Here is a 50,997-nt window from a genome sequence, read left to right on the forward strand (position 1 = left end):
AACACCGATTTTTTATCCCAAGTCTTGCCCAAAGCAATGCAGTTCGAGTTAATTAAAGCAGAGTAGGAAACGTTCAGAAGCAGAAGGGTCCTCCCACATACAGAAATCGCTGTCCCATCTTACGTAACGAGAAACTTGTATTACATAAACGATAAGCGAGTAATTTGGGCGCCGACTCTGTTCCACGGAAGATGATATCCGTTCAGCGAAGTTGCATTTCGCAACTACGGTACCAGGAACTAGAAACATATAGCGTTCGAGCCACAAAGACAGTCAGTTGTTTCCTTCCTCATTCGACTTCCAGACTGGCGAAATTGGATCGGTAATAACGGTATCCACGAGGCAACGATAAATTCCCCATCCCTCGGTGTTGGACTTTTTCCTACCAACCGGTAGTTTCTCCAGGAGCTCTCGGACCGTTGACCCATCTAAACATGTAGCAATGTCGTTTCGAATCGTATCGTCCTGCGACGTAGTACTGTCCAACCGGGCAGTAAACAATCCCGGTACAAGCACAGGAGGATCCTTGACGGCTTGGCGGAGAGTCGGCGAGGTGTTGTAGTCGGTCGGTGCAGGAAAGCATGCAAAAGACGACACCGAAAAACTATGAGAGAAAGTACCTGTGTGTCTTCGAAGGCTGAAGGGGGACGACCTTCCCGCGGTTCTCTAGCATCGTGTCCAACTGCGTCTTTCTCTTTCCTCCTCCCCCTCCTTTCTAGCTTCACGATTCCTTCCTTTCTCTCCCTCCTTTCCTCCCTTTTTCATTGCTCTCCTCGCCTCTAACCGTTGCTCGGCCTAAGCAATCTTTGTATATGCCTAGCCGCGAACGTTCACATGTATAGAACTCAAACACAACAATCATGGAGGCAAAATCATGGCAAAAGATAACGAGCAGACTCGTTAACGACTTTGTGCAGATCGAGACGAGACGAGGCTATTCGTTTCAACTCGTATATCGGCTCTCCCACAGTGGCTATTCCATTTCCATCTTCCTTCCGTGGTGGATCAACGCGGAAAAGGGTGGTGGAGATCCAAGCGGAGGTACAAACCATAAACGACCCCGCGTGTGACCTCACGACTTGCCGTCGATTCTCTCTATATGGCGTTATAATCGTGACCGCGCTGCCGCCAGACCGGGAAGCTACCGTATTCGATAGAAAATCGTCGATACGTCCGACGTTAACCGCTCGTGAATGTCGATGAAGCCGCTCGAGATTGTGCATTGGGATGCGTTATGGGTTAAAAGCATGGGGTCGGTTGAACGCGATGTCGGCCAGCGGACCGCGCATAGTGCCAGTAATGAACAATCGATGTCGCGATTTCAATCGGATATTTGTCTTCGCGGATTGGCGAACCATAGCGTAGGCGGTTTGTTTTAAGGATGGTTTCTCTTTTCGGTTTCACCGAGCAGCGGATCGGCTTGAACGTAAATTTATCAGGAAGACGTGCACCATTAGAGGCATTCTTCGTGTTTAGAAATTCGCAATTGATTTAAACCATCATTAAGAATATCCTAGGAAAGTCTGATAACTATTAGTCAAAGATAATTGAAGCACGTTAATTTAATGCCTGTGTTAAAAAGTGGAAGCACTCGATTAATATCGACAAAATGAAATACAGATTTGCCTTGGTTTACAAGCAACAGAAGCTAGTTTCATTTTATAGGCTACTTTTTTGAGTTGCTTCAAATGTTAATGTAAACTTTGATCTGTAAGTAATACTTTAATCGACAGGTAGAAGTGTCCTTCATGTTTTCTAATTATATTGTCTATATTAAAAATATTTCATATTTCGAGTACCAATCAATTCGATACATGGTCTTTTTTATTTCACATTTAAAATATTTAGTTGGCAATTTTCCACCGAGTTCGAAACCGTAATAGTCGCTTTCAATCGGTTGGTCGAAGCTCATCCAAGGATGGTCTTGGTCTTCGACGCTCTCTCATTAGCATAGCAACGCGGAAACGCAACGTCACGCGGTGGATATACGCATGAAACTCAGGATCGCGCTCTTGTGACTCCTCCGACGATTCCGCGTGCATGTACGTCCTTTTGTCCGTGTGTTTGCAGCTTCGAATCGATCATCGGTGACAATACCGTAAGCAAATTGTAGAAACGTGCCGCAACAATGCGAATAACAGTTGTCTCCGCGCGTCTCGAAGATGTCAGGCGCATCTCAAATTCCCGCGAAGAAAGTACAGCCTTCCCTACAAGCCTAGACTTCTCTGGTATTCAAAATAGTGCTCTAGGAGGAAAATACCAATCAACCAAAGACAAACATCTTATTTTCCAGTTAACACCTCGGTATTCCAAGCTTTTAAGCTTATCGGTTTCTCTATAGGCAAGCACGAATACATCTAAATCGAGGTGTCCTAGATTTTTATATATTGTGGCTTATTCATTATTGATTATTCATCCTGTATGTCACAGAATTCATCCATCCTTCTTAAGAAATGTCTATTTTCAAGTATTAAACTTAGATTCGGGTTACATTAGTCCCATTTTTTGCTTTTCTTTCCACCGAGACATAAAGCAAATTATATGAAGCTTCATCGTGTGCGAAATGAATAGAACAGACTTTCGATATGCGATCGATGATATCTTTCTCCAATATAATTCGTGACCCACATCTTTGCCAATTTTTTGAAACGAGTAAAAAAAGGAAGGAGGAAGGGGCACCGTGGTTACTCGGCAATTAAATCATCCTCTAAAAAGTCATTTCAAGGCGGCAGTGTCGGGCACCTGGTAGAGGGTAATGGGAGAGGACAGAAAACTGTTGGTAGAAAAAAAGGAAGAGAGACACGAACAGATGGTCGCATAAAGAAGGAGAGAAAGGAGTGGGCGCAGAAGAGACGACGAATACATTACGTACGGAGGAGAGAGTCGTTTCGAATCGTGTGCCGGGTCGATCGTCCTCCTCCGTGAAGCCGACCGCTCGCTTTCCCTTTCACACGCGGCGCTAATCGCCCATCGTTCTCTGATCTATCGGGTGGGAGGAAAAGAAAGAGAGAAGAAAACTGCGAGAGAAAAGGAGGGGTAACAGAGAGGAAAAGAAACCCGAACTCTGAGAGCGAAAAAGAGATGAATAGACAGGAAGAGCAAGAGACATAGAGGAAGGGAAGAAAACAGGTAGACAGGAGAGGAGGAACGATCTCAGAAGCGCCCTGGTCCAGGGAGAAGCGACCGACTACTTTCAGGATGGAAAAGAATCGTCTATCGTGTATATTGGTCGGTGGATGCGTGCAACTTTCTTCGATCACGCTGCACTGTCCCATGAATTACATAGGCGATATACCAAGATATCATAATAAATATGATCGATAAGAGTTAACATAAAATTACACGGTCGACAGACGCACAAACTTTTAGCTTTTAGAGCGGTGACATCTTGACTGATATTTTAATTATCTCCTTACGAGATTCTCGTGTTTTATAATTAGTAGGATCATCTGGTACTATTTGAACTGAACTCGATATTTATTACGAGCCGTAATAAAAATTGTATCTATTTGTTTTACGTCGACATCCTTCAAAATTGAAAAGCGTAAAGAAAGATATCAGGACGTATATACACGCGTGTGATAATACGGACAGGAGTTTTAATCGATAAGATTAGCAGTGGATAGATAGGCGTAAAGAGTGACGTGTAAATTAATTGAAACTGTCAGTATGAATGAAGTAATCAAAGTGAATCAACGCGTCCTAATAGCAGATAACGTTCGATAATCCTGTCTCTACATCAGCCGGTGTTACGTCTAAAATTAGACGGAACCTTAGAATCAGTCGCATACATTGCAACAAGGGTACGTGCATCCACAGAAATTTTCTGGAAGTTTCAAAATACGTAATGCGTTTCGCGAATCGATTCGACTTGGTTATAGCTCCCGTTTCCATCTCGCCGTTTCCTTGACAGTTGGAGCGCGCGCTCGTTGCGTATATTATACAATGTTCCACGTGCGGTTCCGTTAAAGACTCGACGCCCACGCAGTGTGTGTCGCACAGGCTCGCAAACGACGACGCGGGGTGTATACCGGAGTTGCGGTGAAAATGAAAGTGCGCCGCACCGTTCTGCCGTTGAGGCATTATTGACCACCGATAGACTCGGTCGATGCGGTTGCTTTATTAGCATTTTCATTCATGGGCAAAGAAAGATAGAATTAACCGTGGATTTATGGGACAAGGAGGGTCGCATGTGGAAAAATTATAAGGAGAACAAGTACGTTTCGTGATTAACAGACGCGTGTATCAACGACTGCCGGTACTCGTTCGAAAAATGCTCACGTGTGGATCGAATCGTGTGCTGTACGATGTATAGGCTATGTATTCGCTCATGAACGGACGAAACGATTCAATGTTTCGCCATAAAACAGCCGGCGTACGCTCACAGGTTCATCGAGTATGCGATTAAAAGTGCTCTGCAATTAGCATTAGCCGCGCGGTACAATAACCTCAATCGATGTATTACCGCGATCGTAAACAAAATATTAGCATCCTAAATGGCAATTAGACCGATTGAGTTACGTAAACGGGTGGTAATTATATTTGCACACATGGGCACGTGTTATTATTAGCGTAATCAGAAGTAAGGATTTGACCTGTAACAATACTATATCTGTTTTATCAATGACTTATCATAGAGATCGTTTGAATTTTGATAGCTGGCGATTTCTAAGTGTTGCCCAAACGCTGCCTGTCACTTTTCGCGTTCTTTGCCATTTCCTCTGGGAAGATTTAATTATATCATTATATGTATAATTACCTTTGGCGTGATAGAAAAACAAACAACGTTGTAGCGTCACGAAACAACGTATATATATATATATATATATATATATTTATCGGCTTGAGAAACTATTTCTTCGCACTCGATGATCAGACACGTCGCATAAATAATAATTACATTGCGACGTGGAATCATGGCGTTGAAAAATGTCTCTTAGGAGCAGGACGAAACAACGATCTTTCTTCATTCCCGCTTGATCGATTCGTGAACATAAAAGGTGAACGTTCGGGTTCTATAAATAGTATTATAAATGTGCGTGAACTCTCATTGCACGAGTATCAGCGTGACACTCTCCTTTCGTCGTGTAACTCGACGTTACACGCGGGCGGTTGCGTAATATAGCCTGTAAACCTCTCACCCTCGCTGGTTCTTCCTGACTACGAGAGAACCCATAACGACAACCGGTTCCACCTTCTCCACCTTCTCCTCCTTCTCCTCCTCCTTTTTTGTCCTTTTCTGCATCTCCGTTAGCCGCATCCTTCTTTCCGCGATGGACCGAACAAGCTCTCGCGCGAAACGAGCTCTCGAATTCGGCTTTAAAACACCGGTTCACCTCGTTGCACGTTCCGCACGATCCCAGAAATGTTGACAGAGGAGGCGTTAATGACGAAATTTATCTCTCACCTGGTAATCCGGCAGGTTAAAGTGAGTCACGTTGTTCTCTTCCAGAACGTGCATGATTGATTGTAATAGGTGTCTTCCTGGAACACCGTGCAATTTATCTTAGCTTCGTTGTTGAGAGTTTGGGTGAAGTGCAGAAAAGTTCAGGGGTACGTCGGTATAGGGAAATCTATCGCGAGCCGCAGGGAATGTAAAGGAATAAAATATTGATATTCTTAGAGGATTTATACGTGTTGATACGAAACATCCTAGGCGAGATAGTGTCCTCGCCAAGATATATTCCATCTACTTTGTTAATTGAGGTCAAACCGTCTCTACCAGTTGCGTAACCACCGTTTCACCCCACCAGTCAAGGGTTAATACGTAATACCGAGGCGTCTTAATTCGCTGTAATGCGGTGCAATTACAGGAACCATCGCTCTTAAATCAGTGTCTTGTGCATTAAATTTGAAATTATAATCGCTGTGCTGTAGTGTAACGTAGGGGTGGCAACATTTATCACTGTCGGTGAATTGTAGAATCATATTCGAACGTTTGCTAAAACGTCCTTCTCTTAGTTTCTTCTTCAAACGTGGTTTATCATCTCCTCGAAGGAATTCGTCTGCCGATCGGCAAAAACAATAGTTGACGATGGGCATGCGTGGGCTTGCGTCGTTCTTTTTGAAAGGATCGCGTTAATCTGTCTCTTACATCGCTTTACGCAACTAGGACGCCACTCGAATCGAGGGGAAAAATGTTAATCGATCTGCGGTTGCTTAGGTCGCATCGTAACGGGAAGTCTACATTGAGAGTGAAAAGCGATATCAGGGAGGGACGAGACGAGAGAGAGGTTCACTGGCATCCGTGCTTCTCCACTGACAGCACATTACACGGGAGAAAGGTCATCTCAACCTAATAAAAAATTATGCGCCGTACACCTCTTGAGGAACGTTATACGGTACAATGATCTTCAGTAGCGGCACAAAGCGGTGGCAAGCTAATTAAAGAAAATGAGTAAATAATTTTGAGTTGACCGAGTGATCGTGAAAACAAGCTATCAGAAAAGAAATAATATTACTTTCCTGATTAAAAGAAAACAGGGATAGCAGGTCGAATTACTTTAAAGAATCCAAAGATATAATTTCTCTTCGTTGTAAATATGTCGCAACATTATTCGAAGCGAGCGTTCATAATGACACACGAGAGCTCTGCTACGATGCATATCTGCGAACTATCGAACAACGTAACTTCCATCGGATTTCGTCGAAGTTCCAAAAATTTTGAATCTATCATTCAGTTTAACACTGTGTCACTAGAGTGTGCCGAGGCAAACAACTTTTTTATACCTCTCTATCTTTTCTTTTTCATTTTTAGCACGACACCAAACTTGTCACTGTTCAACACACAGACTCGCGCGACCAATCGTCTTGATAGTCACGCTGGCCTTCGTCTGCGACATCTCACCGGAAGATTCCGGTTTGCGGATCGATCGAATGACCTTACTCTCTCTAGTCTATCCTAGATCAGTACTCGATTTACAAGTATCGAATAAAGAAACTTCAACTCTCACAAATGTCTTCATTTTCTAACGTACATACAGGCAGATATAAATGCCGTTATCTCGCAAATTAATCTCTGTGACGCAATTAAATGGTTGCATCAAAGCAATAGCCAGGTAGAATTTCGAAATATTGGGTGGCGACGATAAAATTTTAGCGAGGATATTATTCGCTTAACCCTGCTCAACGCACTGATCAATTAATATCCATCTTTCTCCACCATTCTATATATATACATATATATCTCCTTTTTAATTAATCCATCTAGTGGCAACTTTCTTACTTTTCTAACGGACGATATTCTCCGTGAATTAACACCCGTGTTGAATTCCTTGACTGTGCCTGCTCGGCTCATAGGGATCTCTCGTTGCGGCTGAATTCTCACCAAAGAGTCGGCCCGGCGAACCGATCGAACGACCTTATCCTTCTCTTTCGCCTCTTCCAGATCAGTGCTCGTTTCACAGGTGGCGGACACGATACTGCTGTTTCGTCACGTGTCGAAGAGAGCTCGTCTTACGGGTGATTAACTGGGGCGACGTCGGCTCGTGCTTACGCCTCCGCTTTGCCACGCGTGCACCAGTCACCAGGGCCGCTGCATGAGGGTAGGGGCTGTTGGTAGCACTGGGGGGAGTTGCGGGGTAGCTCGACTGATGCATGAATGAAGGTTGCAGAGGTGGTGGAGAGCCGAGAGCGGAAGAGAGTAGACCGACGTCGGCACTCCTCGATAACGGTGAATCCATGCTTTCGTCTCTATCTCTCCTGTATCGTCTCCACGTCCGTTCATCTCTGTTCATCCCCCATTTTGCTTGATATCCTCGTCCGACTTGCGGCTTTCTCACGCCGACGTCTTTGTCTATCGGTGACCCACGCGCACGTACACAGAAACGACAATTACGATGGTGCAGCCGATGTGCGAGGGTAAATTATGACGTAGTTTTGTCACCGATTCGAAAAGATGCAGTTAATTGCCTTTATTTCCGGCCGCGTGCTTGTCAAGCAGCTTGTGGATTTCTGTGTTCATTTAATCACGCTTCTGTGCGTCAATCCGGGGTTCAGTCCATTGATGGACGGATAAACAGCGCGTTAGATTGACGGCCGGAGGTGAATAATTGCAAATCGTATCGACGTAATTAGAGGTCGTTTACGCTTCGACTGATTTATAGTGTAGTTATCCACGGTGGATCCGAGAATGAAATTTAAACGAGGAAATCGATCGGGTTCCAAAGATACCTTTGAATGCAGAAGAGTCGGGTAAGAACAAAAGAATGGATTGAATGATAAAAGGGGATGGTTCTTCATGAAGATGCAGACAGTTTCCTTGGATGTAATCGTGCTATGAGAGTATTTGCGAAACGTGTGGTTTATGTGATTTTTATAGGAAATAAAGCGTCGTTCACGATAGTAGCATATACGCAGAGCGTCACGTCGGAACAACTTAAGCGGCTTCGTATCGATTTTCTTGTTTACTGGGAATTGCTTCATTCTGTAAAATGATAAATTTTGTAACGCATACGTTGCTCAGCCGAAGATGAGAGAAGGAAACATTGTACAAAATTCTGATTACGTCACGAGTAGGACAAACAACATCTATCCTCTATAGATTCCTTCATAAACAATTAAATTTTTACGAAATTCTAAATAACAAATTATAACTCCTCGATGCATATTTCACGATGCATTTTGCGTTCACGCACTTTGCGTTAGACATTGACTATCATTTTGCCCCACGACCACTCCGATAGTTCAGGAATCCGAATAAGGAAGGTTAACAAACGATATTGCACAAGTTCCATTTCCATCCATCAGTTTCCACGGTCTGTTTTAATTCCTCTCTCATCGATAATTCAAAAGCGATCGTTGGTGCCAAGACGCTCGTCGCACGACTACCAGGTGAACTCAGAATATGAACGGAAGCGGGCCAAGTGAACGCCAAACGCGGAAAATAGACGCTGACAGAAGATGGAAATAAACCGACGACCATGAAGGAGGTGTCGTAAGGAAATAAGCTATCGAGAGCGTAAAATACGTCGAAGAGAGAGAGTGTCCCTTTTACGAAAAAACGAATCAAGAGCAAGAAGTAGAGAAAAGAAGAAGAAGAAGAAGGCGGATACGAAGAAAAAGAAACAGAAGAAAGGATGATCCATGTACCGGTGTTAGGTCGGGTCGGGTTGGATTAGGTCGACTTGCGTGGGGTTGGATATCCGGGTGGAGGGAGATGGGTGATCGGTAGGTGGCGTGCTGACGTCACTATAGCGGCATCATCAGCCGCGTGGGCCAATAGGGACGCTCACTCGAGCCAGGTCCATCGATCCGCCGGCTGCTGTCGTGTGTGTTTATGACGTCCAAAGGTGACGTCATCGTTAGCGCCGTTCGCCGCCGCCGTCGCTACACACGCTACGGTTTTAATATAGCGGAGGAACGCGCGCGATCCGGACTCAGTTACGCGGCGGCCGGCCACCCGTGCGAGAGCGTATCGTTTTCTTGTAAAACTTGTCCGCGCTGTTTTTCACTCTCTGTCTTTCTCTTCTCTCTATTTATTCTCTACGGTTTCTCCTTCCTTTCTCTTTCAAATTTTCACGTATAACGCGAATCGTTGTCGATTCGCGGCCATCGATCTTGTCACGGCTTCTTTTGATCCGTTTTGTCAACGAATTGTGTATCAGTTTCGTGTGCTAAACGGATCGTGAATCGTGAGACAGAGCGTGTCAAGTGCGAGAAAACTGGGGATTACATACGCGAGCGAGGAAGAAAAGGTGGTGCAGCCAAGGACGTTTGTGTTTGAGTTTCGCGTGACCAACCAGAAAGAGGGAGGCTACTAGCGCGTTTCGAACGCGCGTGGTTCCGCGGGTACGGGACTACGGTGTGTCCTCGTGTAACGTTCTGACAGCTTCCACGTTGAGCTGTGCTCCTCGCGAAACGCGGCACAGAAAATCGTTCCGCCTGGATATTTTTTTTTTTTGGAGAACGAGAGCTTCGGAAGCTGCTATTCGCAGAAAACGGTGTACGACGAGCCGATGCGGAAAAGATTCGTCGATAACATCGATTCAAACAGTTCGACGATAATTTTGAAGAACGCCACGACTATAACAGTGAGAACCATGTCGCCCATGGGGTCGGAGGAACGATAAATTTCGAGCGAACGTGGGCAACATATAACAGAATTCTGCATGCGAGAAGTGTTCGAGCTCCTCGGTGGAGTGCTGACCTCCGAAGACGTTTTCCGGAAGGATTCGTCTAGCCTTTCGACAACGCAGACAGGTCGGTGATACACGTGTGTCATCCACTGTTTTTCATGTGTTATGGGTGAGTTGTGTGTGTGCGACTTTCGGCTGGATCACGTTATAAAGCACGTACCTGTTCTGTTTATTATCCCGTTTCTCGTTTTCACCTACGCCGATAATGATACAGTCGAGGAATTCCACGTTCCTGTGACTGATACAGCCGGTGTTTACGAGCCGTGAGAATTATCGACTGTGAGTTATCCCCTTTCACTCTCACCCGTCGCTCATCATCGTTTACTCGTTCACTTCACTAGTTTCTCGCGGATGCTTTTGCACGAACATCCTCAAACGACCTAAATCATCGAGAGATCAATCGTAATCATCACGAACTGACGATTAAAACGATTTGGAATATCGATGTGTTATTTGTGTCGTGTAATACCCAGACGATCCATCGATTTGAAACATCGGAAACTTGACGCGATTCTCGCGTTATCTCGTCGAGAGCCGGGAGAAGGCGCGAGATCAGCTGTTGTCATACCAAACCACGTGTAACTTTTCGAACTCGCTCTTCCATTTAGCGTTCTGATCGCGCACGTGCGCGCTTGCGCGGCCGCGCCGTGCACAGGAGCGAGAATCTGACCGACAAAGAAGAAAGCAAAGAGAAAGAAAAAAGAGTGAGAGATCGTTCGTCGTAGGATGGTCGCGGTCGTTGTGGCCGTCGATCGTCGTTCGCGCGCCGCCGTGGGCATTTGAAAAGAAAAAGAGAGAGAGTCACGGGATCGAGGCGGGATCCCCGGAGTATACGACTGGATTTGGTGAATGAAACGACTAAAAACGAAGCGCTATAGTGCTGATCGTACGTGCGATGCGTACCGTGGAGGATACAGCCACGGAAGCAGCCGCAGTTAGTGCTGCGACCACCCATCAGCGTGCTACCACTGGCAGGCATCTAGTCGTCGATCACAATCACGATCGCGATCACGATCAACCAGATCGATCGACGACGATCCATCTACCGACTACACCGTACCACCCGGTCACCATTGCGGCGGATACTAACAACAATCATGACCATCATCGGAACTACGAGCATCATGCGGCTCAACGCCACGATCACTGGAATAAGTGTAAGTCATCTAGTACAAAAAAGACCAAACAGAAAAAGAAAAAAAAATGGGAGAAAACGAAACAAAGACCTTGGGACCGTCCTATTATAGTTGGTAAATTCATCGTTTACGAAGAAATTGTACAATGCTCGCTGATGGCTGGTTGGTTGTGGTTAAAAGGTGGTGGTGGTGGTGATGGTGGTGGTGACGGTGGGATTAATGACGATTATCGATGAAGAAGATGGATCGACGTGTTGTATTCTATTTTAGGGCGATTAATGTTCACGTACTATTTTAAATTGCTTGTCGATACGTAATCGGATTCGATTTATTTGTCCTTCGCCGACGAAGGATAGTTTGGATGATAGAGCTTTAGACTGTGGTCGATCGAATCGACCAAAGATCTAAAGACAATGGTGTGCGCAATAAATTCGCGTGTACGCTCTTAGGAAAATGAAGAAGGTTATTGGGTATGGCATTAAAGAGGAAAGAGCGAGCGAAATGGAGATGAGGTGCGAACGATAGAGCGAAGGGACAAATTGCCCCCTCTAGTCGTTTCTTCTTAGCCAATCGATTCGAGCTGTGAAAAGGATCTAGAGGCTGTAACTCGCCGATTGGCCGCTAACGTTCCTCCAAGGGAACGGATCAATTCTTTTCCAAAAGAAAAGCTTAGCTCTCAACTTTCATTCGTGGACATTTTATTCATTATGTTTCTACCCTATATTAGTTTTATTTTAAAATCACCACCATCATCGTCGTCATCTCCCTGCTCGAAATAATTTTCAATTTCTCGCAATTCTTTAAATCTTTACGAATGAACGTAGATCAGTTTTGTGAAACCATCTGAGCACCTATAAATTATTCATTCGCCCTTCTTTCTTCAGACCTAGCGACAGATTCCATATTCAAGAGCGGTATAAACGTTCGATTCGATATAGCTTGTATGTTCGATAGGACACTTTACAGGTGTAATCAGTACGTTAAGGTAAATATAGTCTGGCAGTTGGCCGAGTGCATGGCAGGCGTTTCTTTTCCGCGTACATACTTGGCCCGCACGAGACCTGTCCGCGCAGGAAAGAAGAGAGTACGCGAACGAACAAATATAACCAGCGTGTAGCGAGCGAGTGCAGGTGCGGTCGCTGGTTCGGCTGCATTGTGCCGAGTGTTGCCCTGTGGCTGCGTAGTCGAATTGCGAAAACCGATTGTCGGGTTCGCCTGAGAGTAACGACCGTGACAATGGTAAATCAACGATTATGACTTCCGCGCGTTAAATGCCTGCTTGTGTCGCGGCACCGTTAAAAGTCGCCATCGCGCTATCGATAGCCGATCGGCTGTCAGTCTGACCGTTACGTGGGCATGTAATTGCGATATACGCAGGCTTCGTGGGGGCAGAAAGAGAAAAAAAAAATGAACACGCTGGTCAACCCAGGGGAGCAAGAGTTGATAAACATATCGAGATCGAGAAATCTAATCAGTCGAGGTGACAGTCTCTCTCGTTTTCCCTTCTCTTGGCCATAAAGAAACTCTCGGCTCGAGAATGGTTTGTCCGTGGAAAATCATTGGTTTACGGGTAACCAAGTGACACGTGTCGTGAGAGTGTATTACGTTAATAGTAATAGGCTTTCGGAATAACGCACTGGTTGCCGTTTCACAGCGCAAGTAGTTAGGTGCAATCAGACTCAGACATTAGCGAGACGTGCATCGCCAGCCGTCTGAGCTGGCACGTCTGTAACTACTTAATTCTTTTTAAAAGCCTGGTGAACGCGCAGCGTCGCCGTCAGTCCTCCTCTCTATAATGATATTGCCCGTAATCGACGATAAAATCCTCTCTCGGTTATAACCCGTAAAGGCGAGAGGTAATTTATTTTATTATGAATAATTATTATATTGGCAATTTATAATAGGGGTGCGCATGGCGTACACTTAGATCGCTAAGTAAAGGATAATATCCTATTATGATAGGTAATACTACGCTATCGTAGAAAACCATTAACAAACATCTACGTATAGAATTGAACGTAAACGCGGATTAACGAAAATATCCTGGATTCGACATAGGTTTCTTGAAAATTCGCGATTTCTTTGCGTTTGATCGACGTAAAAAGCTCGCGTAACGGTTTAACGGTGAGGTCAGGTATACGAAAGTGCAATCGAACGATTCAACCGATCAGCCGAAATCGTTAAGCGACAAAGTGAAAATAATCGGCATCGTTCGTAGAATCGTAAAATTGGATAGTATTTTGACGGCAAGTGCCCGTGGTACGGACAGCGCTTCCTAGAGGCCAATTGCATTGTTTTACTGGGCAAACTAAATATACGTGCGAGGCAAGCGATCCGCGGGTGCTTGGCTGGGACACAAAGGCGACCAAAGAAACGACGAAGACGCCGTGCATCACGTGCCGTTACACTTTTCACGTTTTCGGCGTGCTAGAACGATGAACGACCGACGAGTCACCCGCGTGCACGACGCTACGTCTAACTCGACGTCCACGTTCCCGGAATGTAGATTGAAAAACAGAGAGCGTCTTGTTTCGATACCACCTTTGGCATCGTGAATCATCCTGTCGATTAAAATGTATAAGGCGTTCGCGACGATCTGGTACTACGATGTGTAGTACCACAGGATAATCTATGTGAATCAGTTGATTCGTTCCATTTAGAATATCTTTCTTTAATTTTGTTTTCCTTCCCGCTTTTCGAGGTACATAATAGCAATTAATCTCGTAGAAATATTATGGAAATACGCTGTCGGGGTATCGACATTGAGGCGTCGAATGAACGGGCCCGATGTCATCAGGCGATGACAGGTTCTTGCTGGAAACTAAGCTCGATTGCGGCGTTGCGTTTTTCATGAGGCTGCGGTTATGCGTGGGAGGAAATAGGCTGTTATTTCCGGCGCGAGACATGCGATCAGGAAGCGACCTCAGGAGCTCGCGGGCCGAAGGAACGAGGGTGAAAAGACGCTGCTTAGGTGGGCGGTACTGAACGATTCATATTGCATAAATGCTACGCCGCTTCTTCAATTATGTAACGGTTCCTCACTCGATGTGACTTGTGCCGTGAAAAACTTTCATCGAGCGTGTAACGAACACGTTTCGAAGCGGGTTTCACGGGAAAGAAAAGAGCTGTACGGTATTGGCCGATAATTATAATTAATGGAAACCAATACTCGTCGATAAACAACCAGCTCGTAGTAATTTAACGTTGCGTAACGTCCAATTGCATGATCATCGCGAACGTACGATGGAAGTATGAGACAGAAAACATACGAACGAGTACAATCTCCAAGGGAAAAGCGTTTAAAATGAACGAAGTCTGGAAAACATCCGTGTGCGTAGACGGGTCTGTTTTGCATACGCGTTTCTCCGTGTCGCGGGACCAGCAGAACCTGATCGCCCGCCGGATACAGAACGCATTCGCTATGAGAAAGAGAGATTACTCGAGTCGAGCGTAATGAGATTGTGACTCGCATAATGACTCTAGGATCGATAAGTGACGTTGATGCATATGAACGCGCGTGCCAGCAGTGAAAGGGTCAGTAGTCAGACAGTGGCGCTATAAATACCGGGAGGACTTGATTCGTTGTGTTTTAGCACGGTTGATTAACGACGGATCGATAGCGATCGCGCATTGCATCGATTCGAGGAAGGGGCAAAGAAAGAAACACGACGTCCTGGAAGAAAGGCAACAAAATGTATAATTGAAGCGTCGTATGCAACGTATGTAACGTCGCTTTGACGAGACTGGGCCGCATGCTCGACAGGTTTATGGTAATTCGGGCGAACCGAGTAAAAATGTGTAACGCGACTGGCTGACGCGCGACCTTGTTTCACCTGAAATAGATTTCACCGCGCGGAAACGTATTCCGCGCGAGTTTTGACGCCGTTCGAGCGGCAAGCTATAATTTCTCTCCGTTACGCGCCGTCCATCCGAGGATCGATCGTTAACACTGAAAGAATTCCTGTTTTCGTGAAAATTCTCCCGACTTGACGCATAGTATTTCTAATTATTCGTGGAATATAATTACCATATCGCCATATTCGTCGGATTTAAACCACTTTCGTTATTTACGATGCTACAGCACGCGTTTTCGCGCTACGGAATCTCGGCTAAAGCCTTCGATTGATGGATGTTTCCGGTCGGTAAGGACGATATGTATACTCTGCACAATGTAATAATATATTTCCACCGGTCTCCTGCGTTTCTCGGTAAAGAACACGCGTCAGACGTCGCGTGCAGCGTTTTCGCGTCTACGTAAAACGCGTCCCGAAATTCCACCTACGGTAAACTTGCTTGCGCATTGATTACGTTACACGGACGCAATCAGTCCGCCGGGATTTACATAGTCGAGTGTCTTTTTAATCGATCACAGCCTCGAGAAACCAGCCAGTCGTCCCTCCTGTGAAAGAATACATAACGAGGTGGATAGGTGAGCGAGTATTCCCTCGCGGTGGCTAGTTTCATTCAAACTTGACGCACGACGCCGCTTTCGCGCGCAAACTCCGTGGCGTCGCGACGCTGCCAGTCTCTCTCTGGCATTAACTCTGACGTCACTACGCCGCCCCCGTCCGTCATCGACCGACCGACAGCACAACGACGTCACACGCACCGCCAAGGACGACGCTATTTCGGGCGTTATGCATTGCCGTCCTCGTCGCCGTCTTCGCCACCACCTTCGACGCTGTCGTCGTCGTTGGCGACCGGTGGGGCCGTCAATATCGCCGCGTTTTCGCCTCCAGTCACGAGATTCTCTTGAGTTTTCCGCGTCATCACGCTCCACGGAACCACCACGCGGCTCGTTTCGTCGCGGATCGCGGAATCACGTCGCTGCCTCTCGATATTATTTGGCCGACGATGACACAGTGAATACAACCGTCGACTCTCTACCGAGTTTCGAGTGTTTACCAAAAAATTTCAAACGTGCTTGTGCTTGTCATGAAGACGCTAGAGTTTTTATGCGTGCCACGGAACCAACGACGCGTCAATCCGTTGCTGATCACTTTCCCATCAGAGCGGTGTCCCGCTTGTTGGAAATGAGGTAACTCTTAACCGATCCGTGAGTCTATTTCGAATAGTTTTTTTTATTATCTATTTGTAAGAGACTTTCTATGTGCGCCGAATGATATAACTATCGGAGACCTGTTTCAGAGTACAGGTTCTCCGATGATCGTTGATATCGTGATGATGAATGAGAGGTTCTCTGAGTAAGCGTCAGCTACTAGATGTTGACTTTTTACGTAACATGGTACCATAAATACCATGAATATCTCAATCAGACAGTGTAATAATACTTTAAAACTGGATCCCAAAGTGTTTCCCCCCTACTTATCCGTTAAACTTAAACCACCTACTTAAAACAAAGACAGATCTCTCGATAATTTCCTCTCGACAAATCTGTCGTTATAAAATTTTTTGATAAATATGTAAAAACCCTTTAAATTGCTCTCAGCGAGAGATCACTGACCATTCACGCGAAGCAGCGAGTTCAATCCGCGACCTTGGAACTCACGCGTCACGTGGAGTCCGTCATTTTTGCGGAGGTGTCAGGGTTGCATCGTCGCGCAATCGTTTCCGGGAAAAGTGGACGTGGACCGCGAAATAGAAGTGAAAATCGCGGAGAGGGGAGAAGGGCGGTCGTGGCGCGTGCGATAATCAGCAGGAAGGATTACCGTGGCCGTTTGCTCGCGTAATAGGCGGCGTGGCAGTGGCTAAATTTAATACACGCGAACACAACGATGTTCAGGATTAGCGCGACTCGGCTGGGTTCCGCGTGACGTTGTACCACGGAAAAACGATGACGCGGGACGCGGTGGAGGCGAACGGTGGCAGCGGCTTGTGCCAAAACAGAGCCGTGACGACGCATCGCGAGCGTGCTTTGACGCGAGCTTTTTGTACCGACGCGTTAACGTAAATACCGATACGATGCCAGTCCTTGGTGAATGACCGACCGATGAAAAAAAGTTTCCATCGATTGTGCATAGAGAAAATGGGGCGGAGTGGGTGCGGCGTTGATTGCAAGACGCCTGAAATGTAGTTCAAGGTGATATTTCGGGGGTGTTGCTAAGTGGGTATTAAGTATGTGCCAAGTTGCTTGGGTGATTGGTATTGGAGGGCGATGGTAATTGAGAATTAGGAATGTTGATGAGGATCGATTGTTATCGAATATTTGGATGTATTAATAGACGTAGAAGCTTAGCTAATTGGTATTAAAATAGTTGGTTAAAATAGTCAGTGATAAGGTACAATAGTTGGGTGACTCTTTAAAAGTAGGAGTTAGAAGATTTGCAAGGAAGATTTCGATTGATCGGAGATGCGGTCACTATTTCCTTCACTTTCTCGTCGTAAATATAACGGCACTTTTATCCGCCTCGAAGTAAGTAACTATGTGATGTCATCAAGTAAATATGCAAGAGCTGTCAAGGGAAAAGGAGGATAGGTTGCTCAGAGAGCAACCGGTTGTCATGTGCTTCTCTACTAAAATTTTTCACGTAGTAACAGGATGATTCGTTGGAAATTCGTTTCTCTATTGGTGGACACAGCAATTCTCATCCTTCGTAATTGTCTTCCAGCTGACCTGAAAATAAGAGTATCGGAACGTGTGTTAGCTAGTTGGTGCCACTGACGAGGCGGTCTGTATTGATTCAACGCAGTAATCTGGTTGGCTTAACAAACGTGCAAATCAAACGTTTTCCATGAGTGAACCGAGGTTAACAGATTTTGGGCTGGCCGTTAAACTTTGACGTGTGAATAGTCAATGAAGTATATGTATACTTGATTCGATAAGTCCAGGAATATTTCCCTTGACGACGCTGGCAATTTTTAATCTTTAATCTCTCGATTACTTGATCGACAACATGACCTATATGTTTGCCCGGCTTCATATATATATATATATATATATATATTCCGTATATATTCGAAGGTATTTTTTATAAGTATGTAAATTTATCCACTTTCTGCGTTACATAGACGACGTATCGTTTAATTTTTACATAAGAAAGCTATCGCACTCTTGCCGTGACCTCGCCGTGGAATGCTCTGGACAGTTATATGAAGCGTTGTCGATTAGCTATCGTCAATACCACTAATAAATTCTTACGCTTTTCTATTCTATCTCTCGTCACTGATTTATAATTCTCCTTTAGATGTTGCAGTATAGAACAGTATTGCGTCGCTAGTGCCTCGAAAGTTGAGTCATTACCATTACTAGTGACGCATTATGTTCGTCTTTCGAGCTTTATTCAAGCAGGTGAGGAATACCGGCCATCGAAACGTACAGTCTCGAGAAGTCGACCGGGCGGTGCGTGAATTCCGCGGAAGAAGTCAAGGCCAGTGTGGAGGTAGCATTGTAGCCGCACCGATCTTAGGCAAGTTCCGTTAAAACAGTTTCTGGCTCTCGAGTAACTGCAAGGAAATTCTTCATCGGGATAATCGCTAGAACGACTCTCGATTTCCTAATTGCGATATTTCAAACAATTTCAATCCGATTCGAGGAAATCCAAGTTATCTATTTCCACACAGGATCACGATATTCGTTATCGAAAATTAACTGTGACTGAAATAACCTCCGATTGTGTTGAGGGATCGTACAAAGGCTAATCAAATCATGTCAGATGCGGTATCGCGAAACCTACAGACCTCTTTGAAGTCGCGAAAAACAGTCGGTAAAGCGTAGCAATCGGGGCACCCCGTTTTCCACCCACGAACGAGACATGGGGAGGACGTCGATCGATGAACGGAACTGCGGTACAACAATGACGTCATCAACGACGTCGCAGTATGACGTCATTAGTTGAAAGGGAGGCAAGGGGTGGCGGTGTAGGCGATGGAAGAGGATGGGTCGAAAAAGGGTGGCAAGCAGCTGTGCAAGGGGGAGGACTCTGGCAGTGGGGGATGAAGTTTCTCGTATGACTGTGTGTTGACGATGCACACTGATATTGAATGCGTGGTAGTTCATGTACGTGCGCAGCTGAGTCCGTTTAACGGGGGCGAGCAAGGCCGCCGGTTAAAGAGGATAGACCACTGCGATATTGAGCGTCGAATTTTAACAGGTGGAAAAGGATGGGTTGGTTTAAATAACTCTCTTTGCTTTTCTGATAATTAAACTTAGAATCTTCATTAGGTTACGATCTTTTAATTGACATGGTAAAGATTGAAGAAGAACAACGAATTTCTGATTGCAAAAGCAGAGGGTTGCAAATCGAAGAACAGAAAAGTATTAAGAAGAGGAAAGCTATTGAATTTCTTTAAGGGAACGTTGAAACGCACGGAGCCGTGTAATTTCGGAGTATTTTAACGTGCCACGAGTAAAAAATTTTACCGCGATGTCGAAGTTCGATCGTAGAAAAGGCCTCGCGTTCGATTGTTTCGCAATGGATCGCGCGCGAACTCGGCCAGCCGGTGTTGATGCAGTTATCAGATGTATTGTCGTTCTGTTTTCCAGCTCGTGATCCAACGTCGAGCGTGTGTCTGCCCGCGCTTGATTTGCCCGAGCGACTTTGATCAGATAAAATTTCGTGGAATCGCGCTACGTGTCCCAATTTACGGGGCGCGCGCGTTTTCTGCTTTTCTCCACAGTTTCGCGTTCCGCGGACACACTGGGAAGCCTATCTTTCTCGTGAATCTGTGCTCCTCGGCTTTCCGTAAGCATAGCTTGTTTAACAACGATAAATTAGCGTGGACGAGAAAGAAGGGAAGAAACCCATTGAAAAAAGATAGGGCAATGAATTCAACCGGAGATTAATGGCGTGCTGTTATTTGCCAAGGTGATCGCAGCTACTTTTTTAAGTAGCCAGTAAATCACACGCTTATTACAATACGTATCTATAATTTCTCGAATAAAAGAGCGACAGCTTCGAATAGCTCCTTCCAACTTTCTACCAATCCATTTAGTATCAGAATCGATCTAAAAATTTTCGTAAATTCTGCTTACTTGATCGTCCAATGAAAATTTACAAAATTGCTAAGAGTCGAAGAGAACAGTATCGACGTTCACTCTCGTGCTGTAATTTTATCGGTGCCCAGACGTAACGCACAATTTGCAAACATTAACATTAACGAGACGAGTACTTCTGGAGGAACGTAAGTACAACTGGCTGGTAGCCATGAAGTGGCTGCAGCAGGTTGTGACTGATGCACGTCTTCGTCTGGCGCGATGAAAATCCGCTTGGTCGAACGAGGGAGAGGCACGAATTGGCTTTACGAGCTCGCCGGCCTTGAGGCCTCGAGGCCCAACGGGGTCTCGATCCGTCCTGAGTCGGTCACAGTCGTTCGGTATGCGGACCTCGATCTAAGCGACTAAATCACTCGTTTGCTTGTTGCACGCTACGCCACTCGTGTACGAACGATTCCTCTTACCGGTGTCTTCGTGGCATCCTCGCGGCATCTTCGCTGCGCGCTCGTTAACTTCAGGCTTCAGGATTCCTGAATCGTTCACGTATGATCCCTGTTAAGCTGCCGGCATCGCTTCTGCACGACGAAATGTAAATTGGCATACGGATGCTGGGTTGCATGTCGATATGCACAAGAGAATGAATTTCTGGAGAAAAGTAAGAAAATTGCTCGAATAAGTCACGTTCGATATGAGATGTACCAAGTAATTCGATATAAATTTACAATTATGGTTTATATAACAAGATTCGGAGAATAGTTTCCCTTGTATTAGGTCGATGACTCCAACATTAATTACGACGTGTCGACGAATTTTGTTATATTCGCTTCAATCAGGTACCTGTTACTAATGCCAATTAGTTAAATACACTTGCATGCGAATAAGTTTCAAGCGATTCTGTAATATAATCCGTCGACACGTACTCGCCAAGATGAATGAAGAGAAGCCGGGAATCGTGAAAGTGTCCAAGCTAACATTTGAATGAAAGCTAATTTCGATTTGACAATTGTTGACTCATTTATGAGCTGCAGAAATCGTGCAGTGTTCTATTTAAAAAAAAAGTGGCTGACCTTTGCCACATCTCCGCCTACAATCGAACTATTTCTATCTTAATATCTTCCTCGTCAAGATATATCTACACGAATCGTTCGGTCCAACAAACTTACCGATTTATTAAACTTATTACAATAAATTATCATCTATATCACATGCAGGATATCTGCAAGCATCGTAACTTTCACTATCATACAACCACTTGACGCAATTGATTTCTTTGAATTTATAACATGTTAGTAAAGCACAATCGTCTGCGAGGTACATCCACTTTATGCGCATCGGCAGACGGTCGATTTACGCGTGACGGGTGTTTGTATAGATCGTTCGGTATCGCGATTCTTCGCCAATAATGCACTGACACGACCAGGTTGCATCGCGCTGTCCAGCAGATTATCATGCCGCGTTTTCATCGATGATTTATGCACGGCGTTTCGATCGGATCGGACGTTCGTGTTTACATCCAATTATGTTCTAGAGGATGAACCCGCCTACAGCCAGGTATTATCGAGCATTGCGTAGCTATCGAAGTGAGGATAAAGTGATTAACACTTACGACGAACTTGAAAGCTGCAGTTTCGGTCATTAGCAGTTATCTAGATGTAATTAGATGCATACAGCGGTTGATGGTGCTGCTCGACTATTATATCACTCGCGCGCGGCTCTTTCAACTCAGCGCGTTCCTGATTATCACGACAAAAGACAGGTTTCGAGCATTGTACCACGTGGTGTGGGTGTCTTACAGTGTCAGCTTCTAAAATATACGCTTTCTAAACAGGAACTAATTAGTTTACACTCGTTTCGTTGCCTTATAAACGATCCCGTAATTACGCGGGACGTGTAAGCGTAATTAATTTACGTCGATAAGAAAAAATGCAGTAGGTATCGCGTCACTTCCTGCTACCAGTAGAATATCTTGCGTGATGCTAGACGCTAATTGAAAACCGTAGGTGGTAATCATTTGAAACGCCAATAAATAGATATATACCGTCGAATTCTTTTTACTGACAAAAATCCATACGCATTGACGCAATAACATTCCACCCACTCTGATATATCTTCACATTATTTATTGCGCATAACCATAGATTTCGCTCTAATTTCCATCTACTTAACTAGAAAGCTCGTACCTCCAACTTCTCCTCCTGTGTAAACTTTATTCGATTTCTCGTAAATCGACCCAATCGTCTCGTGGTATTGGACCGAGTCTGATCCGGACATCGTAATAAAGCGGTTAATATCCGTTAATTATGTTGGTCGTCTATCGCGCAATTAGATTCGCGTGCTATATAGCAAGACCGATCGAACAACGAGCTTTTCTCCCAGGCGGTGGCTATCAACGGGAGATCGTATCCCTGGTTTCGGGGTCACGGAACCTGCAGCTCGTTTCCGACCACGGTATGGGTGTCGCGTATTGCCTGCTCTGGCGCATACCAACCAGAGAGATCCTATCTAGCGCGTTGTCGCGCCGGCACGCACGCACACGTGCACGCTACCGCACGCCGCCACACGCTTCTGGCCTGTCTTGACTGCTGTTACTGCCGCTGTCTTTCCTTCTCCACTTCTTTCCCCCTTTTTTTTCTCCTTTCTCTTACCGCCACCGCGCGTTGCCATTCCGCCGATCGCTACCAGGGGATCACCGACAGTGGAGAAATTTCAAGGAGAAATCGAAATCGATAGGGGATCGACCCGGAAAGCTGCTCTACGATAACGCATTTTCTCGGTTGGATTAAAGTTACGCGAATGACAGAACGGGTTGCTTCGATTTTACGAGGGAAAGCGAAAAACCAACGATCTAGAGAAGTTTTTACACACCGCGGAGAAAGGACTGTAAGAAATACAGTTTTCCGTTTTCTTCCGTTGGTTTCTTTGAGAGTTTGAAAGACCGTAGGAGATTCTCAGATTAGTTTTTCTCGCGGTGTAAATTGGTGTTAAAATAGATAGTGCTTAGTAATTATTGACGGTGCAGTTGAGTTAATACGTGTTCCATGGTATTGATAATTATTATTCAAGTAGTTTCACTATCGCTTATGGATTTTCGCGCTTAATGTCTAACTCTGGATAGAGTAGGAGGCGGAAGACAGTACCACGCATTTTCTTCACGCTTAAGAGACTCCAATTTTATCTATACAGTTAGCCTTTGAAAATCAATCTAACGATTTAACAATTTTCCACGTGGATTAAAGAGATGGTGTAGAAAATAAACAGAAAATTGGATCGCTCGGTTAAACCTGAGGCGCGAGGAGAACTTGTTCAATGTCGAGGATGTTAAGGATGTACTCTGGAAAAAATATGTCTGAACGGTCCAATGAGTCGATTCAGTGGATATTAACACGTCGAAGGGACAGCAACAGGTTCCCGTAGTGGTTGGTTTTCTTCATTAACGTTAATGCCAGGTTGCAGCTGATTAATGAAACTAATAACTCGCGTCGGCTTACGTGAGTGGCGCATTATATTTCGCGAAATTGTTTGACAGGTGGCACGTTGCGTTTCTTAATTCACATTGATTCCTTTGATTAATGAGCGGTATAACTCACTTGAAGCGGAGGTTGGCGGCTGCCTGTACGCGATATATATTAAGAAATCGACTCTTCTTCAGCCTGTTCTGGATCTCGAAATAATCGAGCTAAATATTTGATCGTTGAATGAATCGTGACGGTCATTGATAGCAGGCTCGTTTCAATTCACAATTGATTGATTAACACATGATGCAGAAACGGAATCTGTTCTGGTTAGAACATTAACCTATTTAAACGAGCCATTTCGAGACGCCGCTTTACGGTTTGCATCGATCTCGCGTTTTTCTCCTCTCTCTTCTTACGAACGCGAATAGAGGATTTTTTCATAACTTCATTATCTTGTTTCATTGTAAGATGTACGCGTTCAAAAATATTTACGATAAAAGATAGGTTGTTTTCTCCGCGTTGTCTTACGAGTTGGGTAACTTGGTGATCGATTTTTCTTGACAACGCGCAAGGACGATCACTGAAGACGATTACCGAATAGTTGTATCACCCGGTTGCAGAGTTCGTCCTTCACCTTCAACCATTTCATTATGTTCGCGTATCTCGCCACGGCCCACCACCAGTTTCACCATCGATTTTCGTCGTCAGTTCTCGTACAACCTTCTCCAAGGGCATTCAAACCTCCAACATTTGCAATTTCTACACTTGCTTCTATTTTGTTCCGCGATCTCTTTTTATTGTTCAACGATTTTTTCGAAGCAACGAATTTATTTCTTCATTTTCCTTCTATTCGAGAAGTATCGCCTTTGTTCAAAATTAAAATCAGATTTATCATCTGGTAAATTATCGTAAAAGGATATTAAAACGTTATAGAATACCTACGCCACCTCCGCCTTGTTATACCGTTGAATCGAGCGTGTTTCCTCACAGCTGCGAGCGCTTTTAAAAGTGGACAGAGACCGGCGGAGTTGCTCGTTCGCTCCTCGCCTCGTCTAAATTTACCGTGGCAATTACACGGATTGTAACCGGTTCCGACTTTGCTCATTGCGCTCCATTGACTTCGTACGAAATCCCGTACCAACTTTTAGGCGTTCTTTTGCGATTTTCACCCGTATCAGTAGCGTGTTTTCCAAAGAAACGCGTGTCCGTCTATTGCGCACCCACTCTACTGTCTGATCTCTCCGTTTTCCAACGGCTTCAAAATCTTTGAATCAAAGAATATGTGTAATTTCGAATTTTATGCAAATTAATTCTTCACAAGGAGTTAATTTCTCTTTTCTTTTTCGAACCGCTTTCACTTTAATTTCTTACGTAATCATTTATTCGAACGATGATTTGAAAGACACGTTTCCCCGTGCAAAAACCAGCATTTTGTGATCAGCATTTACGAGAACAAGCCTAAACGTCGCTATAAAGCGTAAAGTAATAAGAAATATGAAAACTCCGGAACAAGACGATGATTATGATATTAAGCATACGATGTAAAACGGTATACGATAATAAGCAGCCACGTTGTCGGAGCTAAAAATGTACAAGAGAGCGCGTTGATGTATTAATTGACTGACAAGAAGAAAGTGATCACGCCCAATGGTGGTTACGCTTCGCGGTGAGTTATTCGAAAAATTCGATAATAAGAACTCTGTAGAAGGAAGAAAGGGAAAAAGTTGGCGGATGAAAAGTTCGAGACTCTCACGCTCTATCGGCGATGCTTGCCCACGTGTGTTGCTTAGATTTCGTAATGAAATTGCGGCCGCGACTATAATTTGCCCGGCGATGCACGAGCCTTTATCTGTTCGCATTCATCGCGTTACGATCGTGTCAGATGGGTTCAAACTACGGTCAGGCCGTCTACATTGTGCCGGTCGATGATTATCTTTCGAGTCAAGTCGTTCGAGTGCCAAAGGAATCGGTATGGAACGGTTAAGTACTTCATTGGACGCGTCAACCCGATGGGAATTGCCGTTCCATAGAATAAAAGGTCTTTCCGTCATCGATAAATTGGATTCTAAATTCAGAGCTTGTATCGATCAAAATCTGAATACCATGCTGGTATGTACTTCATGTTTGAGCGACGAGTATATTGAATCTTTCCAGCGAATAATAAAGATTACAAGCTTGCTACGGTAAACAGGAGGCGGTATTCACGAGTCCGCCAGTCACCCAAGGTGTTGCATTATTGAGACACGTGTATCGGATTTCCCAATAATTATAGATCACTCGTTCGTATCCCCTTGTGTTTATCGCGTTACACGGTGTCGGAAGAATTCACGGGCGTACCACCCTGTTTGCATTCTGACGAGCGATTGTCTTCCCCGAACGTGTTCAACACACAATATCGCTATTCCGGTTGCAAGAATAATACACATCGGTATCCAATGAAACATATCACGTATCAATACGTACGTGTTACTTACTTGTAGCCACTTACTTGGCACATACACGACCAACAGCCCTGCAATTACTCCCTCGTGGCGATTTAACGTATCATTAGTACGAGTTACATGAGCAAACACGTTCGAGAGGTTCGCAGCATTTACGTATTCCGTTACCTTGCTCCTGGCCGTATTTTACTGGGCGCGTGTGCGTATAGATATATTTTTGGTATCGGTAGAATAGACAACGAGATTGTCGAGCACCTTTCTGTGTTCATTTTTCACTTTATTCAAATTTTCCTCAAAGCATACACTTAAAATGCATTTAAACCATTTTTCATTAAATCACATTTCTATTGCTTGGTGGATATTCGGGTTATCGTACCTATGGATGATTAAAGTCGTAATGGGATGTCTTAGAAATTTTATTAGTAGACTCCGGATATTTATAGGAAATTTGAAACTAAACTGTACGTATGGAACACATGTAATACGTAAAAAATCAAAGTAATTGTCATAATATTTAGTGGGTAAATCAGATCTCTATACAGATTTCTTTAATTGTGTCTACGAAAACATTTGCAATCTATTGATAAGAAATAACGAACGACCTAGAAAGCTATAATCAGAAAGAGGGTACCCACGTGTCTCGTTGATCGAAGTCCGATCGCAACGATCGTTGAGAAAGTTGGAGAATTCAGTCAAGTCACCTTCTAACGCACTCACGCTTATTCTCTAAATCAGCGTCTGATTCGTTCGATACATCGAAAGACCGTCGATTTTGTCGCTTCCTCGAAGCAACGGATTTATTTATTCATTTCCATTCGAAGGGAGAGATTGGAAATTTCCTATCGCCAAATCGTCGACCGAGCCAAGAGAACAACGAGGAACGGGCAAGAAAGTGTGAAACGGTACTTTCGATTGACGCATCTCGATACGCTCGATTCGTGCAAAGTGACGACATACATCGGTCGTGAATTTGCATCCAAATGGTCGCGCACGAAAACCAAAAAGAGGGGATGTAGATGGGAGTAGGAACGAAGAAAGAATCGGCAAAGCATGAGAAACGTTCGGCCCTTGAAGCGTGTTTCGTCGTCGTGCGATTCGCTTGGCGTGGCGTAGAGCGAACGTGCGCGCGCGAACGAGTCCCCGCCGCGGGCGATGTAGAAAGCTGGATGGGATTAGGGTACCTATTACGAGATTCGTTGGATTATGTCTACCTGTTCGTTGATTTCCGTACTCGAATTTGCCCGAACCTGGCAGACGAACTGCGTTCGATTTTATGGTGGGGATGTTAAAAGACATTACGTGAAAGCTATTTCGCCTGCGGATATCGTGAAAAAGATCGTGGAATTGATTTCGAGAGTTTGCTATTCCTCGCTGGTTTTGATGCCGCATCGGTTATCGTATGGGAAAATCAGTAGATCGTTAAATGGATGCTAAACTGAAGGGTGAATAACGCGATTTCTGTAATCCTTTTGTTTCTGTAAATGATCTAACGAAAGGAATGATTAATGGGATACGGTAGATCGAACGTTCTTGAAACGAGAAATTAATTGTTCGTGACACAGCGACGATGTATTAGTGGAGGGAGGAGCTAGGAACGCGTGTCTGACTAGTAACCGCTCATTCTACTCCACGCTTGTCCGCTACAGTGTTCCAAACGAGGTAACAGCTGCGTCGTTGTTTCATGTTTACAACATGGTAAAAATTGATCGAGTCTTATTAGCCTGGGTCGATTCCACGTCTCTGGTCGCTTTCTAGCCGACGCATTATCATAGTTCGCCTTAAACCGACATGTAACCGGCGAACACGTTGATGTTACGCGTTCGCCGCGGTGGCAAAAAGGCGTCAGCTATTTCAATTACGGTATCGTACGGCTGTTTCGATTTTCTCGTCGAGTGAGAGGAGAGACTTTAGAAAACAGCGACGGAAAAACCTGCTCGCTTAATCGATCTTTGATCGCTTAATCGAGCCAGCCGATGCTACCGGCTTGCGACATCCGACAGGTAGAACCAGACGCACAACCGAAGGACCGAATCGAGAAAGGCCTCGAGCACGAGGTTTCTTCGCTCGATCTAGCTTTTTGCGATAGATCGTCGATCCATCTCATCCCATTCCGTAATACCATACGCGGCCTCGCCGTGTATTTTTCTTGGACAGCCACGAATGGCAAACGAGATTCTTCTTACGCGTCAACCATTAGCGACAACGAATTTTTAATCGACACACGTTTATACGGGTTCCGAGACACGAAGTCAGTACCTTCTGGCAAGTTTCGAACGTGGATTTACGGCGTAGGATCGGACGAAGATCGCTCGGACTGATACTTGCTACAGGTTTCCCACGAACGTTTCTTCAGCCTGAGATTGCTTGGTATATTGCAACCAATACTCGTGCCACGAAGAAACCTGTCCGGTAAAGTTTCTTTTTGATTGAACACATACGCTTTAGCCTAAGTGACCCTATTAGTCGGTGGTTATCTTCCTTGTGACGTGCCGCGTAGACGCGGTGACCCCGGTAAATCCTTTCTCTTCGACGTGTCGACCGGTTGCAGCCTCCTCGTGCATCTGACATTCGCGAGGTGGCAAGCACGTCTTCCACTTGGATCGCGTGTAATCGCGCGTGTCCCGTATTTACGCGTTTCGCTGGCAACGTCCGCCGTGTCTGATTTAACGCTCGAGACTCGAAGATCGGTGGCTCGCTCGGTCGTAGTACGAAGAAATAGAATCCTTTAGGGACAACGAGTGGAATTGCGCAAGCGAGGAATCGCATTAGGAGCTGGTAATAATTTCGTCGTGCTTGCTTCTTGAAGGGAGAACGTGTTTCTTATAATTGGTTCCTCGTTACCGTCGATCGTCGTGTCTACGATGAAAAGTGCGATACATCGGTCGATCGATGCAAAAAAGGAATTCCAGCGTTCCCGTTGATCGTTCAATTACACGATTTCGATGACTACACATCGAGAGAATATTGTCCTCGATCGAAGGAAGAACAAAAACCGTGAACCCCCCACGATCAGCAGGCGTGAGACGTGTCTTGATGAAGCGCGATTACAGCCTCGTACGGCGTTGATTGAACCGATAGGGATCTCGCCGATGCTTTTTCAAGCCGACCGTTCGAGCCTCAACTCCTGTGGATCCGTCTTGTCTCCCGGTGATGGTGTAGCGCTGTACGCTCGAGACAAGCTGTCGTCGAGAACAGTTTGCGCGACGCGAACCTACAGGAATCACGTAATTGATGGACCGTATGCGGTCTGGAACCTCTGGCGATCGTTATGCAGATAAACTCGCCAGCACGTGCCGCAACCGGTGCACAAATTAATTCTGTTTTCAAGTGACGCTTGTGCGTCGATTGCTTATACCATCGAAGTGAATCTTTAAGATTACATAATCGAGGCTAGTGCCTGTACACTTAAAAGTTTCCTGTCGACGATTAAATGGCATAGTCTTGTGGAGGACGGTTGGTCGCGTTGTTGATTCGTGACAAGGCTAATTTGATATTGAAGCCGTCAAATGTATTTTTAAAATATTTATAAACATAATACAAAATACGGAGTCAATCGTAGATCGCTCGATACTGGTCCTTGTAAGAATGTTCGATAAGAACGCTCGATACTAACTGATTCGTTAAAGACAGCGTACTGATCGCTGATAAAAATGCTCAAGACTGAGACTGAAAACTGGTCGTCTTAACGATCGCGTTCGTTTATTTATACTGGTCGAGGGAGTACGGGAAAGTTTAAATTCAACTTCGGTTGACGGTTGCATGTAGCGGCGACATTGTTTTAGCCGGAGTTTGTTTACTATTACATTTTGTATATCCTAACGGTGTTGATATTCCAAGGTAAAACAGCAACATGATTCGAATAGTCCTTTAGTTCATGTGCCGCTACGTTCTTCAAAACGATATCGAAATTGCAAGAAGAGAATCGAAGAATCGCAGCTTCGGCATTAGACTGACACATTGTAAGTCGACTTTTCCTAGAACTAAATATAAATAACCTAAGCATCTCGTTGAATCAATCGAGGAGATAATTCGCCGATCGAGCGGTAAACATTAATTAGAATGGCGGACTTCTCTCTACGTTCGTATACTTTCAACCACGACGATTAGAAACCCACGCTCTCGAGAGGTTCTGCGAGAAGTTCCTCGACTGGTTCTCTTTTTCTCTTTCTCCCTCTCGCCCTCTATCGATCGCACTCGATTGAAATTCGTTTCTGCATCGAATTCGATGAAAGTATGTCGTTCCTAGTCGCTCTTGTGCGTGCGTACATCATCGAGATCTGGACGACGAGAGTGAGAGGACGAGCAACCGGTATCGTACGGCGCGACGGGGAAAGGAAACGATCCGTTCGACACGAATATACGCACGTACAAGCAAGGGAGTTACAGGGAGATGTTCGAGAATGTAACGTCGCTCGCTTCAGCAGGCGAATTCGCGTGAGAATCACACGCACGTGGATGCCGCATTTTATCACCGAATAGCGACGAATCGTGGTCGTCCTTGAGCGCTGCGACGATAGTCTCGCCTCGAGGACGTCTCACTCCAGCCTTAGTCGCGATTTATTCCTATGTGTTTTATTTCTGGAAATCGATGAGATTATGCGTGATAATCGCAAATTACCAATCGCGGTCGAGCCGTGTCGAAGACGCTTCGTTTCGGACGAATCACCGCTGGAAGATTCGACTCGCTGTTCGACGAGTGAATGGACTGGAGTATTGAAACGGCCTGACAAATGTCAAGTACCGAAGAACAGAGCCTTGATTGTAATAAGGATTCGTGAATAGCGTAAAAGGAGGAATAAAAGAGGAAGGTAAAATGTGCAATAATTAGGATGCGATAACGAGGCTGCTATATATGTATGCGCTCAGCCTTGAGATGCTCGAAGCATGGCATAAATTCTTCGTATTTGCACCTGAATGTCTAATTTATGTAGCAGATAAGGCTTTTAGACTATGGAACAATTTATAGTGGAATATAAAGCCGCTCGAATGATCGACTGCGCCAATAAAATGGAATAAGTATCCAACGTAATCCTTTCACCGTGGAATTTCAACAGATTCACGAAACGCTAAACCGTCTAATTCCTTATTTAGCCTGCAACTCTCATAGAATCGGCGTACAATTATCATCTAATCCTAAAGAATTCTTAACTTCAAGTCTACCGACAAATATAAATTAATACGATGCTAAGGTAACAAAAATCTAAGGAAATTTTTCGTTTCTCTTATTCCAAAAAGTTGCCAAAAAGAAACAACTTTAGCATCTGTGCGTCGTCTCGTACCAAGGCCTCAGCTTCGAAGCGATCGAGCGAAAAAGACTCACGCCAAATCTGGAAGCAATTACGAGCTCTAGAACGTACGTTTCACGCGTCGCAACGCATGCATCTCGTTCACTTTTCGTCCAGTTTTATAGATCTACCACTTACGAACGCAAATGGATTAGTTTCATTAGTAGTCATCGAAAAATGGTGAACGTAGTATGACGCGCGTCCTACGAAACACGATAGCTGACACGTGCCGATAGAAAATCATTTATTAATATTCAAATAGTCGGTAATAAACGTTAGCTTCGTCTGGGGCCGTTTCCAGCCGAAACCTGACTAGTTTCGATCGGACGAAGTCGACTCGATCGCGATTAAGACCGGTTGAACCTGCCAAAGCGGACGCGCCAAACACGGCCCCTTGCATAACTGTCCACCACCGACCCTCGCGCCGAACACGTTGAATCATCTCGCAACACACGCGTCTCTCTCTTCCTTTTTTCCTTAACGTAACGCGAACGAAAAGTGATTAAACAACTTCGTCAATACTTTTTTTTCAGTTTTCCGTGCATTATCGGTCCTCCACTATCGCGTTTGTGTTTGCGGTAGAATCTCGATAATATTGTAATTACTAACTTCAAATCAAATCATCATAATTAACTAACTCAACCAATACGTTATTATCATTAATTATGATATTAATAACCCAGAAACATACGTATGTGAGCTGTTTATGCTAATTTTTTGTCATACGTTCATTCTTTTTCTCGTTGGTCTTTTTTTTATAGATCAATTTTCCGTAGATAAAACGGTCGAGTTCTTATCGCAACGATAATTGCAACAGACATGGTGATAGTTTCGATCACGTGGAGTTAACATCGTGAAAGATCATAGATGGTGCAAAGTACTTTCCGACAGCAAACAAATTGTACCGTGGGTTTCCGTGTCGTGAAATCGGGGAAGTCCCCGATCCTACTCCGGAGATCTCGACGCCTGTCGAGACACACGCTTCGCGATATTCTACCGCGTCGCCTCTTTTGTTTTCCTCTCCATTCTTCGACCGAAGAGGAATCAAAGGATCGATATATGAGAGCGTGGAACACGCATGCGAAGATCAGGATGTGGGTGGAGCCGCGTCGTGCAGCCATTTTGCTCCCTACGCCATTCGTTTCGATACGCGTGAATCCGTATGTTCCCGTATCGTCGTCGTGTATGAATTTTTTAAACGTATCCCTTCTCTTTGACTCGCTCTTCCTTCCTTTCCACCGAAGGATGACGAAATTATGTCGAATTTCACAACACGATGCGCCACTGGAAATATAATTGCAACGCTGGTAGCGAGCGGCACGGCTGGTTTTCTATTTGCTTATTCTTTCATCCGAAGTATGCAGGATGATTGCTTACGCGACGCCTAGAAAAAGTTGCCTACGTTCGGCCGCATCCACGTTCCTCTTCGTTCGAGTCTTCCTTTTTTTTTTCTTTTTTTTTTTCACGCCTGTCGTCATTTTCTCTTTCCCGTTGTCTTTACTTACGAATGGTTTCGTAGGAATCGATGCTCGATTAAGTTAATAGCGAATTACGCGACGAAGAATCATTACTGACCTGTCGTGTTTGTTCTTCGTTTCCAGGCCGAGCGTTAAGACAGTCTCTCGTAAAATTCCATGGCCTGTAATTATTGTCCGGCACTTTTCTAGCCTGCTGATTTATGCACGGAGATTTTTGCTTGGTTCCCGCGTTCTCCCGCTCACGGATCGTCGATAATTTACTGCTCTGTCGACCCGTCCGAATATCGGCGAACGACGATCCACTGCGCGACCATATCGCCGATAGAGATTTTTTTCGCCGTAGCTTTATGGCTGGACTTTCCCCAGGATGTACAGGGTGTCTCTGTAAACGGTTATTTTACCGTTGAACGTGATACACATTGTGTTTCGTGCGATTCGCCGACGATTTTGTGTCACGGCTCAAGGCATCCACGTGCAGGGGAAACAGCTTACATCGTTCCTGGGTATCGACGTTGCAGATACTTTCTCCTATCGTACGATTAGCGAATGGGGATATCCAAAAGTCATTAAACTTTATGAGAACCTGTATCTTTTTTTATTTTCTCGGCAGTTGTCTAGTACACTCACAATTACGATTCATCTTCCGTCAAAACGTACCCGAACCACGTCCATATACAACTTTCTCTTAAAAGCCTTCGGGAGTCTTCAGCATCTAACTATTATTCTGCAGTGCCATCTCTGCCTCGAAATTCACGAAAAGAAAATCCAAACTAGCTCGACTTAAAGAGAAAGGAAGAAATCTGAAAAGATTCTTCGCGATAAGAGTCCTAATCAAATCGTGCACACATGCAGCGGGGGAAAAAGAGAAGATTCCTCGTAAACCACGGTCATGCTTGCAACCATTACGAAATTCGTTGCATGGTATTTGTTCGCGAGCGAGGATAATCCTGGCGTACCATCGAAAAGCCCAGCTATCGTCCTGTGTGTGCCACTGAATGCAGCCGGGCTGCATTGCAGCTGCACCCACGAGTCACACATCCTTCGTCGTGTCGTTCCCTTCTCCTCCTTCTTCCTCTCTCTTTCTTCTGCTCTTTCTTCTTCTTCTTCTTCTTCTTGTTCTTCTTATTCTTCTCGGTCGTGTCACGGCATACTGTGTACCCTTCCCACTTCTTTATTCCACGGCGCCTGGCCTGTGTACACGCGTGGTGTGTGTACGTGTGTGCATACGCGCAGTGCACGCCGAGAGAGCAAAGGAGAGTGCTCCGGCCGGAGCTAAGCCGGTCTCACGGTAGTTCTTCGGGGTCAGGGGGCGATATACCTACCTACCTACCTATCAGCCTGGCTGCTCGAGCCTGCGTGTCGCAAGCGACTCTCCGTATCCTCCTTCTCTCTCTCCTCCCTCGCGTAGCTCGACGTCGAAGCTCTTCTTTCACCTCGTTCGACACCGTAAGCCGCACTCTAACCCGGACCACGCGAGCCGCGACTAGCTCGCGAGCGTTTGAAACGGCCTTTGTATTCTTATTGGCCGCGCTAGCTATCGAGCAGCCTTTTATCGGGAGAGGTCAATCCACCGAGAACGTATCTAATCTTTCCAGGGTATCTGGACAATTTGTTTCAGCTTGGCTTTCCTGGTCCTGCTTTCACGGATCCGTGATTCGATCCGTGTTTCTTCTCTCCTCTCCGTAAGCGTTGCATTTTGCTCCTTCTTCGAGGTTGTCGATCGAAGGATTGCGTTTGTAAACGTAGGAAACCAAACGTACTGTCGAACGTAGCAGATAGCGGCCTATTGGTTGGCGCAGTATCTTTCTATGTGGAAATGTTTATGATAGCAATAAAAGATACAAGCTGTGTATTTTCTGTGAAATTGCAGTGAAATCCTTGTCGAATAGGAAAGGTAAATCCTCGAGGAATACATCCAGCGAAATGATTGTTTGATAGAGTGATTAGCATGTTGGGTGGTTACGAATCTTTTTCTTTGATACGTTTTTTTTTCGTTACGCGAAGGTTACCGTACTCGGCGAATTACGAAGCTGGTGATAATTCGGTCTCGGTGAATGGACTGCTAATGAACTGTCGAGAACGATGATAAGCACGTATCAGGCTTCGGATGGAACGTGATCGCGACACGAGGGTGACTCAGGATTCCCGGAGAGATTGTTGTAATCCTAATTGCGATGTCATCAATCTTTCACTAAATTCAGCGAAAGAGAAAGCTGCACCGAGTGCATACGCTGGACCAGTTTTAGAGTACACGTAGCATGGAAACTTTCAAATTATCTTACGTCCGATTCGACGATCCCGTGATTCATTCGACTTTCCACGCTGTGAAAAGATATATGACACGAAACCGTGCTAAATTAACACAGAAGGAAATATTCTTTATTAAAAAATATTCGAAATTCGCACATATATTACACGACACACGGAAATAAATATTTCTCAATATTCGAATAGTCGTTCGATTTGGATTACGGAAAAATTAAAATAAAATTTCATCTCCTATGAGAGGAAGAAAAAGAAAAAAGAGAATTATTTCAATTTAATAGTGAAAGTGTTAAATAAGTTTCGCGATGCCTTCAGGATACGACTGACTAAGAAAAATTAATAGTATAATCAGTGGTACATAGCTATTAAAGTTCGCCTCCTAATGGTAGGGAGATCGGATGATGCAGCATCTGCAATGATTAGTGCACATTAGGTAAGTGGGTCAAGATTTGAAATCAATATGATACGTGTACATGTATATGTACTTTATTAAAAAATAATCGAGTCGAGTGCGATAATACTAAAGAGCTGGTAACCAGCTTGTTTACTGTTCGTTAAATCCTGTAAAAAGTGACTATCATGAATTTTTCACGAAGAATGAAAAATTTCTGAGCCTGACTTTTCTGCAATTTCCAAAATGCCCGCAGCTACTGTATACTACTGTATACTACTTAGCAAGCAAATCTCTTAACCAATTACCAGATATGGATGATATCCATCATATAGTTATTTCATAGGGTCACCCAATGGTTACTTATACTAAAATCACAATTTTCACTTATAATTATCTTAATTGCTATGAACACGTTTGGTGATTCCTATCTGAATCTGAATCTGCGATGTACAGAGTCTATCGTAGATTAATGGAGCGAAAATATGTATGTATGTAAATAATATGTTCTTAGTGCCATTCCCATATTTTCAATTTTTATGTAAATACAAGAACTGTCCGAACAAGATATGAAGATTGCCTGAACTAATACAATTGCCATCTGATCGAGTACTCACCCTGGATATTATCCACTTTATAGTAAATCAATGGTTACTAGTTCATCCACAGTCTATATTCCGAATGGAATGGCAGCTTCTTTCCCTTCTGCAATACTTTCTTGAAGTAAATTCCAATGTGATGAAATTGGGATTCCCCGTAACGAACAGTGCAAGGACGTCAGAACAGGAATTTCAGCTTAAAAGAAGGAACGCAAAAAAGGAGATTCGGCGATAAAAATATAAGGACAATTGATAGAATCTCAGCAATGAAAACAAAGCGTTAGAACGCAAAAGCAAGAATCTTTAATAAAAAAAAAATAACAATACAAGATATTAAGAAAAATACAAGTAACCGAAGCAACATAGCAAATGAAAATCAACGTCCTAAAAAAGATGCACACAATAAACAACGAAGTTCTTTAAAAACTTAAAACATCCTAAGAGCCACGTGCTAGAAATCTAATAAAATCCGAATATATCGTATAGTACTTTGCCATCATTGTATAGACTTCGCAGTATCGACTTTGAAAACAATCTCTCCACTAAGATCTCTGAATGCGAAAATCAAGCGTGAAAATAAGAGAAATTGGAAAAGTAATGCTAGCTTCCAGAGAAGTAAAATGCGATGAGCATAGCTGCTAAAAGGAAAAAGGCAAACGAAAGGCTGGCACACGACCGTCCCTACTTAGTAGTGAAAGGGTTAATTACGATCGTCCAACTGTAGAGACGCTCGGCTCGTGTGGGCGAACCGATGCGAGCTTTAAATCGAAGATATCTCGGTACGCGATTATATGTCGCGTACGGCTGCAAGACATGATCAGGTCCTACTTTCTCTCGTGCACGCACGCTCACCCACCACCGGTTGCTAACGTCGTTAGGTGTGCCTGCATACGAGACGCGTCGATTGATCGGCAATATAATTCTCGAGGTTCGAAGGTAACGTTGTAACGAAGAAAAGTCCTCCGATGCGTTTATTAATAGCGTCCTTCTTTCTCTTTATCTCCATCTCCCTCACTATTTCTCCTCGTAGCTACGGGTTTTCTCATAAACGACACGTTAGAAAGAAACTCGCTGCCAGAATGAATTATTCATGAAGGATATCAATTATCTTGGTAAGCCATGAAATGAAAACACGTGACTGGACAATCGTTGCAATTAGCCCGTAACTTATAGGAATTTCATGCCTAATTGTGGCTGTACACTCGTCCGATGCTACCAAGTAACAGTGACGTCAGTGATGACTCTTCTCTCAAGCGGAAAGTGGGTCGTTTCGATATGAAAAATCGCACAAAATTTTCACGCCTGTCTTCCCGAGATATGTATCACTCAACGACTCTTACAAACTATACACAGAAGTCTTTCGCAATTTCTGAATGTCCAGAATTCCTCAGTTCAATTACACAACCGCGGAATCTGTCTATTAACACGATGATCTACGACAGTGCGTATTTTTCTCTTCATCCATATCTAGCGACACACAAACAGCGTTTAATAGTTCTGCGTAATGTTATCTTATTTGTCAAAGCAGTCTTATGTATTCATATAGAAAATTACTCAAAGCTCTTCGTGCCACATCCATCCGATCCTTCCAATCTTCATTGGATACGGTATTCGCGAGACGATCGAGAGTGGAGAAGAAGGAAGCGAAAGGAAGAGCAGATACAGAAGACTGGAAGGAACGAGTGGTTAATTCATGAGAGCAAATTGTTGAGAAACGAAGCAAGTGGCTGTGCGCGGCGTGGCTGCACGTGGTGGCACGTGGAGAGGCGTGGTTCGTGGGAGGGCCGTGTATACCGGTGTAATCCACTTGGCACACGCTGTTCGGCTAACCCTACTCTTGCTCGTCCGTTCGCTACCCTACCCTGGCTACCTCTGCCTTTACCCTGCCTACGGTGCTGTCGGTGCTAGCGTTGTAGAAGTTAATCGAGTCCTTCCGTGCACGTGCACACCGGCTCAGGTGCAGCCTGTTTTCTCTAGTATGCGCTCCCGTAGGTGGGATCGGTTCTACTCGCGCCTCTCCTTCGCGGTCTCGCTGATCCTCGCTGTCTGATAGGGCTCATTGTTTTGGATCGAGCTATCTTAATTGGCGGAGCAACCACCTTGCACGGGTTACAACGAGAGAGGAAAGGAAAAGGTTAAAGGTACGGGTGAGAGAAAGAGAGTGGGCTATACAGGCAACATTTATGACTTTTCGTTAGGTAATGACAGACTTCTAGCCCGATCGATCTGACTGCGTTGAGATTTATGGCCGTATAGATCCGATGCCAGCCGCGTTTGCATCGATACTTATCAAGCAAGGCTTGTGTGCAGTCCCTTTTAATTCGCCATAACCGGTGTCGCTATCGTATCGAATCACGTCGCACCCTCTACACCCCTCTACGATTAATCTCCGCCACGGTGGAATCGTTTACGACTCGGCTATGCCATGTTTCACGACGTGAAAAACCACTGGGTGGTCCTCTCACGATCCCCATTGCGAAATTCAATCAAATCGCCGGTCTAGGTGACCGTGACTATCTCTCGTTCGCATCTTCCCTGATCCTTCAACGAGTCGAAAGGATGGAGAACTCAAAAGAGCAGAACGCATCTGTTTAACCCATCACTTGTTAATGTCACTTTCTATTCGTTCCTCTTTACGTAACGTATCAATTAATCGAAACGTATCAATTTCTAGCCTTTGTGAGAGAATTGTAGCGAACGAAGTGTGGTAATATTATTCTAAGAATCGAGTGAGGCGATATTGAGTCAAAAAAAAAGATTGTAATAACTATGGTGATAATGAAAATGATGGAAATGTGATGGCAGGTACAATTTTTCCTATATTCCTACGTTCTTTTAAGGTTCGTTTCATGCATAGATTCTAAAGATAAAAGGCGAGCGATCTCTTCGTTGACGGGACGAGGTATAGTCATCCCTCGGGCGTTAGGGATAATATCGCGTAATAATAATCGAGCAGAGGGTATGGTGGCTGTCTGCATAGGACGGTAGTATTTTAAATGCCAATGATTTCATGTCTCCCTGGGGTGTCGGAGCTACCCTATATAGGACGAAACCTCGGCGTCGAGGACCTCAGTCGACGACGAGAATTCGACGACTAATAAGTCGGTACCAGATAGTGATAACAACCGGTTAAAACGAGTAGCGTCAAACAAGAAAAACGGGAACCAGTGAAAGTTGTTTCCGAATTCCACTGGCTGCCAGGCCATCCTTGGCCTGGTGGTCGAAATTTACTCGTACTTCTAAGAATCGATCTGTGCAAACGCGTTCGTCTCTCACGGAACCAAATTCGTCCGAGTTCGAGGCCTCTCGATTCTAAATTGGTCGCAGAGATGATCACCATGGACGCCGGTCACTCTCAATATCGCAGATATTGTACGTTCGCAGTTGTTAACTAAATTCTCGATTCACGTCACGTCTGGACACAAAAGAAAGAAAAGATCATGGTACCTTTGTAGGATAGAAATAGTCTGGCGCGTATATTCAACGCGTCATCGCGGGGAATACGTGTCAGAAAGTTTAGTTTCTCATCCCTCTTTGTTTCATCATGAAACAATAAACGCGTTGGCTTTGGACCAAAGAACTTTTCATCATATTCTGGAACAATGTCCTCGATAGACGTTATATGCGAGCGACGTTTTATTACAGAAAGGAAAAAATGTAGAGAGATGCGTTAGTCGAACTGTCGTAGATTGCTTAGCCGCCTCTGTAATTGGTTTTATAAGATGCATAATGTTTAAGATCGGTGCATTAAGTCGAAGGAATTTAAAGCGATCTCGCTGCTAGCAGTAGCTTCAGGATGTGTTGCGTTCTGTTGCAGGGCAATTGCATTCGCCGAACGGCGACAGCGATAACAGCAACGGTAGTCAGCGTGCGGTGGCTATTACACGGAACGACGTAGAGCAACAGCAACAGCCACATCGCCAGCGGCATCAACGGCAGGCAACAACTACTGTTCCAGTTCTCGCCTGCACGAATCAGTCTTCTACAACCACGACAACCACCGCGTTCACGGTAGCATCAAGCATGCTTCTCCTACAGACGCAGGTAATGTAATGTCCAGGTTCGCTCTTCAAACCCTTTCCCCTTTATTCTTTATTATTAATTATAATCAGGTCAGCAAGAATTCACTCTGATGCGCTTCGCGCACCCTTTTTTGCGCGACATTACTCTCAACGTCATATTACGATCGATGATCCATATTTTTTTCTTATATTTCCAAATCTCGCGTAGCTCTTTAGAATACTACCCTATTTCACGTTTTTCGCAGCATTTGCTTTTTCGGAAGTTTTCCCGCGGTCAGTGACTCCTTGCCTTCAATTTTCTTTAGTACTATTTCGTGTATTCGGATTTAAAATTAGACTTTGTCGTTCTTAATCGACAAAAAAATTGTTAATAACAGCCCTCCATAACTATACGTGAAAACATGTTTCTTAACGCGATCGGAATTTACGTGAACGTCGTCTGGCGGAACCAGCTGGTAATTATCGAATCCCGTATTTAGTGGGTCGCTCGGGCTCGCGGGACTTTCACTATTTCACTATCTTATCTGTTCCGTGGTCTTCGAACTCCGCGAGTCGAGCTCGACCCGCAACAAGATCTGCCCTCCTACGTTCCGGCGTTCTTGATCGTCATCTGCATTCGCTTATCGCGCACCATCTGCATTCCTGCCCACGTACCCGGATCTCCAGTGTCGTCCTACCTGTTTCTATCCCTTCTCTTATGTTCATTTTCCGTCTTGGAAAGTCTTTTCGTTGAAAACGTCTGTCCGCGGGATCGTCACGCGTAATTAAACGGCTGACAACGCTTGGTCTAGCTGTACCACGAAATTAGTAATCCTACGTAGAGAAGTTACACGCAGCCACGCTCTCATGATGTCGTAATTGCTCGTAGGAAGTTTCGTAAGGAAGAATGGGGGGTTGAACAGCTTCGAGAGGCCGTTTAGGAGGCCGTAGTCAGGGTTATGGTAGGCTGACAATTCGATCGTCGGCTCTCGAGGGAGCGATGAACGAAATGTCAGCTCAGAAGCGGAACCAAACCGGCAAATTGAATATCCACACCCCATCCTACCTCCATCGTGCTGATATCCTCCAATAGTTACCTGGCCAGACGTTCGTCCGTGTCCTTGTTGCGTCCATGTTGTCTTCCACTCGATTTTCATTTCCCTTCTCGGAGAAATAAATGTTGCTTTAATTATTATATGTTTCACGCTGATATTTTTATTTATGCAGTATCGACGCGACAGTCGACCTTAATATCTTTAAGTAAAATGTCAGCCGATATTTATAGTAATATTCGTATTAAAGATCGTTTATAATAATATAGGGAAAGAGATTATAAATCGAGACATCGGTGTTCGTAACGGGTAAGATAGTATTGGACGATTATTAGAATCACGTGGACCAAGTACGGATTTTATACGAGTATGGCGAGTTTGGATTAGAAAGAAGAGATTCGTTCGATTCGATTAAACGTAGGAATCTCCGCGTGACTGTTTGAGTTACAGACAACACGCGATACGAGAGCCCACTTCGCTCTTCTCCGACATCCTCACTGCGCACCTCAACTGTACATCGATGTCTCGACACGGCTCGCAATTGTGGTCGAACAATGTTACCGCCTTGCAGTCGAGTACTTCGATTTGCCGCTCGCACGGCTCTCCCGACGTTGTCCGACATTGTAGAAACAATAGAAAAAGTGTACCAGTACCACGGAATTGAATTATCAAAGATCGACAGATATTTCGTGGTCCAATTAACCGTTGTTTGATGTTCTTTATCCACTGAAACAATATAAAAAAATTATCAAATCTTTTTGCCAAACGTAAAAAAGATTTTGTTCGAGTTTGGTGCAGCTTTGAAAACTTTAAATAGTTGAATAGTTGTCGATTTTACAAAAATTGAATGAAATCTCAGTTCGCGATTGAAAATGATCCAACCGAGGTTCAATGCGATTTTTCTAGAGTCCTTTCGGATGTAGCACTCTGGCGGATTTATTGAGTGCCTCGTACACGGATCCAGCGGATGCGGGAAGTCTACCGGAGGAGCTGGACCCATTTCCAGAACTACAGCTGGGTAATCCGCAAGGTGTACCCACGGCTGACGAGTCAGCCCAGGCACAACAAACGGTACATCATCAACAACCACCACAACCGCCTCCATCAGCAGCTCCTCTTCCCGAGGACGTGCAACCAGACTCCCTTAGGTACCGCTCGTTGCTTTCAATCTGCATTTCACCTTTCACAGATAGAATCTTAGATTTGGCCGATAGGTAAAAGATAAATCATAGTTGGCATTCTGTCATTACTTTTACGATTCTGCGAATCAGCTTGTTCTACGCGATTGCACGTTTCATTGTGTGATTTAACGATCATCATCGGTAGCATGAAGAAAGATCGTAGCTGGCATTTCGTTCGGACGAGTCGACCGGTCCACTGACATTTAATTCTGATCTGTCTGAGCAGCAGTTCTACACCCCTGCCAAGTTTCCAAGAAACCTACACGGCTCAACGGTACACCAGACAGGAACTGCAGGTTCTCGGCATCAAGATGGACGAGGCAGAATGTTACGATAACTCGGTGTATCCATGCGCCACCGGACATTATCCCACCGAATTTTCACCCACATTGCCCTACCACGACCACAGGCAACAACATCTTCATCATCACCATCAACAACAACAGTCAACACTTCCTCCGCAACAACAACATCATCATAATCATCAAGGTTATTTCGCGACAGAAACGGCTCCGACTCCGACCACGGCTGTTCCTCCCCCATCGAATCATCGACAGGACTCGCCATATGGTGCAGCGGTCACTGTACCCATGGTGTATGGTCCATCACCGACCATAACTGGCGGTGCCACACCGGTTGCACCAACGGACAATTACCCTACCGTCGACAACGTCGTCGTAGGGACGCCTCGTCCACGGAGGGCGTCTCTACCCACGCAGAGGTCAGAGTCTGCGAGGTAATGAATCGTAGTCGACTTTCATTATACGGGGAATATTGATTTCAATGTTAATGTGTACTGTTGAAAACAATTAGAGAATCTCTATTATGAGTGGATCTATTGTTAATCAAGTGAAGAAGTTTTATAGGCTTCGTACAAATTGACATGTTGTTCGTGTGATACTGCCGTAAATATAAACATTAACATAAGATGCTGGGAATGGATATAACATAAAAAAGAGTTTTTTAATTATTTGGAGCAGTGTAGTTGTTGGATATTCTTTCTTTTTTGAACAATTTTATATAAGCTCTTGAACCATTTGTAATGAATCAATTATCGAATAAACGATTATACAATTTCGTTTTCTTTTTTAACATTAAAATATGGTATTTATCCGGGAAGACTAACGCGTCTATCCGAGATGAACTTCCTTCCCGACTTTGTTCGTTCGAAAAGAAAGGAACTTTATGTAATATTTTGAAGTTGTGAGATTTTAAAGAAACGTGTCTTTCATTGACAGTAGTGGCAGTACAGAATCCCCGAAAGCACGCGGTGGAAGCGGAGGCACTGGAAATTCTGTGAGTTCTCCGTCACCTGGAAGCACAACTAGCAACGAACGAGCACCGCCGAGTCCCAGTCAATTGTGCGCTGTTTGTGGCGACACGGCAGCGTGTCAACACTATGGTGTGCGTACCTGTGAGGGCTGCAAAGGGTTCTTCAAGAGAACCGTGCAGAAAGGCTCAAAATACGTGTGTCTAGCAGAGAAAGCTTGCCCCGTTGACAAACGCCGACGGAATCGTTGCCAATTTTGTCGCTTCCAGAAGTGCTTGATGGTCGGTATGGTGAAAGAGGTAAGTTCGAATTTATTTACCAATTCTTAAGAACAAATTACTCGCCACGAAAGATATACAAATACCGATTATAAAATTATTAAGACAAGATAACAAAGTAAAAAATATTGGCACACGTTGAAAACATTATTCTTCGGAAGAATATTGAGAATTCGAAAGGATATAACAAAAGTTATTCGTTTAATAGGTTGTAAGGACGGATTCCTTGAGGGGTCGTCGAGGTAGACTACCATCGAAGCCAAAATCCCCACAAGAGTCGCCACCGAGTTCTCCAGTTTCCTTGATTACAGCTCTGGTTCGTGCACATTTGGACACGACACCCGATCAAGCGACATTAGACTATTCGCAGTATCGACAATCGAGTCCTGGCGATCCGCCTATCACAGAGGCCGAAAAGACTCAGCAATTTTACAATCTTCTCACTACGTCCATCGACGTGATTCGAACTTTTGCCGATAAGATTCCTGGTTTCACGGATTTAGTACGGGAAGATCAGGTAATGTAAATATTCTTATTAATAATTCTCATTAATCTTTTCGTCAGCCTTGGATGATATGCTCGTGCAACCATATGCGAGTCGCGATATATTGTTTATTACGTATCGACGAGCAATATCTGTAAGGGAAGCTTTCATTAAAGAAATCGATAGCTTGTACATTTTCTAAAAGGTCAATCCTGACGAGCCTACGACATGTCTAATCGACGGTCTGATTGGTCGGTTATCTAGTTGCTAGCCTCGAGCCACCGATGAAAATAACATTCTCTCGTAACAAAGTTGCTTTTTTAACAATTTCTAACTCGTCTTCCACGATTCACGTATACCTTTTATACATATCGGTGGAAACGATATAACGAGGTCGTAAAATCGATCAGGCGTTAAAGTTTACATGTTTAAAGACCGAAACATGTAAGTGGAGAAATTTTAGGATTAATAAGGAGTTCGAGCCTTGTTCAGGGCCGTACGATGTCTACTCAGAACTAATCCTTTCTTTCAAGTAGATAAGTCAACGATGAAGAATTCTCTGCCAATCTTGGTTACCCGTGACGTACGGTCCTGAATACAGCTAGATCAATCGGTATCGCCGTTTAACTTTTTAATTTACGATCTCGTTATATCACTGTCATCGACTGTACGTATCATAACCATAATTTGGTTTTCTAACACGAGTTTTCGTTGTTGCTACTCTTCGTAGGAGCTACTTTTCCAGTCAGCCAGTCTGGAACTCTTTGTTCTTCGGTTGGCGTACCGTACAAAACCAGAAGACACCAAGCTGACATTTTGCAACGGTGTGGTTCTGGCATTGGAACAATGTCAACGTAGCTTTGGCGATTGGCTCCACAGTATCCTCGAGTTCAGCAAAGCTCTTCATATTCTCGACGTAGACACTAGTGCTTTCGCTTGTCTGTGTGCTCTCACCCTCGTTACTGGTAAGTTTCATCGAAGTTCTTGTTTTTTTCTTATTCGAAAGAATATCATAAGTATGAACGTTACTTTTCTATTCCGATTTACCCTCGATTCCTCTCTCGTCTATTTGACGACTCTCCATTAGGCGCGATCGTCTGGTAGATAAATTATTTATCGATCAACCTGTTAGTTATTGATGCGACGACGAAAAGAAACCGCCATCGTTCGTGTCTATTGCACGCGATACGTCGACGCGATTTTCCTCGCGAGTTGCATGTGCGTGCTCCTTTTCGGCCAATTCAACGACGTCGTAGAATTACGATTGCACGCAACATCGGCTTCCCTTCCCGTTTAAATTGTCTAGCGAATCTGGAAATCTAGTCATTTTCGTTACAAACCGGTTCATCCCTATGTCCATCGAATGATTGAAATTGGATCGATTGATAAAAAACGCGTATGTTTCTCTGCTTAAAATTACAGCAAGGTACGGCCTGAAGGAACCTCATCGCATGGAACAACTACAGTCGAAAATAATCTCGTCCCTTCGCGATCATGTCACCTATAACGCCGAAGCGCAGAGGAAAGCGCACTATCTGTCCCGTTTGTTAGGTAAACTACCGGAACTGAGGAGTCTGTCAGTGCAAGGGCTCCAGCGTATCTTTTACCTGAAACTGGAGGATCTGGTCCCGGCGCCACCAATGATCGAGACGATGTTTGTCGGTAGTCTACCGTTCTAATCGCCTTCTCGAGCCAAGCCTAAGGCTTTATCTTCGCGTAGAACAATTTACTCTTGAGATCTTGTGCGGTTGCGTACCTACTCGATTAAGTTTCCTTAGTTCTTATACGTATACGTAGGTTCTACTATCTTCTTGCGTGTACCCTCACATGGTTTTCACACGAGTGTCGACGCATGAATCGTCGTATACCACGGCAGTCAGCTCGATGAATTCTGTCGAGACTGTTTGTCTCGAGGCTGACTCGTCGTTTAGATGTTTTAGCGAATAGATGCGTGCATGCGATCGAGTATCGTGCAAGTGTACATTGGAGTGAATGTACGCGCGAATGGACGAGCCGGAAGACGTGGTTTGTCGCTAAATTTAAGACAAAGTTCCCTGTGCGTGTATGGATGAGAGACGGGTGGATGAGCGGGACGCATGTCTTCGTGATGTGTCAGCGAGCAGACGCGAGTGCTCGACCTGACAACTGTTACTATTGTTACTACTATTATTACTGCTATTACTATTTTAACACTGTACGATGTAACAACTATTCTTGCTATCGAAAGTATCGAGAACCATGTAACAAAGGTGAACTCGGTTTCTTGGCGGATTATCGGGGCCCACGGAGAAATGACAGTGAAACAAACGGTAGATTTCCCCTTTCGTAAGAGGATCTAACGTTTTACTATGCGTTTATAGCTGACGAAAAGAGCAGTGGCATGCGGAAGATTAATCACGGAGTGTTTTATCAATTGATAATTCTAAATGCTACGCTATTTCTCGCAAACATGCACAAATGAAACGAAAAAAAAAAAAAAAAGAAGAAAGAAAAGGTATACAGTACTCGTTACACACATCTTATACGTACACATACACATGAATTTTTATCACTTTTCTACCTACTTTATACATGTATAAGTCGCTACGTCAACGAACAAAGTCGCTACGTTTCTTTCATTGCTCATGCTGCATCGATTGCCCCCGACGATCCGCCCAATCGGGACGAATATCTCTTCTTTTGGTGAACAAAAATGTACTTATTACTCGTCGAGGAGAAAGAAGAGAGAACGCATTGACGATTCGCAACATATCAGAGCAACGACGGAAGAGCGGAGACAAGTGGATTATCACAGATTATGTTAGTAATTAATATTCCTCCATCTACCTTTTGTCCCACTTCTAAATCAATTTCGCTCTTCCGTGTTGATAGTTTAGGTGTACGTAGATCGTGACTGTGATCACACTCGAACGTCGCGATGATGCTAAAATGAATTATTGGTAGAAAATCCTTGTTTCCTTGTTTCCTGATTCCCTGTGCTCGTATTCATGCGAAACTCGTGTCCTTTGGCTTACTAGCTTCATCGATCCGAGGCTAATCGGTGCTCTGTTATCCCCTCCTGACCCTCGATCGCATGGAATTTAGTATCATTGAAAACGTGTGAGTGTCTTCCAAGTCACGTGGTCGAGATCCGCTCGGCTCAAAATAATTACCACTATTCTTGCGTTAATGTGATTTTAGACAGCTAAGGGAGAAGAAGAATGAAGTAGGACCCGAACGTAGCCGATCGGCTGCACCATCCATCTGGACGAGCATGAGAGGAACTGAATATAAGTGCATAGCGTTATTTCGATCGCGACCGATCAGCAATGAACAGTGGCTTCGTTACGGGTCCGGCATAAAGTTACCTATTACGTTATGACATTTATTTTTAATCAAACTAACGTAGACAGTCCTATTTATACGTATACCGCGCCGCTACTACTACTTATACTATTACTTGCTACTTATTAATTACTATTACTTAACTACTACTTACCGCTAATGTTACGATTTTATGGCGTTACTGTCGCTGCTACCGCTGTTACCATCCGCTACCTTCTTACCACCACCTTGTGTTACCATAACTTGCTAAATGCGTAAGAAACATCGTCGACGTTAAGCACTCTTCGCCGCTGCAATATATCACCAGGATAACAAAAACGTCTCCTTTGGATGTAAAAGAAATAATCAACCCTAGACTGGATTGCATTGACGCACGATCCAAAGAAACTGGAGGGGACCCATGATGAATTTCATGGAAGATTAAAATCGCTATATCAAGGAATCGTTGATGGTTAAGTTGGCGTAATATTTCCAGCATGGCCCGTTGAAAATGGCCATCCTAATTGTTCGGCAACAATACTTTCCTCTTTTGTGTGTATGTTACTTGTCAACGTAAAAGTACAACCCAGTAAACCGATCCAACCGATACAGCGTTTAAATCGCAACATTAATCTTAGTACACCTAATTTCAGAAAGACACGGTCCGCGTGGCGATCGCCATGTGGTTCTTCTAACTTAAAGAGAGGCAGGAAAACACGTTAACGATACATATATGTGCACAATAGGTATAAAATAATTACGTGTGTATACGTTACTCTCTACTCGCTGTGTGTATCCGCAAATGTTCCACGCTTTATAAGGAAACAGAGAGGATTCGAGTTCGACCACTAGCTGAATCGTCTCGATTCATTTTCTTTGATTTCTACGCAATCGTAGTTTTTTCATAAAAGTCGAGTTTCATCATCTCCCACTCTTTCTTTCGTATTTTATATATTATTTCTCGATTCGTTGTTTATTCGGTACTATTTCTTGTGCAAGAGTTATCGATTGCTAGCCATATAAGAGCTTCCGTTTAGCGGTCTCTCGTTACGGAAGAGTACACGGAGAAAGGAGTAATTAACGTCGAGCTTCATTAAACGGTACTCGAGCAGACGTAATTCAATTTTCAAGCCTGTACTCGCGATTAAGTTGTGAGTGTCAACATCAACAACGCTTTTCTCTGTGCAAACGAGCTTCATTGGCATTGGCCGCGTGTGTGGAAACGTTTGCGGATGGATACGATCGCAGGTGTTCGGTGAAACGAGAACAACATATGCCCGGCAAGAAAGCAAGGTACAAGTATCCGAAAAGGGGACACGTCACTTTGAGTTCTCTTTTCGAATGAAAATTAGGATAACGCCGTGGAAACGAACGGTTTCGTTTATTATCTAATTCGTCATATCTTCGGCCGACCACTATGTAATATTGAATTTTCAATTAAGCATAATGCTCCCTTTCTAGCAGCACGTATTAATAATTGATTCCCGTTTTCGGATTATATGACACAAGAACAAAATCCGTACGTTTCCATCGTGTGTGTATAGAGCGCATCGAGTCCAGAAGAGATTTAGAGGCTGATGGAATTCGTCAAATTAAACGGTGCTATTAGGCTAATTGTGATTAACGAACGCTTAATGAATTCGAGAATTCTTAAGTTTCTTGCCTCGCTCATATAATAGAGGGGAAGAATATTTTTGTTCCTATTACTTAAGAAAATTAAAGGAAGCATCGCGAACAGTTTCTAATCCCCTATTGGAGTAGAAACAATTTAACTCGTGATTGACGTGCTCCGATTACGATTCCGCCAAATCTTTCCTGGACTCAACGCTGATTAGCGTTGTATTATTTTTTACGATGCTACGACATGTAAATTGCGCGTGCACCTTTCCCGATTTAGCGGAAAGGGTTACAAGAAAAAGAGATAAAGAAAAAGTTTTAAAATCTTATATAAAACAAAAAAAAAAAAAAAAGAAAAGAAACGGAGCGAGGAGGGATATAAGAATGAAATAAACTAAAGCGGAGAACAAGGGATCTCGGATCGTTCGAACGTAGAAATATCTCGAATGAAAAACGAAATCATCTCAAGTATTGTTGTTATCGATTAATTGTCATCGCTGTAAAATGAACAAAGGCCAATTCCATTAGGTGTACTTTATCCTCTTCCCTCGATGTAACAATAAATGTTCAATCAACGGATGATTTAATTTTTTTTTATTGAGTTTGTCGTTCTTTTTCTTTGATAAAATAAAATTGAATGTTGTAATGTGGTACGTTCGACCTTCCATGTGGAAATCACAGCGTTTGTAAGGAGTTCGAAATCGAAATTCGTTCCCTTTCCGTCCAAAATATGAGATAGAACTTTTCCATGTTTGCTATCGTGCGTTGTATCGTTTTCTGTCCCAGATCAAGTTTTATGAAGTCATACGAAAAAGAAGAATAGAAAAAATAAATGAAAAGAAATAAAACGTGACAAACTCTCGTTTTCGTACGGACGTTTCTACAACGATCGATCTGTACTCTGCCGTACGAATATCTGCGGATACACCCATATACACTACATGCACAAATACAAAGTACACATCGGAAGTGGTAGACGTTGCACTGAAAGCAAACAAACAAATTTACACACGTCGAATGTATCCGCGTGATATGTTGGTCGAAATCTCTGTCGGTCATCGAGCATGTTGGAAGGATTTGTAAGAAAAAAAAAATCAGAGAACGAGAAGGGGTAACAAGCAGAAGGGGAAGGAAATAAACAAGAAGGAAAAAGAAAAAGGAGGTAAAGAATAAAATAATGTCGATCGATAATGTCGATATGTAAAATCGATATGTATTGACGGCCGTACAATTGAAAAGGAGGTGCGAATTATTGAAATCGATCGATAATTCGCCGATTATTTAATCAAGTACAATTTGTGTTCTCCTTGCAATTTGTTCACAACGACAATAAAAGGAATTGCAAGGGAAGTTTCCCGACCACCGGCCTTTTCACCCCTACGACCGTCGATATTTAGCAACACGTTAACATCGTTCTACTAAAAATTTGTAAAGTATTCTAATTAAAGATGTTTTACCTGATTCGCTGTAATTCTGTGCCGAGTCACACATACACACAGTCCCTCTCTCTCGCTTGGTTAATTATTATATATATATATATAATATAATATAATATAAAATGATATAATATATAATTATTATATATATACTTATAAATATATAAATATAATGAAGTAATATAAATATAAATAAATAAATAAATAAATATATATATATATATATACTTTCGATATGCAAATGAGAAAGCAATTTAAAGGCATGATGTGAGAATACAAAAACACATATATTGCGA

The 50,997-nt window shown here is 44.0% G+C and overlaps 1 protein-coding gene across 3 annotated transcripts; it reads left to right on the forward strand.

Moving 5' to 3' along the window:
- Positions 1–9,342: 9,342 nt before the first annotated feature.
- LOC117231581 (probable nuclear hormone receptor HR38) lies at positions 9,343–50,359 on the forward strand. Of its 3 annotated transcripts, none has more exons than XM_033490146.1 (8): positions 9,343–10,200; positions 39,897–40,123; positions 42,039–42,280; positions 42,540–43,049; positions 43,552–43,882; positions 44,070–44,378; positions 45,076–45,310; positions 45,768–50,359. In XM_033490146.1, exons 1-8 carry the CDS (start codon positions 10,110–10,112, stop codon positions 46,022–46,024), a joined length of 2,202 nt encoding a protein of 733 aa, XP_033346037.1. In that variant the 5' UTR covers positions 9,343–10,109; the 3' UTR covers positions 46,025–50,359. The 3 variants fall into 3 exon arrangements, with proteins under 3 accessions (XP_033346037.1, XP_033346038.1, XP_033346039.1); XM_033490147.1 differs by having other exon boundaries at positions 43,555–43,882; XM_033490148.1 differs by lacking the exon at positions 9,343–10,200 and adding an exon at positions 15,899–16,310.
- Positions 50,360–50,997: the final 638 nt, after the last annotated feature.

The sequence above is a fragment of the Bombus vosnesenskii genome, unplaced genomic scaffold (assembly GCF_011952255.1).
Source record: "Bombus vosnesenskii isolate JDL3184/JDL3185 unplaced genomic scaffold, Bvos_JDL3184-5_v1.1 scf7180000013273, whole genome shotgun sequence".
NCBI classification, from domain to species: domain Eukaryota; kingdom Metazoa; phylum Arthropoda; class Insecta; order Hymenoptera; family Apidae; genus Bombus; species Bombus vosnesenskii.

Bases quoted from the DNA above. Each gene is read 5' to 3' on its own strand.
- LOC117231581 (XM_033490146.1), top strand. From the start codon at position 10,110: ATGCGAGAAGTGTTCGAGCTCCTCGGTGGAGTGCTGACCTCCGAAGAC. The intron at 42,281-42,539 runs GTACCGCTCGTT...CTGTCTGAGCAG, and splicing joins GTGCAACCAGACTCCCTTAG to CAGTTCTACACCCCTGCCAA. The intron at 44,379-45,075 runs GTAATGTAAATA...TACTCTTCGTAG, and splicing joins ATTTAGTACGGGAAGATCAG to GAGCTACTTTTCCAGTCAGC.